Consider the following 72089-nt stretch of genomic DNA (forward strand, 5'->3'; position numbering starts at 1 on the left):
TTGCTCTGTTTACATTTGAAGAGTAATCTTAGTTTCGAGTCTATTGTGGTGATTTTATTTTTAGCTGTCCTGTTATTTTATTTATTTATTTATTTATTTTTGTGAGGTGAGCCAAAGTACTACCTTGGATTAAGGCTGGTCTTCTGGGATGTCGGGGTATAGGGATTTATTCAATCTTTATTCGGACATAAGCAGAGGGTAGGGCTCGTAGCCCGTGACCCATAGCCCCAGGCCCTGCTAAGGGTTTTAGTTTTAGTTGAATCCAGTCATTGGGTGCCCCGATGATCAGAAATCGCACAAGCTAACCGCACTCGCGACCGATAGAGTCAACTGTTGGACACTGGGCCTGAGTTTGTCGAACGTACGGAGGAGCTTCTGCATTTCAGATGTGACCAGAGATGCGTGGAATGTTCAGTTCGGCATGAAGAACCCAATCCAGGCCTTTCTTGGAGTTCCTAACGTGAGACGGGGGCTTCTGTTGTAAATGACTTGTGGTGGCTGAAGTTTTGACAGGCTGGTAGTTCCCCACGTTGAGCAGCCATAAAGAGATGCAGCTAAAACTGTCGCTTGATACAGCCCAATAATTGTTTCAACGTTCATCTGGCCACCGCTCAACAATGTGTACAACTGGTGCAGGAGGTATAGTAGTTAAATCCTGTTGCTACGGATATGACGTTTGAAAAGGAGTTTGTTATCCGTTGTCACCCCTAAGTAGTTTACTTGGTACGTACATGCGTGTTCTTGATGGTGAAGAGAGCCTGTCCCGCAAGTAGTGGCGTTTGCTAGTGAAGACAAGAGCCTTAGATCTGTCGGCGTTGAGACGAATGTGATTATCCGATGCCCACTGTCCCGTCAGCGTCAGTTTACCCTTGATTTGGAAAATGGTGAAAACAAAAACAAAAAAAATTCAGTGCTTATATTTATTTATTATGCCTAAAGAAATACAATTAAGTCAGTTTTAGAAATTTTTGATAAAAATTATGAAAATTATGAAATGTTGCTTACAAGCAACATTGCCAGTAGTAGACCACATTATACATATTATAGAAAAAAAGTGTTTGCCAATAACCTCAAGCAAAAGGTTTCCTGCATTTGAATATTTTAATTTATAAACACATTTATGCATTCCTGCTGTGTAATAGAACTGTTTCATTTTCTCTTCCAGTTCTTCTTGCAATGGAATTTTTGGGAACATATCCTCTTTGGAACGAAGCACAATACTGGATTGCATTTTGAAGACATGACTGTAGAATATCCAGATGGACAATAACGACAACGACCTTTGGGACCGTATACAGGCTAATGCTCCATGTTATCAAACCGGACATGTTGTGTAACAGTCGGAGCTGTTGGCTTCCTCCTCTTCTTTTGTGGTGGTGTTATGTCTATTGAGGGCCTTCCTACTTTTCTTTTCCCTGAAAACATCAAACCATTGGCAATATCTGCCCTGAATGACTTCAATGAGGTCTTCTTGTCTAGAGATTCTCTTCGAAATTCCAGACAGGCATTTACAACACTCAGATCTAGTATAAATCCAAACAATCTCATGTACCAACGCCTAGTTTACATTGGTACTCTGTATAGAGCTCTATCAACATACCAGCAAGATCAACTCCTCCCATATGCTTGTTGTACGGACGTACAATACTGGGACAGGGCACATCAGTTCTTCGTTTTTCATTGCTGTCCCATCGTTTTACTGTTGAGAGTGGTTGGACACCACAAAATGAGCTTGCAAGTGTCACGGTTTAATTGTCTGCCCACCTTACTAAAATGAGGTCTGAGTGACTGTCCTTCCTGTAGTCATAGCTGCCTCGTCTTTGTTTCAGTAACTGCTTCTCGTCTTGTAGAGGACAGTTCTTTATTCGCTTCTTCCTTATGGTGCCCATGGACTCAATCTTTTGATTTTTTTACGTATGTTATAAGTTCAAGGCAGCAAAAGAAATTGTCAAAATAAACTCTGGGAGAAATATCTCTTGGAATACTTTTGCAAAGTGTAACCACAACTTGTCCTCCAATTCCAAATACTTTCTCGTCATCAGCAAGATCAATTATCATCCCCTTGCCAGTATTGGGAAGAAAATCGTAGACAACTCCAGACACACCAGCACGAACAAAAATCTTAAAACTCCACTTGTGTGGCTTGTTTTGAATATATTGGCGCAAATTAACTGCTCCTGTACCTTTATATGGAACCATCAACTCATCTATAGAAAATTCCGACTCTTGCTTCTGCTCACGGCAGTTCTTTACTATTGACTCAAGAACAGGTGTTATTTTGAAAAGTCTGTCAGAAGAGTTCACAGCATTCTCATTGTTCGTAAAAAGCAGGTATCGGCGGAGTTTCTGAAAGTGCTTCAAACTGAAAATGCTGCTGATTTTTACACGATTCATTGACTGAAACCAATAGTCAGTGTACGAAGGCATAGATACAAGACCCATGTATATCAGAACACCGAAAAATTGTTCCATTTCATTTATACTGGTGTTTATTGACGTGGTAGTTCATTGCACAGAGTATAAGTTCGTTTCCTGCACAATTTTGACAATTAGTTCTGAATCAAAGAATCTTCTGAAATAACCCAGAAAACACAGGAGAGAGACTTTCTGCCCTAGCAGTTATATCTTCCTTTAACCACATGTAAGTGACTGCTTTTGTAATTTTCATTTTCACTTGACTGGCACTTGCACTAGAAGGTTTCACTGCAGAAGGTCCTTGCACATGTTCAGCTTCTGAGATTTGACTTCTAGAATCAGAATCAGTTTCTGGTATAACTAGGTTATGGAGCTGAGATTGACGCTCTGGAATATAGTCTGGATCATCATCAATACAATCTGCCAAAACTTCGAGTTCAGAGTCTTCACATTCGCTTGGATCAGACAAAGTCGGGTTTTCTGCCGGAACTACTATTCCTCTCGCTTTTTTGATCCCATAAAATATTCTGGAATCCATAGCTAAAAAACTCTGAAAATAAAAATGTCTACTCTGTCAAGCCGTAAGCACATGTAATATACTAATGGCACATGTCCCAACTATGGGCAATGTTGCTCACAGGCAACATAAAAGTTTTATACTATTTACGTAATTCAAAACAATATTAGATTGAAACATTTCTGCTGTAAACTCACCTTCGGATATTTCTTGAAGAAAATCTGCTAAGATTACTGCCAATTTATTGAAATCCACTCTTTCAGAACCAAAATGAGACATCCCTGTTGCTCACACGAAGAGATCTCTGTAACACCAATGCACAAACTGCCATTTCGTGTGGAAAAACTTGAACTATTACAACAACTGACATTTGCAATGTGTAAAGGAACGTTGCTTAGAGGCAACAATGCCAGTAAAAGGCACTGGGAAGTGTTTGTTGTCCCATAAGGCCAACGTAAATCTGATGTTGCTTGAGAGCAACACTGCCAAATAAAGGGTTAACGTTGCAGTGTCCCCACTACTGCTGGCTACCGCTGACTATGGCTGTGTCGTTGCGAAGTGAGCTAGAACGACCTGGGGCATTATGGGATGGTCGTTAACATAAACAGTGAAAAAGTTGGGGAGAGGGCCGAACCCTGTGGGAGACCTTCCTTTAGTCAACTAACGCTGGAGTGATGCCCATCGATATAAACTAATATCTGCTGGTGTTGGAAAAAAACTTCCGATTACCCAAAGGCAATAGTCAGGCCAGTTCTCTAGATCATGCAGTTTGATCAAGAGCTTATCAGTCCACGCAAGTTCATAAGCTTCTTCTATGTCAAAATAAATGGACACATTAGAACTGAAAACATTCGTATTTTAGGCGATGTACTTCGTGACTCGCAGTAGTTCAAGTTTTGCTGAAAGCGAAGGCTGTAATGCAAACTGCTTTGGCCTAGTGATGTCTTGATAGTGGATATATGGTTTCATGCAGCGCAAAATTAGGCATCCTACAAACTTCGACAAGATAAGACGTAGTTTGATAGGACGGTAGCTATTCAGTAGACTGAGGGGATTTGAACGACCTTTCATGCACTTGGAAAATAGCCCAGCCTCATACAACCGTCATAAATCCTTGTGAGCAGCACTAAGGGTTCTTGTGGAAGATGTTTTAGATATTCGTTTGTAACTCCGGCTGACCCGGGAGCGGAATGAGATACCAGGTGGCGGATTAAAATAGGTGGTTCAAGTTGTCGAGGAGCCTCTTTTATATTCTGCGATGTATACGCTCAGTGTCGTCATCGTCGGCCAAGTCATCAATGGTGTTTATGCCTCGTATGCTTCGACGAAAATTTCTGCCTTACCCAGCCGGTGGTGTATCATTCCTTGTGGGCCCTGAAGCGGCCGTTTAGCCATTCGTGGATGGTTAAGGACTCTGGTCGCGCGTCTGGAGGGCAAAGCAGGCCATTTTATCTTCACACATTTCCTCGCAGTGTTCTACAGCTCTATAGGGCCTCTTCATCACCCTGTGGTCATCCGTATTTCTCTATCGTTGCCAGAAACACCCTATTCTTGCAGAATTTCAGTTCTTACAGCAAAGAAGAGAACGTGTTTCGGATCACTATTGTAACAGAAGCCTGGCGGAGGGAACGCACCCTGTCAAATTGCAGATGGCTTCATGGATGTGATCAGTAGGTGACACGTTGTCGGTGGGATGGGCGCAATTATTGAGGATCTCGAAAATTTCTTCCAATTTGTAGTGGTAGACAATGGTGTTGGCAAATTCATGGCAGTTCATGGCTTAAGACAGCACATCAGCCCAGGATGGTGTTCAGATGTAACTTCGTTGGGCGATCTGGACGGTCAAATCATTTGGTCAAATTCTCCAGAAAGTTCTTTAAGGTAATAGCGAATAGTTGTGGTTCAAAAGGTTCAAATGGCTCTGAGCACTATGGGACTTAACTTCTGAGGTCATCAGTCCCCTAGAACTTAGAACTACTTAAACCTAACTAACCTAAGGACATCACACACATCTATGCCCGAGGCAGGATTCGAACCTGCGACCGTAGTGGTCGCGCGGTTCCATACTGTAGCGCCTAGAACCGCTCGGCCACCACGGCCGGCCGAATTGTTGTGGCCCAGTGACATGGCGTAAAGTTGTTTGGAAACATGAAGTCCGTGAATAGCTGCAAGTGGTTTCGAAGTAGCTGAACATAGCAATTTCCAGTCAGTGATTGGTTCAGTTTGACCAGGAACCCAATCAATACAATGTAAACACAACACATACCATTATGGGACCAACAGCAGGTTGGACAATGCCTTGTTTACAACTTTGGTGCATAGCTTCTTTGTGTTTGCGCCGCTCTCGAACGCTACTATCATCTCTTGCAAACTCAAATCGTTAGAAAAGACACTCGCGTTGGACGTCCGATACCATATCCCATTAAGACCGAATTTCGCAACACTAATCTAACGTATACGTTTGTCGTGCGTCCCACATTTTTTTTATTCCTTTATTGAATTTCAATTCCCCCCGAAGGGGGCGGGCTGGCAGCAGCTTAGGACGCCGCTCTGCAGCCTACAGATTTTCTGACAAAGGATAGGAGAATAAATAATAATAAAAAACAGGCGATAAAATCGGGGACTGAGTGAGTAACAAGGTGAAAAGAAAACGGGGAAATTAAAACAAGCAACAGAGGGATGATGAAGCGAATAAAAATACATACGGAGCAGACAGGGAAAACAATAGACAATTAAAAAAACACGGCGACAGTCTGGATTCTGTTCGCAAAGTATATAAAATTCACACCCAGCGACAGCATGGTTTCTGTTCTCAACACAACACTGAATAGTCACTAGAACACAGCACGAAAAAGTCGGCAAAGGTGACACCACAGTCGAGAGCAGGTGGGGGGAAACTGGACAGGAGAGGGGAAAACAAAAAAGGGGGGAAAGGAGAGTAAAAGCGAAGGGGGCCCCACATTGATTTCTGCAGTTATTTCACGCTATGTTGATTGTTTGTTAGGTCTGAGAACGCGACGGAAATACTGCTGCTCTCGGTCGTTAAGTGAAGGCCGTCGGCCACTGCGTTGACCGTGGTGAGAGGTAATGCATGAAATTTGATATTTTCTGCGCAGTCTTAACTCTGTGGATCGCTTAATACTGAATTCTCTAACTATTTCCGAAATAAACTGCCGCATGCGTGTTGCTCCAACTAGCAATCCGCGTTCAAGTCACGTCGGATATCCCTTCACATGAGTCGCCGAGTACAAATAACAGCCCCTTGTGTACGCGATACTACCGCCATCTGTATGTGCGCATATCCTCAATGTAAGATGGACAACAGCAGGTGTTTCTTAGTAGTCTATTACAGACGAGAAGGTCACAGCGGTGGCAGTTGTCTACACTAAGTGACTAAGTAGTCTACACCTAGACCTGCCCACAACATAACTGCCATTACGCGTCGGTAATCTCCCCTCCGCGACCGGTGAGGGAGCCACGGTGTCTCGAAGCGAGGCAGGCGCCCATCCAGCGGCAGCGGCCACCCTGCCGTGTAAAAACTAAGTGTCGCGGCGGCAGCGGCGGACGGCGATAAGACGGCGGGGCGTCGCCGCGGCGCCGTTAGCTTATCGCCGTGCCGCAGCGGGCCGCGGCCGTTATCTGGCGAGGCGCGAGGCGCCGGCCGCTCGTCAGCGCCGGCTGCGACGCTAGCGCCGCCTGCGATACAGCGCGGCGGCGGCGGCTGCCGTAATTAACATCGTTACTGGCGAGAAGCACCCCGGCGCCGGGGCAGGCGTGACGTCCGGCGGCGGCGGTTACCTGCCGTAATGCGACACATTGCCACTTAGCGCCCGACGATGTCTATCAAATGGGCGCTGCCAGCCACTGGGTTACACGTCAGCAACACGGCACCGACTTTTCTTCTGGATATGATCCTCTTGCATGACCATTCAAAGCTTCACGGATTTGTTGATTTGCTGTAAGGCCAAATGTGTTTTCATTTCCGTGCAGTATGCTGTGAAAACGATTTCCTATTTATCCTGTATAAGAAATTAACCCCTCTGAGTATCTGTTGCTTCTGCCTGAAACCACTATTTTCTTGGTCCATTACATTTCGGGCTTGCAGTCTTCCTTCTTTCACCTGGGAGTGGGTTGACGGAGTCACTTGGGCCAAAGCGGACTGGGCTCACAACAAGTCATCTTCTAGGCAGTCATCGAAGTTTGCACGTCTATCGACAGCATCGCCGCAAGAAGGCAAGTTTCGACGCTCCGTGGTTAATTTCACGGATAGAGTTTTGGACAATGCGACGCTGTCTGTACTCGGAAAAGGACTTAACTTCGCTCCTACGCCTAAGACTCCACCTTTCGCGGATTTCATAAGTGCTATTGAAGAAGCTGTTAGACCCCTTCCCAGCGACGCAGCCGAAGAAATCAGGCGTGAAACATGCCGTGCACTTAAGAAAGCGACTCCTCTGAAGAACAACATTTCTTCTAGCGAAAGGGCTGCACTTCGCAAACTACGAAGATCCCCACACTGTGGTTCTCCGAGCGGACAAGGGCAATGCGACGGTACTTTTGCCACGAAACATCTACAACGAGAAGATTTATAGCCTCCTTGGTGAATCCACATATCGGAAGATCGACAAGGATCCGACGAGCAGAGTAGGAAGAAAAACGACAGTTTTGTTAAACTCTTCTACGCTTTCACCTGAAGTCATTAAAAGACTGAAACCGCACAGCTCTGTTCCACCGAGGCTTTATGGTCTTCCGAAAATTCATAAAGAGGGGCTATCATTAAACCCTATTGTCAGTAATATCGGTGCGCCAACCTATGACTTAGCACAACATCGTTACTGAGACCTTATGTGGGCAAGTGTCCACATCCTTTCGTAATTTCGCCGATTTTATTAGTAGACTGAAGTCGCTCCAACTCCACATTTGTGACTTATTAGTGAGTTTTGATGTCGTCTCTTTATTTACTAAGGTTCCACTGATGGATTTACTGGCACTTATTAGCAGAAGGTTCAAAGGCGACATAACAGCATTATTTCATCATTGCCTGTCCTCAACTTATTTCTTATTCAATAATGAATATTTTGAACAAGTTGATGGGCAGTCCTCAGTCCCCACTGGTAGCAAACCTTTTTATGGAGGACTTTGAGGAGAAGGCACTCGAGTCGGCTGAATTTAAACCGAAAGTCTTCTGGCGTTACGTGAATGACACATTTCTAGTTTGGCCCCATGGAGAAGAAAAACTGGCAGGATTCTTAAAACATCTGAATTCCATTCACAAGAATATTCAGTTTACCATGGAGGTCGAAAAAGATAGATGTCTGCAGTTTCTGGATGTCCTTGTCAATCGTAGAATCGATGGATCTTTAGGGCACTCCGTCTACCGGAAGCCCACACACACAGATCTGTATTTGCAGGCGACAAGCTGCCACCACCCTGCACAAACCATGGGTTTGCTGCGTACTCTAGTGCACCGGGCACATGTGGTATCTGATAAGGACAGCCTTCCTAAAGAATTAGAACATTTGCAATCCGTCTTCAGGGAGAATGGATATTCTAGACGCCAAATCCGCACAGCTGTAACAAAGGAGAAATGTAAAGAGAAACAAGAAGAAGAAGAAGACAAAGAGGTGGTCAGGTCCAGGGCGTTTCTTCCGTATGTGGGTAACCTCTCCTCTAAAATAGGAAGGATTTTAAAGAAGCATTGTGCTAAAGTGATCTTCCGACCACCTACGAAAATATCGGCTTTGCTTGGCTCTGTGAAGGACGATCTGGGTCTGAGGAAGGCGGGTATTTATAAGATCCCTTGTCAATGTGGCAAATCCTACATTGGCCAAACTACTTGCACAGTACGGGAAAGATGCGTGGAGCATGAGCGCCACACACGTCTACTACAGCCCAACAAATCAGCCATAGCAGAACACTGTATTTCGACGGGACACTCCATGGATTATTGTGGAACAAAAATTTTAGCGACAACTAGATCTTTTTGGGAATCCATTATCAAGGAGTCCGTGGAGATACGGTTGGCAGAAGATCTTATTAATCGAGACGGCGGCTTTCAGATGGATAAAGCATGGGATCCTGTAATTTCTTTAATCGCTTCACAGAGACATGGGTCTGCGTCTAGTGCGACGGCTGACGAAAATTGATTTTATACTTTCGACTACCGCGCCTCAGCTGCGCGAAGGCGCTTTACGACAGATAGCGCATGCGCGGCCCGCTTCTGCTGCAGAGCGCGCCAAAGTAGATAGTGGGCGCGGTATTAGCCTTCTCCACTGCGCAGGCGCCGACGCGCCAATTTTCGGTATATATAGAACGACGCGCACCAGTAATCTTCAGTCTCGTACTCACCTGAAGATGGCTGCATGTTTGTTAGCCGAAATATCGTGCCAAGATGTCAACGTGATCCGGCTGCAAGCCCGAAATATGATGGACCAATCAATACGCCGGGAAAACTTCAAGATACACACTATTTTCTTATTATTATTTTTTAAGTCCATTACCTCTAGCATGAAGACACCAATGCTGTACTTCTACAAATGTTGTGTGTTGTAGCAATTCAAAGCAACAGTTGGGGCAGAGATTGTGCCACGTAAATGTCGGAGATAGTCACATGTGGTTTTTGTATAGTGACCGTATTGAGGAGTAAGTTAATGTAATGTCCTAATCAAATGAAACGATATAATTCCAGAGATCTTTCCAAGTTTCAAATGACTATGATGTATACAGAGTGGATGATGTCGTCCAGGATACCGAGCAGCAAACATAACACACGGTCGTTGGGCATTTTGATCACAATAGCCATACATCAACACGATATCGACCTTTTCCGCAATTGGTAAACGGTCCATTTTAACACGGGTAATGTGTCATTAGGCAAATACCGTCCGCACTGGCGGCATGTTACGTGATACCACGTACTTATACGTTTGTGACTACTACAGCGCCATCTATCACAAAGCGGAAATAGTGGTCCAACTAAAACATTCATATTTCAGTACGTACTACACGAATATGTAATAAAATTAGGGGTTCCTATTTAAAAAAAACGCAGTTGATATCCGTTTGACCTATGGCAGCGTCATCTAGCGGGCCAACCACAGCGCCATCTAGTTTTCCTCTTCAAGCTAGCCAAGTTTCGTTCTCTGTAGGTTTTTCGTTTGACGCTTCTTTCGTGAGATATTTGGCCCGGTCACTATCAATGAACCACCCTCTATATGCCCTCTGAAGCGACGAATGAAAATGGGTACCATGGCCGCAGGCCTGCACATATACGTGATAGTTATCTGAGACATGGAAAGATCTCTGGAGCCACATATTTTCGTTTGATTAAAGCAATTACACGTGGGTTTCACGTAGGCTCCCCCGTTTCGTTCGATGCTGGGGTACCATTCCAGTTTAAGAAGAATACCAATGGGATGAGGCGTGAACGGGAATTTGGATTGAGGAGGGGTGCGTGCTAGGCTAGTCCGTGAAGTTGCGCAGAGCCACTGTACCACGACAGCGTGCTTGTTACCGCGTCAGTCTAGTGAGCAGGAGACGTGGGATCGAATCCCGTTCTTGGTATGAATTGTCATTCGTCGCTTCATTCTGCATTTAACGTCATTATATAAAATAAATGTAAACATGCGTGTGTTCCACTGTTTCTATGAGTGGTTTCGAAATGAAACATCAGGGGTACTGCGTAGTTTCGACAGAAAATTTATTACAATTTAGGACCATTTTTTGTTGTTATTCAGGGCTATAGTTTGTTTTAGACATTACGTGTTCATGGAAGTTGCGAGATGTGGAACTGTGTCAAGGAAAAATGCGAGTTTCATTTCAAATACACCGCATCAAACGATGAGTGGTTGAGAACTACATGTCCCATTGGTTCGAAATGAAATCATCTCCTTAAAACAGTTGAGTGTTGAGTTTTTGAAAATTTGTTCTTGTATTCGTTGGTTACTGTCATAATAAAGGCTACTTTGGAGAAATATTTTGAAATTATATTTACTTTCATATTGTTGGGGCTCAAAGGGTTGAGAAGATTTTAGCAAGATATCACGGTGATAATAGGAGCATCTCAAATGTCGCCGTACCTGTGATATCCCCGAGAAAGGCTGTTAAGACAACTGGTGGAGCAAGACCAACTGATAGAGCAGGACAGGGGACATCGCCTGCAGAAACATTTTTCATACTGTCACTTGACAAAAATGCAGCTTGTGAAGCTATGCCTGGGAATCGACACCTAATCAGCGACGAGCTTGCATAAGCATGAATGTAACTGTTTCATTTCGACCGGCAAAATTGGGAAAACTGTACATTCTCATGCATGGCAGATTTTTTCTGATACTTATTCAGCAAAGCTAGAACGTTAAATCACTTACGCTAAGAGTACCATAATGTCATTAATTTAAAGTAGTTTGCTCTGCAGCAACAGAACTGCAGTGAAATAGTTTGCATATGGCTCTACAAGGTGTAACTTTATTAATAATGATGTAAACATCACATGATTTATGTTTCGATAATGTACACAGAATACGCCTCCCTTCTTAGGATTACACCACACGATAACAGATGCAGAGGAACATAACAACCACAGCATAACTGAGCAGCAATTTAGTCAGACGGCACCCCACTGCGCCACACGCCCAAACACTGGTCGCTCAACGGACCAAATATCACGCCCTCGTCGTTCATTGGCTATCTTTTTATGGACGTATAGAGCAATCCGATTTATAGTTATCCAGAATTTTTTACTGAAGTAGATATACTTTTCCCTTAACATGCATATTCTCCACCATAGTATGCAGCCCAAAAATGGCAGTCTAAAACGTTAGCCAAAGTGGCATCAACTGAGGTCGGTAGTAACCGAAATCAATTAAATCGATTGAAACAGCACGCTAGTCACAGTGGAGAAACATTAATATACTGACGAACATTAACATTGAAAAGCTTCGTGAATTACGCGTCCATTTCTTCACAAGCTTCATCAGGTGGTGTATACACTACCGGCGATTAAAATTGCTACACCACGAAGATGACTTGCTAGAGACGCGAAATTTAACCGGTGGCGACACATACAACGTGCTGACATGAGGAAAGTTTCCAACCGATTTCTCATACACAAACAGCAGTTGACGGCGTTGCCTGGGAAAACGTTGTTGTCACGCCTCGTGTAAGGAGGAGAAATCCGTACCATCACATTTCCGACTTTGATAAAGGTCGGATTGTCGCGACTGTGGTTTATCGTATCGCGACATTGCTGCTCGCGTTGGTCGAGATCCAATGACTGTGAGCAGAATATGGAATTGGTAGGTTCAGGAGGGTAATACGTTAAGCCGTGCTCGATCCTAACGGCCTCGTATCACTAGCAGTCGAGATGACAGGCATCTTATCCGCATGTCTGTAACGGATCATGCAGCCACGTTTCGATCCTTGAGTCAACATATAGGGACGTTTGCAAGACAACAACCATCTGCACGAATAGTTCGACGACGTTTGCAGCAGCTTGGACTATCACCTCGGAGGCCATGGCTGCGGTTACCCTTGACTCTGCATCACAGCCTGCGATGGTGTACTCAAAGACGAACCTGGGTGCATGAATATCAAAATGTCATTTCTTCGGATGAATCCAGATTCTGTTTCCAGCATCACGATGGTCGCATACGTATTTGGCGACATCGCGGTGAACACACATTGGAAGCGTGTATTCGTCATCGCCATACTGGCGTTTCACCCGGCGTGACGGTATGGGTGCCATTGGTTACTCGTCTCGGTCACCTCTTGTTCGCATTGACGGTACTTTGAACAGTGGACGTTACATTTCAGATGTGTTACGATCCGTGGCTCTGCCCTTCGTTCGATCCCTATGAATCCCTACATTTCAGCAGGATAATGCAGGATTGCATGTTGGAGGTCTTGTACGACCTTTCCGAATACAGAAAATGTTCGACTGCTGGCCTGGCCAGCACATTCTCCAAATCTCTCAACAACTGGAAACGTCTGGTCAATGGTGGCCGGGCAACTGGCTCGTCACAATATGCCAGTCACTCCTCTTGATGAACGGTGGTATCGTGTAGAAACTGCATGAATAATCAACGAGGGGATAACGTTCTTCGAGTCGGGGCGTGGAATGTCAGAAGCTTGAACGTGGTAGGTAAACTAGAAAATCTGAAAAGGGAAATGCAAAGGCTCAATCTAGATATAGTAGGGGTCAGTGAAGTGAAGTGGAAGGAAGACAAGGATTTCTGGTCAGATGAGTATCGGGTAATATCAACAGCAGCAGAAAATGGTATAACAGGTGTAGTATTCGTTATGAATAGGAAGGTAGGGCAGAGGGTGTGTTACTGTGAACAGTTCAGTGACCGGGTTGTTCTAATCAGAATCGACATCAGACCAACACCGACAACGATAGTACAGGTATACATGCCGACGTCGCAAGCTGAAGATGAACAGGTAGAGAAACTGTATGAGGATATTCAAAGGGTAATGCAGTATGTAAAGGGGGACGAAAATCTAATAGTCATGGGCGACTGGAATGCAGTTGTAGGGGATGGAGTATAAGAAAAGGTTACAGGAGAATATGGGCTTGGGACAAGGAATGAAAGAGGAGAAAGACTAATTGAGTTCTGTAACACGTTTCAGCTGGTAATAGCGAATACTCTGTTCAAGAATCACAAGAGGAGGAGGTATACTTGGAAAAGGCCGGGAGATACGGAAAGATTTCAATTAGATTACATCATGGTCAGACAGAGATTCCGAAATCAGATACTGGATTGTAAGGCGTACCCAGGAGCAGATATAGACTCAGATCACAATATAGTAGTGATGAAGAGTAGGCCGAAGTTCAAGACATTAGTCAGGAAGAACAAATACGCAAAGAAGTGGGATACGGAAGTACTAAGGAATGACGAGATACGTTTGAAGTTCTCTAACGCTATAGATACAGCAATAAGGAATAGCGCAGTAGGCAGTACAGTTGAAGAGGAAGGGACATCTCTAAAAGGGCCAGCACAGAAGTTGGGAAGGAAAACATAGGTACAAAGAAGGTAGCTGCGAAGAAACCATAGGTAACAGAAGAAATAAACTTCAGTTGTTTGATGAATGGAGGAAGTAAAAACATGTTCCGGGAATATCGGGAATATAGAAATACAAGTCGCTGAGGAATGAAATAAACAGGAAGTGCAGGGAAGCTAAGACGAAATGGCTGCAGGAAAACTGTGGAGACATCTAAAAAGATATGATTGTCGGAAGGACAGACTCAGCATACAGGAAAGTCAAAACAACCTTTGGTGACATTAAAAGCAACGGTGGTAACATTAAGAGTGCAACGGGAATTCCACTGTTAAATGCAGAGTAGAGAGGAGATGGGTGGAAAGAATACATTGAAAGGCTGTATGAGGGTGAAGATTTGTCTGATGCGATAGAAGAAGAAACAGGAGTCGATTTAGAAGAGATAGGGGAACCAGTATTAGAATCGGAATTTAAAAGAGCTTTGGATGACCTACGGTGAAATAAGGCAGAGGGGATAGATAACATTCCTTCAGAATTTCTAAAATCATTGAGGGAAGAGCAACAAAAAGACTATTCACGTTGGTGTGTTGAATATATGAGTCTGGCAATATACCGTCTGACTTTCGGAAAAGCAACATCCACACAATTCCGAAGACGACAAGAGCTGACAAGTGCGAGAATTATCGCACAATCAGCTTAACAGCTCATGTATCGAAGCTGCTTACAAGAATAATATACAGAAGAATGGAAAAGAAAATTGAGAATGCGCTAGGTGACGATCAGTTTGGCTTTAGGAAAAGTGATCGGATGAGAGAGGCCATTCTGACGTTACGGCTAATAATGGAAGCAAGGCTACAGAAAAATCAAGACACTTTCATAGGATTTGTCGACCTGGAAAAAGCGTTCGACAATATAAAATGGTGCAAGCTGTTCGAGATTCTGAAAAAAGTAGGGGTAAGCTATAGGGAGAGACGGGTCATATACAATATGTACAACTACCAAGAGGGAATAATAAGAGTGGACGATCAAGAACGAAGTGCTCGTATTAAGAAGGGTGTAAGACAAGGCTGTAGCCTTTCGCCCCTACTATTCAATCTGTACATCGAGGAAGCAATTATGGAAATAAAAGAAAGGTTCAGGAGTGGAATTAAAATACAAGGTGCAATGATATCAATGATACGATTCGCTGATGACATTGCTATCCTAAGTGAAGAGGAATTAAATGATCTGCTGAACGGAATGAACAGTCTAATGAGTACACAGTATGGTTTGAGAGTAAATCGGAGAAAGACGAAGGTAATGAGGAGTAGTAGAAATGAGAACAGCGAGAAACTTAACATCAGGATTGATGGTCACGAAGTCAATGAAGTTAAGGATTTCTGTCACCTAGGCAGTAAAATAACCATTGACGGACGGAGCAAAGAGGACATCAAAAGCAGACTCACTATGGCAAAAAAGGCATTTCTTGCCAAGAGATGTCTACTAATATCAAATACCGGCCTTAATTTGAGGAAGAAATTTCTGAGGATGTACGTCTGGAGTACAGCATTGTATGGTAGTGAAACATGGACTGTGGGAAAACCGGAACAGAAGAGAATCGAAGCATTTGAGATGTGGTGCTATAGACGAATGTTGAAAACTAGGTGGACTGATAAGGTAAGGAATGAGGAGGTTCTACGCAGAATCGTAGAGGAAAGGAGTATGTGGAATACACTGATAAGGAGAAGGAACAGGATGATAGGACATCTGCTAAGACATGAGAGAATGACTTCCATGGTACTAGAGGGAGCTGTAGAGGGCAAAAACTGTAGAGGAAGAAAGAGATTGGAATACGACAAGCAAATAATTGAGGACGTAGGTTGCAAGTGCTACTCTGAGATGATTTTCACTCATTGGCCAGTTACAAACCATTTTTATGCATTATTCGTAAGTGATCATTCAAAGCAAGAGTTAATTAATGGCATATCATTTACATAATTCATCTAATTATAGTAATCATTGGCATTCATTGGCCAGTTACTAAACATGTAGCAAGTATTGAATATTACAAAACACTGTTCATAACTCATCTGATTGTGCTAATCATTGGCACTCATTGGCCAGTTTCAAACCATTTCTTATGCATTATTCAGAAGTCATCATTCAAAATGAGAGTTCATTATTGACATAGCATTTATAGAGTGCAACAAAAATATTATTTACAGAAATTATTGGCATAGCATATACGCATTATTACAAAACATTATTTGGTATTACTCAGAACTTATCATTCAAGTGACATAGGACATATTTAAAATGTAACACACTGTAACTATTACTCAAGGTCTGTGGTCCAATAATACATAGATATAATGGATTAATACATCTGAGAAATTTGCATTATATTTAGAAATAGAAATATCTCTTAAACTGGTAGCATTATTTGGGACTGGTAATACATTTTTTTTGTGCTAGCAATGCATTACGTTGAGATCGATAATTAATTGCTGGGGCATGAAAATATTAGCTTTTGACTTATTGCTGGAAATGAGGATTAATAACGTCATTCGTCATGAGTCAGCTGTAGCAAGGTTATGAAACAAGTAGAGTATATGTGAACACATTCATGAATGATACACATAAATGGGTAAAATAAAATGCAAGTACTAGAACAAGTTTAATGGCTAACTGCTTATAGCACATTAATTTCATGAATAGCTTCTTCTGAAAAAATACAAAATGGATTATTCAGCTGAACGAAGAAACGCATATTATGCTGAAAAGTAGTGAACTTCGAATTAACAGGTAATGAAACGTGTACTCAATATGTATGTACTCTAGCTGTCCTTTCCACAACATTCAGTCATTATACCATGCGACATAAGACATACTGTCAAAACGAACTGCAACAAATACTTAAATGAATACATATCCTCTCTTAACTAATAGTAAATATATAAACTTCATCATTATTCACATCTGCAAGGAAAAACTTCATTATTCATATTACCATAACTTCATTACTATCATCATCTGCAAAAAAAAACTTCATTATTCATATTAGCATATTCTTCATATAACTATTCATCACCATTCATTATCATCTACAAAAAAGACACTTCATTATTCATTATTCATATTACCATTTACTTCATACAACTATTCATAGTATAGAGTTTCTTATTTCTAGCATATTTCGTCACTAAAACTAAGATGTGTAGTTCTGTCTGACAGCCTGCATCAATCGCCTCGTATTCTGAAAGAAAAATAATTGGTTAAGACTGCTATCATACGATGTGTATAGTATATTCTTGTTAATGTTTATTAATTCTGATCCATTTACTATTCGTGACAAGATATTGCATTTTCTTTCGTTCATTCCGAAGGTGAAATTCCCATTTCATAGTAATCCACTGTGGTTTGTTTAAGTTATTTCCTTTACACGTTACTGCTTTCTGAAAATGATGAATAAGGATTAATATCTTGCATTTAAATCATATACTCATTAAATAAAAACTTGTTTCTAGTGATATAATTAAGCATACAGCATAGCGTGACATGAAACGTATTATGTCAAAAACATAGACAATTTTCAAGTGCAAAAAAAATAAAATGTACACAGAGTATCATAATGTAGTAGCAAAAAAATGTAAAATAGTCACGATGTTGAGATATCATAAGGAAAAAATGTCAAAGTCAACTGGTGTTTGTTATATCTTAAAGATTTCGTAGTGCATACAAACAAAACAGGAAAACAATCATACATACACGAAAAATGGAAAATGTGCACGGTCTGATACATAACGACAAGAAAAGCGACCTGCTAACCTTACCTTGCCGGGCACTTGCCAGGAAAAAATATGATAATCATCAGTAAGTAATCACACAGATAGACTTGCATAATTGGTCATAAAATATGTAAGTTTATCTGGAAAAATGTGCACGGTCTGATGTGTAACGACAAGAAAAGCGACCTGCTAACCTTACTATGCCGGGAACTTGCCAAGAAAAAATATGATAATCATCAGTAAGTGTTCATATAAATATAATTGCATAAGTGGTCATATAAAAAATCAGGAAATGGCATTACAGTGTGATAAATCGTAAAGTATGTTCATTCAATAAAGGGTTTAATATTGGAGACATAGTGATTGCCCTTGCTTTTTCTGGTTCTCAAAGTTTCGACGTGTACTATATTGGGGTGAAGAATGCTGCGAATTCGATATGGACTTGCGTATAGAAGCTCAAATTTACTGCATCTACTCTTTCCTCTGTTAGATAAATAGTGTGTACGTACTAATATCTTCTGTCCATTGTGAAAGTCACGGCGTGTACAAACCTGTTTTTGCTATCTTCTCCGGCGCTCTGCGTCACGTTTGATGTTGTTGAGTGCAATGTCAATTATTTCATGGTGGCGTAGTCGACGCGATGTAGGAAAGGATACTAATTCTTTAATTTTGTTAGGTGGTTCAACATTTTTCAATATAACAGTCGGAGATAGCATATTAGATTCATTTGGTATGGAATTAATTACATCCTGGAATGAGAGTATGTGTGTATCACAGGCAGCGCATGAGCAATACATCGAAATTACATCTGCTCGGACCTCTTACATAACCCCCCACTGGAGGGGCAAAAATTTGGCAGCGATGGTGAGTCAATTGGACTTGCAATGAGCAACAAATTTTTCTATGGTTCAAATGGCTCTGAGCACTATGGGACTTAACTTCTGAGGTTAGCAGTCCCCTAGAACTTAGAACTACTTAAACCTAACTAACCTAAGGACATCACAAACATGCATGCCCGAGGCAGGATTCGAACCTGCGACCGTAGCTGTCGCGCTGTTCCGGACTGAGCGCCTAGAACCGCGAGACCACCGCGGCTGGCAAATTTTTCTATTGTTGTTGTTGTTATGGTCTTCAGTCCTGAGACTGGTTTGATGCAGCTCTCCATGCTACTCTATCCTGTGCAAGCTTCTTCATCTCTCAGTACCTACTGCAACCTACATCCTTCTGAATCTGCTTAGTGTATTCATCTCTTGGTCTTCCCCAACGATTTTTACCCTCCACGCTGCCCTCCAATACTAAATTGGTGATCCCTTGATGCCTCAAAACATGTCCTACCAACCGATCCCTTCTTCTGGTCAAGTTGTGCCACAAACTTCTCTTCTCCCCAATCCTATTCAATACTTCCTCATTAGTTATGTGATCTACCCATCTAATCTTAAGCATTCTTCTGTAGCACCACACTTCGAAAGCTTCTATTCTCTTCTTGTCCAAACTATTTACCGTCCATATTTCACTTCCATACATGGCTACACTCCATACAAATACTTTCAGAAATGACTTCCTGACACTTAAATCTATACTCGATGTTAACAAATTTCTCTTCTTCAGAAACGCTTTCCTTGCCATTGCCAATCTACATTTTATATCCTCTCTACTTCGACCATCATCAGTTATTTTGCCCCCAAATAGCAAAACTCCTTTACTACTTTAAGTGTCTCATTTCCTAATCTAATACCCTCAACATCACCCGACTTAATTCGACTACATTCCATTATCCTCGTTTTGCTTTTGTTGATGTTCATCTTATACCCTCCCTTCAAGACACCATCCATTCCATTCAACTGCACTTCCAAGTCCTTTGCTGTCTCTGACAGAATTACAATGTCATCGGCGAACCTCAACGTTTTTATTTCTTCTCCATGGATTTTAACACCTACTCCGAATTTTTTCTTTTGTTTCCTTTACTGCTTGCTCAATATACAGATTGAATAACATCGGGGAGAGGCTACAACCCTGTCTTACTCCCTTCTTAACCACTGCTTCCCTTTCATGTCCCTCGACTCTTATAACTGCGATCTGGTTTCCGTACAAATTGTAAATAGCCTTTCGCTCCCTGTAATTTACCCCTGCCACCTTTAAAATTTGATAGAGAGTATTCCAGTCAACATTGTCAAAAGCTTTCTCTAAGTCTACAAATGCTAGAAACGTAGGTTTGCCTTTCCTTAATCTTTCTTCTAAGATAAGTCGTAAGGTCAGTATTGCCTCACGTGTTCGAACATTTCTACGGAATCCAAACTGATCTTCCCCGAGGTCGGCTTCTACCAGTTTTTCCATTCGTCTGTAAAGAATTCGTGTTAGTATTTTGCAGCTGTGGCTTATTAAACTGACTGTTCGGTAATTTTCACATCTGTCAACACCTGCTTTCTTTGGGATTGGAATTATTATATTCTTCTTGAAGTCTGAGGGTATTTCGCCTGTTTCATACATCTTGCTCACCAGATGGTAGAGTTTTGTCAGGACTGGCTCTCCCAAGGCCGTCAGTAGTTCCAATGGAATGTTGTCTACTCCCAGTGTTCTGTCAAACTCTTCACGCAGTATCGTATCTCCCATTTCGTCTTCATCTACATCCTCTTCCATTTCCATAATATTGTCCTCAAGTTCATAGCCCTTGTATAGACCCTCTATATACTCCTTCCACCTTTCTGCTTTCCCTTCTTTGCTTGGAACTGGGTTTCCATCTGAGCTCTTGATGTTCATTCAAGTGGTTCTCTTATCTCCAAAGGTCTCTCTAATTTTCCTGTAGGCAATATCTATCTTACCCCTAGTGAGATAAGCCTCTACATCCTTACATTTGTCCTCTAGCCATCCCTGCTTAGCCATTTTGCACTTCCTGTCGATCTCATTTCTGAGACGTTTGTATTCCTTTTTGCCTGCTTCACTTACTGCATTTTTATATTTTCTTCTTTCATCAATTAAATTCAATATTTCTTCTGTTACCCAAGGATTTCTACTAGCCCTCGTCTTTTTACCTACTTGATCCTCTGCTGCCTTCACTACTTCATCCCTCAAAGCTACCCATTCTTCTTCTACTGTATTTCTTTCCCCCATTCCTGTCAATTGTTCCCTTATGCTCTCCCTGAAACTCTGTACAACCTCTGGTTCCTTCAGTTTATCCAGGTCCCATCTCCTTAAATTCCCACCTTTTTGCAGTTTCTTCAGTTTTAATCTACAGGTCATAACCAATAGATTGCGGTCAGAGTCCACATCTGCCCCTGGAAATGTCTTACAATTTAAAACCTGGTTCCTAAATCTCTGTCTTACCATTATATAATCTATCTGATACCTTTTAGTATCTCCAGGTTTCTTCCATGTATACAACCTTCTATCATGATTCTTAAACCAAGTGTTAGCTATGATTAAGTTGTGCTCTGTGCAAAATTCTACCAGGCGGCTCCCTCTTTCATTTCTTAGCCCCAATCCATATTCACCTACTACGTTTCCTTCTCTCCCTTTTCCTACACTCGAATTCCAGTCACCCATGACTATTAAATTTTCGTCTCCCTTCACTATCTGAATAATGTCTTTTATTTCATCATACATTTCTTCAATTTCTTCGTCATCTGCAGAGCTAGTTGGCATATAAACTTGTACTACTGTAGTAGGTGTGGGCTTCGTATCTATCTTGGCCACAATAATGCGTTCACTATGCTGTTTGTAGTAGCTTACCCGCACTCCTATTTTCCTATTCATTATTAAACCTACTCCTGCATTACCCCTATTTGACTTTGTGTTTATAACCCTGTAGTCACTGACCAGAAGTCTTGTTCCTCCTGCCACCGAACTTCACTAATTCCCACTATATCTAACTTTAACCTATCCATTTCCCTTTTTAAATTTTCTGACCTACCTGCACGATTAAGGGATCTGACATTCCACGCTCCGATCCGTAGAACGCCAATTTTTCTATAATCTACTTAATTAACTAAGTTTACAGTCACAGAGTATATACATATAGATAAGTGCAGAACATGAAATAAAATAGAGTGCACGTGCACTGAGTACAGAACATATCAAGAAATCACAAAATGTATACGCAATGAGTACAGAACATATTAACAAATGACATAAAGTGCACACGTACTGTATATATTTTTACCATTTTACAAGAACTAGGATATGCAATGAGTACAAAACATATTAACAAATGACATAAAGTGCACATGCACTGTATATATTTTTACTATTTTACAAGAACTGGGAAAGGAAAGGGAAGGATTGCATCATGGTTGTAGCCCAGTAGGTTGCACGTAGATGCACTGAAAGTCCATATCTTTCTACAGAAACACAACACCAAGTGAGACAATCTGAAGGTCTGTTCCCTGAAGTATTAATCAGTGTAGCCAAGACACTGAAATGTTATACTAATATTTAAGGTATTAATTTGGTAGTACATTAGGTACAGCAAACAGTGGGACCATAATAATATCTCCATCGTTCAAGGTGGTGGACAGCATGATGTGTCAACACCACACTCTTGTAGAATCCATACTCTTTCACCAACGTAGAATTAGTGCAAAATCCAAATGTAGTGCTCCATGATCATGAGGATGGACAGGACAAACGGATATTGCAGTAATTTCTGGTAATTAGGTCAGAAGGTGAAGGACATTAAGTCTTCGGCTAGTCATCATTGAGAATTAAACTAGTCTATCAACCGATTTGAGTAATTGTTGGCACTCTTTGCTTAATTACTAAACATTTCTGTACTATGTATGGAGAATTACATAACATTATTCATAAGTTGTGTTGGCTGGGCCGGTCGCGGTGCAGCGATGCCGGAGCCTGAGTATTATTGTATAAGGTAAAAAGCAGCCTCGCGCATATCTAGTAATGTTATCTTAACTCCCATGTAAATGTTTTAAAAATGTCCTAATAATAATCTTTCTCATATAAAGTAATTTTTAACAAGCAATCATTTCAATTTAAAGAATTTACTAATTTCTCCAATCCATGATCATTTCGATTGTTGCAAAAGAAAAATCAGTTGCTTCCTTTCATAAATGACAAATCTATCGGCCAGCATTGCACAGGGCTGTGCTAAAAAAAAAAAAAAAAAAAAAAAAAAAAAATATTGTAAGAGCAGATATATATACGTTATCCGGCGACTTCATTGCGGTAAGAATTTTTTTCATCTTATTCAGAATGATCTTTCAGGGCCATGACGCAGCACTGCAGACGTCCAAAATGTACCAGGTTAAATTCACAGTCAAATTGTTGAAAAGTTATAAGTGAGCGACAATTTAATTGAGAGGTTTAGGAATTTTTCTGTTTTGAGGTTATACTAAAATGGTAACTAAATTTTGTGGGGAGGTAAAAATGGGAAAGAATTATGTAGGGAGGTTACAAATGAGAAAGAACGAATTTTGTGTGGAGGTTACACCTGGCGACAACCGGGCAGGATCGTAATTTCTTTGTGAATTTCTGAAAAGTAGTCATACATTTTGTGGGGAGGTTACAATCAAACTGGAACCCGCATATAAAGTAATGTGCAGCCCGTCAGTAGTCATTGGCAGCACTGCTGAAGCAACTGGTTTCTTAATACCACTTCTTTGTGCTAGGTATTTTATTGCTATACTGGTATAAGTGCATCTAAAATCTTAATGTTCTCTGCTAACGACTTTACTAAGCATTTAGAACATGTAAGTCTGGGTGCCAAATCTCACATGTGCTGTACTTTATTTCCATTAAACGTACTTACAAAATCAAAACTTTTTAAATATGCGCAGAAAAAATTGATGAGAGGTAGTTTTTCGATGGGGGAGGGCGGTCAGTTTTAATAAGTCTGACAGGGACACAAGATCTCCTCGGTACGATTCTGTGTTTGCAACGGAAAACGTATTGTTCATTTACCAAATTTGTTTCACTTAAACTTATTATTGATTAAAAGTAAAGTTATTAAAATAAAAACAATTGATTGTTTACTATCCGCATTTTCTTGTGACACATGTTGTATTTCCTGGCAGCACATTCTTGTTATCTTACTACACTACTGGCCATTAAAATTGATACACCAAGAAGAAATGCAGATGATAAACGGCTTTGGCCGTAATAACGGCCTTGATACGCATGGGCATTGAGTCAAACAGAGCTTAAAATTGCGTGTACAGGTACACCTGCTCATGCAGCTTCAACACGACACCACAGTTCATCAAGAGTAGTGACTGGCGAATTGTGACGAGACAGTTGCTCGGCCACCATTGACTAGACATTTTCAATTGGTGAGAGACCTGGAGAATGTGCTGGCCAGGGCAGCAGTCGAACACTTTCTGTATCCAGTAAGGCTCGTACAGGACCTGCAACATGCGGTCGAGCTTTATCCTGCTGAAATGTAGGGTTTCGCAGGAATCGAATGAAGGATAGAGCCACGGGTCGTAACACATCTGAAATGTAACGTCCACTGTTCAAAGTGCCGTCAATGCGAACAAGAGTTGACCGAGACATGTAACCAATGGCACTCCATACCATCACGCCGGGTGATACGCCAGTAAGGCGATGACGGATACACGCTTCCAATGTGCGTTCACGTCGATGTCGCCAAACACGGATGCGACCATTATGATGCTGTAAACAGAACCTGAATTCATCCGAGAAAATTACGTTTTGCCATTCGTTCACCCAGGTTTGTCGTTGAGTACGCCATCAGAGGTGCTGCTGTCTGTGATGCTGCGTCAAGGGTAACCGCAGCCATGGTCTCAGAGTTCATAGTCCATGCTGCTGCAAACGTCGTCTAACTGTTCGTGCAGATGGTTGTATTCTTGCAAACGTCCCCATCTGTTGACTCAGGAATCGATACGTGGCTGCACGATCACTTACAGCCATGCGCATAAGATGCCTGTCATCTCGACTGCTAGTGATACGAGGCCCTTGGGATCCAGCACGGCGTTCCGTATTACCCTCCTGAACTCACCGATTCCATATTATGCTAACAGTCATTGGATCTCGACCAACGCGAGCAGCAATGTCGCGATACGATGAACCGCAATCGCGATTGGCTACAATCCGACCTTTATCAAGTCGCAAACGTGATGGTACGCAGTTCTCCTCCTTACACGAGGCATCACAACAACGTTTCACCAAGCAACGCCGGTCAACTGCTGTTTGTGTATGAGAAATCGGGTGGAAATTTTCCTCATATCAGCTCGTTGTAGGTGTCGCCACCGGCGCCAGCCTTGTGTGAATGCTCTGAAAAGCTAATCATTAGTATATCACACCATCTTCTTCCTGTTGGTTAAATTTCGCTTCTGTAGCACGTCATGTTCGTGGTGTAGCAATTTTAATGGCCAGTAGTGTATATACAATTACAGGATGATAATTTAGAACTTTGTGCCACGTGAACAAAAAGAATTGCATGATCTCTCAGAAGGCTATTTCACACAGGACACCACAAAGAAGAATGAATATATGCTCACTGACCGAAAAAGCTGTAACAGAAAACAATGTATGTTTGTACGTGTGTGTGTGTGTGTGTGTGTATTTTAAACGGAGTAAACACGTACAAACACACACACACACACACACACACACACACACACACACAAACAAACAAACAAATACGCAAGCATGTGCATGCGCCTGAGCGCATGCGCACACAGAACCATGAATATCACTAGCGGCTCTTCTACCACGGCATACACTCACCTTCCTCTTCTTTCTGCTTTCTTATCCGACTCCTCTGTAAGCCGCTACAGTTCCCATAATCACCTCAGTTAATCTAGAAGCAAGGTCAAGCGCAGTGCACAACATGTAAATCTATGTCGACTAAACTGGAAGACTGTGTCATGCAGTTCACTGAAAATCAAAACTGGAACAATAAAAATAACAAGAGACAAGTAAACGTTACATTATTATCCTGTAAGTGTTAATTGTGTCAATAGTAAGATAACTTTAATATCCTACTCTTTGTGCAATGTATTTTAGCTCCTTTGCAGGCGATGTGGAGGGCGTTTGCCGTTCAGTGTGGGATGCTGTGAGGGCAGCTCGTTAAATATTGCTTAGTAGCTAACATTAGCGACGGGCGAACCATTCAATACTAGTCCGAAGTCTTACAACACCACAAGTTTCTTCGCTCCAAGATGGCTCTGAGCACTATTAGACTTAACATCTGAGGTCATCAGTCCCCTAGACTTAGAACTACTTAAACCTAACTAACCTAAGGACATCACACACATCGATGCCCGAGGCAGGATTCGAACCTGCGACCGTAGCAGCAGCGTGGTTCCAGACTGTAGCGCCTAGAACCGCCCTGCCACTACATTCGGCTTTCGCTCCAATAAAAATGACAATCCTGTGTTGCTAATAGATGTAACAAAATATGTGATGTTACACAACTATGTAGGGTGATAGGGGTATAATTGCAGATATTTTCATTGCTCACTGAGGACAGTGTACTCCACAACATTACATCACTATTTACTTCATCTGCAGACTAATAATTACAGCTGAAAAAAAAATTTCATGCCTACAGCTGAAAAATTTTATTTATTCTTTACGGTTTCGGTACTGGCTACCATCTTAACAGGAGGTAATAATGTACATCAATTGGTCAAAGATAACCTCTACCAAATATGGCAACATCAATTGTTACACGTGATATACTATCACAACAATACTTTGATTTAATTTACACTGTAGTAGATTTACACGAAGTATGGTAAAATGCACTCACTTAATCTTGACGGCGAATAACCATCACAAACTCAGTCAGAACATGTCTAGTTACTGTGATAATTCGCCGCAAGTTGCATTTGATGTTGTAGTATGTAGCGGAGATGTATTTTTGACCAGTTGATGTACATTATTATCTCATGTGAAGATCGCAGCCAATACCGAAAACGATAGAAAATAAATGAAATTGTACATCCCTTGGTGCAAAAAATTATTTTCTCCAAATACTTATCAACTTTACATAATCAGTTGGAAAGAAAAACTTTGTAAATAATTATAGCTATTACGAGTAGTATGATACTACTTTGGTTAGTACCTGCAAGCACATGTGGCAAGTGCTAGCCATTAATGCTTATTTTCCCCGGGGCAGCGGGGGGCAGTGAGAGGCATGGGAACAAAACAGTAGGTCTGTACTGGCAGTCTGTAGTCCACTTGAAACGTCCCCCTAGAAACATTATGAATGACTGTGCTAGTAAGCTTCTACATTATTTGATACAAAGGCAGCTGAGTAAAACTGAACGTACTCAGACAGTTCACTAAACTGAAACACAATTTTTTAGCGCAGCGCAATCTGACTTTCAATAATCCCTACAAAAGAATGGCCCTGACTAACAATAACCTATACCTTTCATGAATCACCTCACAAAATTCTTCGTTACTCGAACTACTGCAATACAGCGAGCGCCAATACTGCTAGCTAAATAAAAAATCCTAGCTACTGAAGGCACTAACTACTGATAGGCACAGTTAGCAAATGAAAGATTTTGATAGAGAACGAACAATGTATTTACCTTAATAATGTTCAAATGTCATCATATATTTATCTATCAATTCATGACATCCAACTTTACAAATTTCCTTTTTCTGGCGGACGTACGTCCAGATCGTCCGCTAATAGTAAACTCTCAAAACTCTGGCATCTCTCTCTCCACATCCACCACTGCTGGTGGCTCACCTCCAACTGCCCAACGCTACGTGCTGTTCACATCCAACTGCCCAACACTACACAAGCGAATATTCCAACAAAATGAGTCCAACCAGTCACCGACTGCACACAGCACAGTCAATGATTTTCATACAGAGCGCTACGTGGCGTTACCAACATAAAAACCTTACAGCCTACTTACACACTTAGTGGTGCAGTTACGATCGTGCAGAAGACATCCGACAGTGAATTATATGACTTTCTTGTGGGAATACTGTTCGACACAGAGAAAAAAAGACAACTAATGCGTTGAAGTGAATACCTATTCAGGTACCAACGATCTCAACATCTGCACTTATACCTAAACTAAAGCCGCGCCGGGTAGCTCTGAGCACTATGGCTCTGAGCACTGTGGGACTCAACATCTTAGGTCATAAGTCCCCTAGAACTTAGAACTACTTAAACCTAACTAACCTAAGGACATCACACACACCCATGCCCGAGGCAGGATTCGAACCTGCGACCGTAGCAGTCCCGCGGTTCCGGACTGCAGCGCCAGAACCGCGAGACCACCGCGGCCGGCGCCGGGTAGCCGCCCGGTCTAGGGCGCCTTGTCATGGTCAGTGCGGCTCGCACCGTCGGAGGTTCGAGTCCTCTCTCGAGCATGGATGAGTGTGTTGTCCACAGCGTAAGTTAATTCAAGTTAGGTTAAGTAGTATACAGGCTTAGGGACCGATGAACTCAGCAGTTTCGTCCGATAAGACCCTACCACAAATTCCAAAACGTAAACTAAAGCAATTTTACTGCCAACGTTTCGACTGTCGGCCTGAAGACGACGGCTCCAAAGACCACCGGTGTCTGTGATAGTTGATTTATACAAACATGCTGGATAAAAAACAATAGTAAATATTCACTTGTGAAAGAGGTGTAATATTTATTTCCATGTACTTCGTAAACTTAATTAAACAGAGGAGAAATGGCAGGAAACATGAACAATAATCTGTTTATATCAGACCATTTGTATTACTTCGTCCAACGTACGTAGAAATAGTTTTTCACATACATACGTGGAGAGGGCAAGGGCGGATTCTCGTAGGGGTATCCAAATCTTCGTTTGATGTTGCGAGGAGGAGTCGGGCCGACTTTTTGTGGGCCTGCAGGAGAGCGATGGCCTGCATGGGAGCGGTGCGCCGCCGCCTGCTGGCGAGTGGAATCCGATGGCGCGGGGCGCACCGCGGCGGCGCTGCCGGCGCCCTGATTCCGCGACGAAAGAAACGCGCAGCCGGCAACACCTGCCGGGCCGCCGGGCAGGGCCGGGACCTCGCAGCTCGTAACGCGGCGCCCAAGTTCGCGCGCAAATAGTTATTGCTTTTCTTCGGCAAGTGCATTCAGGGCACCGTATTTCAGGCGCCGCGCCGGCGCAGTATCGCCCAACAGTCGTCTAATAATGTTCCGCCCGGTTTGTTTCCTCCTGACCTCTTTGCTCCCTCCCGCTCTTTTTCCGCTGACGCTGCCTTCTGAAAGAACGCTGCCGGAACACGGTACCCGTTCACTGCTAGCAGTGTCGACAGGTCTTCGTTTTCCTACATCTGGATCAACTGAATACCATTAGTACCAGTTACCCTCGCTATGGTCCATGTTATGACGATGGTTTAATATTAAGGTGATATACCAGGGTGACGCTCGAGTTTGCAACCGATATTCACGACTTTTTCAATAAATAACGAACTAGTTACATATATGACTTTAGTCTTTTATTGTACACCCTTAAGATTGTATTAAATATTTTTAAGTAAAGATCTTGCACCCAAATTTAAAAATACCGGTCTTAACTTTGACACAGAAGTCAATGTTTTCAACAAGAAAGTCGTCATAAAAACGTACAGCAAAAATCTAAATTAAAATATGTCGCAAAATCCTACGTACTACAGCACATAAAAGCCAGCTCACACGTTACAAATAAGTATAACGAAATTGCATGTACGTTCCATGAGTTGTAGCTCCCACCAATTTCAATATTAAAATTACCAAATAAGCAGCAACCAGTCGCAAAATTATGTTTCATTTATTCACTTTTGCAAATCGATTACAACTGATTAACAGCGATCATCGGTGCTTTCAAAGAATATGTGCCCTGAGTAGTAAAACTGTCTTAAGCAGAGGTCAAACATAAAACTTTATGTTTGACCTCGGCTTAAGACCTTTTACTACTCAGGGCACATATTCGTCGAAAGCACCGATGATACTGGTCAATCAGTTGAAATCGATTTGCAAAAGTGAATAAATGAAACATGATTTAGCGACTGGTTGCTGCTTATTTGGTAATTTTATCGTTTACGGTCGCTGCACAACTTGGGAACCACATGGAGCCCACTATTCATAACTTGAATACTGTTGTTGAAAAAAAGCGTTTGAAGTTTCAACATGTGTTTTTTAATACTGAAATTGAACAAATCTTTGATCAGATATGCCAGCACCCTACATTTGGCCTACTTTTCGCCGGTGTCAAAACACCCTCCTTTTAGCGATGTTATATAGATTAACTGACTCCGCTTACCAATCGAAGCGTATTTTGCACGACTGGGACTGATTTTCGTACTTCTATATGCGTATAAATACGTTTGTCATATTAAATTACTCATGTTTTGCTCCGTATAAAAACAAGTGAAAGCATGCGCGAAACGAGAACGTGTTTTCAGACTTGTTTATCATAAACGAATCATGTTACGAACAGAAAACTTGTTGAGAATGGTATTGTAGTTCACATTAATGTCCTCTGTGATACCATCCGAAACTAACAGGTCACCTAATTCGTCGGTAACTATTAAAGTATTGTAAGTAGGCTGTTTAGGTTTTTTTGTTGGTAACGCTAAGTAGCGCTCCGTATGAAAATCACTAACTGCGCTGTGTGCAGTCTGTGGCTGGTTGGACTCATTGTTCGAATAATCGCTTACGTAGTGTTGGGCAGTTCGATGTGAACAGCAAGTAGCGTTGTGCAGTTGGAGGATCTGGACGTGTGTCCGTCAGAAAAAGGAAATTTGTAAGACTGGTTACCATGATTTGATACTTATATTACGACTTCTGAACCCTATTAAGGTGAATACATTGTTTGTTCTCTATGAAAATCTTTCATTTGCTAACTATGCCTATCAGTAGTTAGTGACTTCACTAGTTAGAATCTTTTATTTAGCTGACAGTATCGGCGCTCGCTTAGTTCGAGTAACGAAGATTTTTGTGAGGTAGCTGATTCATGAGAGGTAAAGGTTATTGTTAGTCAGGGACATTATTTTGTAGGGATTATTGAAAGTCAGATTGCGTTGTGCAAAAAAATTGTCTGTCACTTTAGTGACGATCAGAATAATTAAAGAGAAAACTGTTTGAGTACGTTGAGGTTTACTCAGCTGTCTTTGTATCAAATAACGTAAGAGGTTTTCCAGCACAGTAATTCATAATTTTTCAAAGGGGACGTTATATAGTACTACATTGGTTGCATTCGAGCGCTCTGATGCGGCGGATCCCCATACACTCATCTGCGGTGTTAACGTGTTTTATCATTTATGGCGCTCTGTTTATCAATGAATCCTAAAAATAGACTCTGCGTGGAACATCTTAAGCTGATTAAAAATCAGGCTCAAATGATCATTTCCACTCAGGTCTACCCCATTAATTCAAATGAATGAAAGGAACTTCACATAGGTGCGCTTTTTTGCGATGGTTACTGCGTTACTATTTTTTTAGAATTACAGAAATTTTAGTTATTCTACTGTTAATACAGAGGTAGTTTAGAATGGTACCATGCAATGATTATTTTGGCAACACCTTTCATCTCATTGTGTTTCTAAATCTGTTATATGTAGGCGTAGTACACATACTTCTGCATTACTCATCTGGTGTGCATTTCATCCATAAAGCTTAAACTGCATATGAAGCGTTTTCATGTACGTGGTAAGAATTCCACAGTTAGCTGTTACGGAGAACAAATAATACAATGAGGTTCGCTAATGACATTCTACCAGGGCGTTCTGAATAGTAGTACGTACGAACTTTTAGGGTGAGAACTCTTAAAAGTTTTTAACCAAAACAAACGTTGTTAACATTCTACTTCTTTATTCCTCATGTCCATATGTTTATTTCTCAACCATGTCTCACCCACGCGACGAACACATTTCTCCAAACGAGAGACCAGTTTGTTGATACTGTCACTGTAGAACGTTAAAGTTTGTTGATGAAGCCACAATTTCACCGCTGTTTGCACCGCTTCATCACTGTCAAAGTGAAATCCTCGAAAGTAATATAAGTTTTAGAAACAGACGAAAATCGGATGGAACCAAGTTGAGGTTAGCACCACCGTTTCCTTTGTTACTAGCACGAACAACGAACAACCCACCGTCGCACATTACTGAAGCCCAAACAATCGACACTGTTGACACATTCCATTCTTACATGGATTTCAATTGGAAGCACATTTTCTGCGGTTAGAAACTCTGTTAAACGACGCCATGTTAAGCGCTATAATTCGGCGCCCTTTAGCGGCAGAGGGCTGCAGATATGTAGACATGAAGGACAAAGATGTAGGAAAATAATAACGTTTGTTTCATTTAAAAAGCTTAAGAGTTTTCACATAAATACTTCGGAGGTTTTACTTTGCAGTACCCCATCGTAATTCTGTGAGAGAAGCAAAGGTCTTGCAAGGGCAGTTGAACGGAGTTTACCGGTGATGTCTAATGCCATTGGGAACCGTGTGCACCACGACATTATTATTGTCAATATATTTTGGTTAAATGACAGCATCGGTCGTAAAGATTGATATCCTTCATTTTACACATCGATTTCGCTCACTATGTGATTATCTTCAGTGCATATTATTCGAACCTTGTTGACCCGTATCATAATAACACAACATTTCCTTTGAGGTTTAACATGTATTGTGATGATTACGTCCAACATATATCTTCACTTTTACTGCATACAATACCTCTTAAATTACAGAAGAACTTATCTTGTGAGTTTAGCAGTTGAGTGTATGTTGGATCGACAACTGCGAAGGTCACAAGAGAGGTTGTTCTGTAATTTCAAAACTGTTGTATACAGTAAAAGTGAAGATATATCTGTTGGAAGTAATCATCACAGTATATGTTATACCTCATAGAAAATGTTGCGTTGTTATGACATGGGCCTACAACTTCCAATAGTCCGCACTGAAGATGGTCTTACAGTGACCGAAATCGATCTGTAAAGTAAAGCATTTCAAACTTTACGACCGATGCTGTCGTTCATCCAAAATATGTGGAGTGTATAGTGTTTTGAAACTAGACTATAACATGATCGCCAATGAAATAAAAGCAGCGGTAATGAAACATCGTCGATTGAAATAGATGATGCACACGGAGTTGCAATAGAAAATGACACACTAAAAGTGGTAGGTTTATTTTGTTCTTTGAACAGTAAAATTAGTGATCAACACCTAAGTAGAGAGGATATGAAAGCAAACTCATAATAGGAGGAAAAGTAATTCTGAAAGACAGGACGTTGTTAACATCGAATATTGCTATATATGTTAGGTCTTTTCTGAGGTTACATGTCAGGTGTCTAGCCTTATACGATAGTGAAACGTGAGTAATTAACATTTCAGACCAGAAGAGAATAGAAAATTTTGAAATGTGGTGCTACAGAAGGACATAGAAAATTTTATCGTTAGATGGAATTCCTGCAGAGGAAGTTGTTTCCTTCAGTTTGAAGGCGGGTTTGATGAAGGTCTCCATGCCACTTTGTACTACGCAAACCTTCTCATTGCCGAATAACTACTATAAAAAAGGAACTAAAGAAACTAAACTCTGCTCAAGTAGGTCATGAAGTCCGAAGGGCTGCCGTGTCATCTTCAGCCCTCAGGGGTCACTGGATGCGGATGTGGAGAACACGTGCTCAGCACACCGCTCTCCCAGCCCTATTTCCGTTTACGAGACTGAAGCCGCTACTTCTCAATCAAGTAGCTCCTTAGTTTGCCTCACAGGGGCTGAGTGCACCCCACTTGCCAACAGCGCCTGGCAGACCGGATGGTCACCCATCCTAGTGCTAGCGCAGCCCATGAGATCTTAACTTCGGTGATCTGACAGGAACCGGTGTTGCCACTGTGGCAAGTCCTTTAGCGAACAACTATTATAAGTTATATCAATGCGAACCTCCTTAATGCATTCATAACTTCCCTCCAGTTGATTCCTTGAGGTCTCAAAATGTGTCCCATCAATTGACCCGTTCTTTTAGGCAAGTTATGCCATAAATTTCTTTTCTCTCCTATTCTTTTCACTGCCTCATTATTAGTTATGCTATCTACCCACCTAACCTCCAGTATTCTTCTGCAGCACCCCATTTCAAAAACTTGACTTTTCTTCTTGCCTGATCGACATTTCACTATTATACAATGCTTCACTCCCGACAAACACCTTCCCGAAGAGACCGTCCAGCACATAACACTTTATTCGATGTGAACAAATTTCTCTTCTTCGGGTACTCCTTACCTGCCATCGCCAGTCCACATTTTATATCCTCTCTACTTCGGCCATCATCAGATACTTTACTGCCCAAACAGCAAAAGTCATCTACTGCTTTCAGCGTCCCACTTCGTAATCTGATTCTCAACGCTTCACTTGATTTTTTTCGACTACATTCCAATACTCTTGTTTTGCCTTTGTTGTTCATCTTACATACTTCATCCAACACAGTGTCCATTCCATTCCACTTCTATTCCAAGTCCTTTGCTCTCTCTGACAGTTACAATATCATCGGTAACCTCAATATATTTATTTCTTTCCCCTGACTTTAATCCTTTCTCCAGATTGTTCTTAAGTTTCGTTTCCAGCTTGTTCATTGTACAGATTAAATAACATCTGGGTCAGGATAGGCTACAAACTTGTCTCACTCTCTTCCTAACCACAGCTTTCCTTTCGTGCTCCTCGACTGTTGCAATCGGCGTCTGGTATCCGTAGAAGCTGTAAATAGTCTTTCGCCTCCTCTGGTTTACCTACATTACCCTCAGAATGTCAATGGGTGTATTCCACTCAAAATTGTCAAAAGCTGTTCCTAGGTGTACAAATGATATGAATGTAGTTTGTACTTCCTTAAATTATGTTCTATAAAAAGTTGTAAGGTGAGTATTGGCTCGTGTGTTCCCACATTTCCCCGAAACAAACTGATCCTCCCTGAGTAGCCTTCTACCAGCTTTGCCATTCTTTCGTAAATAATTCGTATACTGCTCGAACAGTCCACGGGTGTACTGCCGGTCCATAGTGTCCAACGGGCACAATATTTCCGCGATCAGACATGTCGCCTTCGTCAGGTGCGCTAACGAACTGAGCTCCTGAGGGCGGGCGGCCGTCCTAAGCCCCCTTCCCCCGCGAGGCGTTCTCTCCGCGGTCCGTGCCCGCAGCCGAGCGTCGGTGGTCGCTGAGAGGCTGGCGTCGGCTTCTGGGGTGGCGTCGGTGTAAATGCATCGTCCGCCCTGGCCGCTCCTTCGTTTTCTATGCTGAGCCTCTTTTTAATTAGACTCAGTGCTGGTTCCCACGCCTTGCTCAGCGGACCGCGGAGAGAACTCCTCGCGGGGGAAGGGGACTTAGGACGGCCGCCCGCCCTCAGGAGCTCAGTTCGTCAGCGCACCTGGCGATGGCGACATGTCTGATCGCGGAAATATTGTGCCCGTTGGACACTATGGACCGGCAGTACACCCGTGGACTGTTCGAGCAAGAAATACGACGGGACAAGTTGAAGAATCAAATTCGTATACTATTTTCCAACGATAACTTATTAAACTGATAGTTCGGTAATATTCACACAAGTCAACCCTTACTTCCTGTGAGGCTGAAATTTTTACATTCATCTTGAAATCTGAGGAAATTTTCCCTGTGCAATATATCTTGCAGACTAGCTGGAACAGCATTGTCACGTGTGGGTCTCCCAATAATATCCGTAGTTGTGACGGAATGTTTTCTAATCTGTGGGCCTTGTTTCGAATTACATCTTTCAGCGCTCTGTCAAATTCTTCTCACACTATCACCTTTCCCATCTCATCTTCGCCTACTTAGTCTTCCATTTCTATTACATTACTTTCAATTTCATATTCCTTGCATCACCCCTGTATACACTTCCTTCATCTTTCATCTTTCCCTTCCTTGGTTAGTAATGGATTTCCGTCTGAGCTCTTGATAGTTATGAACCTGCTTCTCTTTTCTCCAAAGCATTCTTTAATTGCTCTACAGGTGGCCTCTACCTCTTCCCTAGTGATACATGCTTCCATAACACTGAGTTTGTCCTCTAGCCATTGTACCTAGCAATTTTGCACTTTCTATCAACTTCATCGTTTAGAGGTCCGTATTCCTTTCGCCTGTTTCATTTGCTCAATTTTTATACTTTTCCTTCAATCAGTTAAATTCAGTATCTTGTGATGTATCCCAAGTTTTCTTCTAGAACTTGTTTTTTCACGTATCTACCTTTCCCTTAACTATATTTATGGTTCTATGGCTTTGAATTTGTCCTCTATCCATTCCTGCTTAGCCATTATGCACATTCTGTCACTAGATTTTTGTATTTTCCTCTTTTATCAATCAAATTCAGCATCTCCAGTGATATCCAATAATTTGCGGTGGGCCTTGACTTCTTATCTGTGTGATTCTCTGCTACATCTCTCAAAGTTACTCATTCGTTTTCACAGCATTTCTTTGTCCTGTTTCAGTTAGTCGTTGCCTAATGCTCCCTCTGAAACTCTCAACAACCTCTCTTTCTTTCGACTTATTATACATCATGGCCTACGCTAGAAAAGTATGATTAACGGTTCAGAATGGCTAATAAATCTTTAACGTTTTAAGTTAGATTCGATCTTTGACCAATTGGCGGTGATGTTCTACTGGTGTACGAAAATGAAATTTAGAGGAATATTGTAACATTTATTGATCGGAATTATGGTGCCAAGGGCCTCTTATAAAGTTTACACACTGTGCGTTCATAAACAACTACTAATAGTAGCTCTAGTATTTTTATCCGCCAACGGTATATTTTTTTGCTACTTTAGCACAAAAACGCATACTGCTTGGTTCTGGTGTGATCTTCACTGTACTGCGTTAATTAAATTGCTTATTTGCAAAGCATCAAATACGATATGTGAGTTTCATAAGCACTTAGAAAAATATGGCAGCTGATCGGCTTTTTTATGTCAAAGATATTCTGGACAGAGGTCCGCACAGAGGAATGCCTGAGCTATGAGAATTCGATCGTTGCATCAAAATAAAATTGTTTTGTTTATCAAAATAGGAAAAGAATTCTTCGACCCCTAACCGTACAAGGCACAAATGGCACTAGTGACCCAACTTGGACGTTAACTGCATTTGTCAAAGAGGAAAGTTCGATCTTTGTACCATATTTGATGCAAGGCAAAATGGACCCAAAATTGAATACTTCCACTTCTGAATCGTTTTATGACAGTAAAATATACATATATGATTCTACTGCTCATATAATTGGTAGGTTAAGTTGCACTCAGCAGTGGGCAAAGTTCGAAATTTTTACCACGCTTGGTCTAGCACAATGGACACACAAATCAGATATTTCCACACATATATTCTTCAATAACGTAAAAAGATACACTTGGCACTACTGATCTATGTTACACTTTAAGATGCACTCGGCAGTGGCTGATTTAAAGTGTCGCACATTGGAATCTACATGGGATATCATACTGAACAACAGTAATACACTTACATATGTGTAAGAAGCAAGGCTTCTTATGCTTTCAATTACCCACTTTCACATAATTTTGAAAGTAAGGCAAACATTATAGTGTTTCCTATGCGAGCGTATTAACTTTATTTTGCAGAATAGAACGTCCATATTCCTCCATGTACTGTGCTTAAAGTAATTTGTAAATCTGGCGTGTTCTTTTTCTAATACAGAGAATGAAAGGTCTCTGTTGGATTCCTTTCATGTTTAATTTCTTAAATCTGTTGCCATTTATGGAATAAATTCCTCTTCTAAATGTACTGTGGCGTTTCTGACTATCTGGGAGGAGACTGAGCAGTGGAACGTGTTACTTTTACACATAAACAAGAACGATCTGTCACACTACTACACTTTAAAGCACAGTTTATATGTAATTCTTATATGTAATTCATGTCACACAGTCTCATACGGAACCTACATCCGCTTTCTTTTATATACTGTATATGATAAGATTCTGTCATCCCCCTTCCCTTTTGTGTGAGAGGATGAATGAGCATATGTATTTCTAGTTGCATGCTTGAGGGTAGCAGACAAGGCTGTCTGCTAGAGAACAGTAGGACCAACGTCGGAACAGGTAGCTACGCTTCCTAAAAGCAAAGAGGTTTCTATCCTTAGTATGGTCCTGTCCGTCCGTTGTCATGTTGGTATAGGAAGCTGCCCCTCTGGCCACTTCCGTTGGTCTTTGTGAGCCACCCCTGAGGAAGCATGCTCGGCAGTAGGGCAGTTGCAGTGTGGCCGTGGTGAGCGTCTGAAGTGGTAAGATCTCCGGCTAAGAGCGTGTCTGTTAAGTCCGTAGGACAATGGATTTCTTAAGTTCAGCCTAACTGAAAATTTAATCACCTTTATTTCGGATTTAGGTCTAAAATATCCGATGTTATCTTAAATTGCAGCGCAGTGTAATTATCGTGTGAAGTTCAGATTATTTTCCGGTAGTTGCTTTGTTACTACTTTGTGAGTAAAGTGGAACCACGTGTTGATCAGTAACTCTAACTAAGTTCATCAATCTTAAATCCGAATGTGCGTGAGATTATAACGTCTCGTCTTGAGAATATTTTTTTAATATAGCAACTTTTCTTTATGCTTTTCTTTATGTTCAACCCACGTGGGGTGTACTTTGCGAGACCAGTACCACGTGCTTATATAACTGTTTCACCCATCAGGTTAATAGTAAGACGTTAGTAACCAGTTCAAGGTTTTTCTTTTGTCAATTGCTTTTCGATCTAATTTATTTTAATTATCAAAATTATTGTGGAGTTGTACGCTTTGTGTAAACCAAGTTGACCACGTGAAGCATGTGGTGTAATCATCAAAATAGCCCTCAGCTATTCTTTTTGCGAAGTCTTCACAAAGAGTTAATATGAATTTAGTATACCAGTGTGTGGTAATTACATGACGGACAGGATTGTGGTATGAACGTAATTTCTTTGGGTAAAAACTGAATCTGTTGGTTGTGGTTAATTTCTTCTTGCTTATGTTTCAATATTCTTCGTGTGTTATTTTATGAATGCAGTGTTGTATGCTGTCTCACAATATTGGCTCCATATTTTATGTGTTCCGTAAGATTACAATCTCACATTTTTTCAATCGTAAATAAGGCACCAGCTCAGTTATAACTCACGTATAATATGCTGAAATTTCAATGAACAATCTTAAAATAAATTTCCAAATATAAACTGATTTCTTTCTTTTTATTTAAATTCTCCTTTTTTATATATATATTACCGGTTTTGTATGACTATTAAAAGATTATCATTAATGTTAGTCTGCTTAGTAAACCTAGACTTAATATCTAATGAAACAGTTGCCCAGTAATCCACGGTTAACGTCCCCAGACACATCACGGCTTTTAACCCACTTTCATTGTCAATTAGCACCGATTTCAGCAAATTAGAGTTACAACATTACACATTCAGCATAGCAAATTAAAGTAACAACATTACACATGGCGACCCTGTTCTGTGATTCCGCTAGACTCTGGAACCTCTGAAACGTTAGATTGCGAGCGTGTTATAATCTTAATTTTTTTTCCTACAGCGCTCAAACAACTTCTGTGTTGTTTCCGAGCAGACTTTCAAAAGATTCACGGCGTTGTTGATCGGCGTTGCGTTGTTTGTCTTGTTTTGTTTTTTATACTTGTGTGTTTTATATGTCTGTGTGTTTTTTATTCTCGCTTGTAAATTCCACTGTTTCGATCTAAGAAAAATTTGTTAGCGTGTGAAAAAGTGCGTACTAGGTTGGGTATCTTTCGTGTGACTGTCGTAATTTTTGTGGGACACATTTATTTTGATTAGTGTGTCGCATACCAGTTATAAATTGCACTAATGCAGACACGTAACCAAACTAAAAGTAAGCGGTCCGACAACCTAACCAACATGGACCAAGGGGATAATTTAATTTCGAATGTTAACGCGTCGGGCGGTTCCGAAAATGCAATGGGGAATACTTCAGACGAAATGCAAGACAGGACGAACGGGCTCACATCAGAGCCACAAATTAATTTGCCTCCAACTAACCAAATTGATTTGGCAGAACTCATGAAAGCCTTATTGCAACAAAATAAAGAATCATTTGAAAAATCGTTCCGAGAACAAAAAGAATCATCCAAAAAATCGATCCGCGAGCTAGGCGAACAAATGACGCAGAAATCTGAAAAATCGATCCGAGAGCTAGGGGAACAAATAGACGAAAAACTAATCCAGCAGACAAATAAAGTCGACAAGTCGATGCAGAGAGTGTCCGATGATATCTCACAAAGAATAAACAATCTGGCAAGTGAGATAAAAAGTGATATTATGAAAGAATTAGGCCGTACATTTGAACAAATCGATGATCGTCTGCAAGCCTTAGAACAGAGCAAGCGAAGGGGCGATGCCGAATCTAAAGAAAGCGAAGAACGGCTGCTTAGGAATTTTCTAGAGCTGAGGGAAGAATGCCAAAGGGAGCACCAGCAGGTACTCTCGAGTGTCCAAGAGGCGGAAACGCATTGTCCCACGTCCGTTAGAAACACAATAGCGGACAACAATTTAGCGATCCACGCGTTGGAACAGCAAATAGAACAATTGAAGCAGACTGGGGCGGAGGACAAGAGACAAATTGATGATAAGATTGCGGCATTAGCGGACATTGTAGGCACGATGAAGCTGACGGAAAGCGAGAACAATACTACACCGGTAGCGGCCGCAGAGACCGAAGAAGTGCGTTCGCTTCTTAGATTTCAGAAGGGACAGTTCGAAGTGAACAGGCAAAACAGAGCTGTAACAGGCGAATTACAAGAACGCGTGGCGCATCTGGAAAACCGCATGGCGTGTGATTCCGAACTCGCCAATAGCATTAAAAATAGCCGTACGAACAGTGCAGAGAGGGACTCCGGCCACGAGGGAGATTTTGATGACAGGGAAGAATGTAATTTGAGGGGCAGACATGAGAATAATAGAAACATTCAAGGGCCTCGCCAGGAGAAAATGCGGGGATTTGATTTCAAACATTTCCTTACGGTGAGAAAGTTTGAGATATTCCGAAATTCGCAAAAAGGAATACATCCACGAGCATGGCTCGAGCAATTTGAGTTCTGTCTTCCTCCCGACTGGGCAAGTTCACATAAGATAGAATATATGTGTGGCTATTTGGAAGGCGAACCGGCGATTCGCATGAGGTCGGCAGCGCGTCACTGCAACTCCACTCGGGAGTTTCGACAAGCCTTTCTGTCCGCCTATTGGTCGGAAGCGGCACAAGATAGGGTCAAACATGGCATAATTATGCTGCCAAATTTGAACCAGTCTGGTTTCGGCAGCCCTGCACGTCTATTCGACCACATGCTGCAGGCAAATCAATTTTTATACGACCCATACGGGCCTGCGGAACTAATTAGGATATGCATCACCAAATTGCCGATGCACTTGCGGCACGTCATTCTTGCGGGACGATGCAAAGAGGACGTGGAAACGTTTAAAACACTTCTCCAAGATTTGGAATATAATACAGCAGAATGCCCGCCTAATCAGGCACAAAGTTATTACGGGGCACAGCAGCGCGATCGCAGTCGTGGCCGTAGTACTAATCAACGGCGTGACTGGTCGTCGCGACGCGAACGGAACAATAATCGGGACCGGCCGTATAGAAACTGGGGTGACAGTCGCGAACACAGGTGGAACAACAGAAATGATCGAGGACGTAAACAGAATCGTGAACGGAACAGTTACGGCAACCAGAATCGATATCACGGTGAACACGGTGGGAATAGGACTGTAGGCGGAGCACCTCATGATGTTGAAATTCGGCCGGCTAACCCTAGACATAATCCAGCAAATGGAAATGAACAAAACCGGCAATGACAAACGATCAGCGCAGAAGGCGCCCAATCGGAACAAATGAGCGACATGGCAAAGGACTGCATACGGTATATAGAGAGGGAAGATATTAGAGAGGATTTGTTGCAAGAAACTACGAGTGCTAAAATTTCTGGCATAAATCCAGTCGTGACAGTTGCAGTAAACGAAATATGTTTTAAGTGTGTCATTGACACTGGAAGCCCTTTCTCGATAGTGAGCGAGGCAGCATTTCAAAAATGCGAAGGGACTGGGACTTGGCCCGTTTTTCAAGTGCGAGGAATAAAGGTGAAGGGCGCAATCTACGGTAAGAGCATAGAAATCCGAAGGCAGACTCGGCTTGATTTTACCTGCCAGGGAAGAGAGTTTGAGTACAATTTCTTTGTGCTCCCAATGCTGAATGTGGCAATGATTTTAGGAAATGACTTAATGAATGCCCACCATGCAGTAATTGACATGGGTGGAGGAGTAATGACAGTTCATGTTGGGGATCAGCCAATTAATTTAGTATTTGATGAATGCATATTACGTGCCGAATCAGAAATTAGTTGCCTAAAATTTCAAACTCAAAACGAGTCGCAACCCAGACTGGAGCTACTCGTGAACTACGTAAGTGAGTCGTGCTCTACGTCTGGTGAGCAGGGAAAAGATGTTGCTTTTGCTGATGCACTGAGAAAGAGCATCGCGGGTGTCAGAACCACGGACAGGGAAAAGGAGAAATTGTATTGCCTACTTAGGAATCATGAACGGGTATTTTCTGAGACTCCCGGGGCGATTAAGGGTTTTACTTACCAATTCAGGGTACGTGAACATCAGAAGTTTTCTGTTAGACCATACCCTATTCCCGTGGCATATAAAGCCCAGGTGGAGAAGGAAATAAACAAGATGTTAGAACAAGGAATAATGGAGCGGGCAGTAAGCTCGTACAACTCACCCTTGCTTGTCGTGCCAAAACGCGACAACTCGGTTCGTTTGGTGCTAGACTCGAGACAGATAAACACAATTATTATGTCGGAAACGGACAGGCCTGAGAGCCTTGAGGAACTCTTACAACGTTTCCACGGGGTAAAGGTACTATCATCTGTCGACCTCCGTTCGAGTTTTTGGCAAATCGTGCTACACCCATCTTGCAGATTATATACTGCGTTCCTGTGTTACGGAAATTGTTTCCAATTCCGGCGCCTCCCGTTCGGACTAAATGTCTCATCAGCTGCTTTTATAAGGGGATTAAATAGCATTTTACCTGATGATTTGAAACAGCGAGTGACAATTTACGTGGATGACATATTAATTGCGGAAAAGTCGTGGGAGGACCATAATGACGTTCTGAACAGACTACTGGATGTTTTTGAGAAGGCAGGTGTAACAGTCAACTTAGATAAGTCACAGTTCGGACGAGAGAACATAAAATTCTTAGGCCATATTGTCTCAGCAAATGGAATACAACCTGACCCGGAGAAAATTGCGGCGATAGCGGAGTGTGCAATGCCGACAAATAAAAAACAGTTGCGCGCATTCTTAGGCCTGTGTAACTTTTATAAGCGATTTATAAATTTTAGTGTACTTGGTACACCCCGTCTATGTGGACTAACAGGGAAGAACGCTTTGTGGGTCTGGGATCAAGAGGCACAGGATGAATTTTATAAATTGAAAAAGGCATTGGTAGAGGCTCCCATCCTCGTGCATCCCGACCTGACACAAGAATTCTGTTTAATGACGGACAGTTCCTTGTCAGGATTAGGTGCGGTACTGTTTCAAACGGAAGGAAATGATGATATTACAACTTGGAAAACAATCTCGTTTGGGAGCAGGGTGCTCTCTCGATGTGAAAAAAATTATTCTGTGACGGAACTCGAAGCACTCGCGATAGTTTGGGCATTCTCAAAATTTAGGTATTTTTTATTTGGGAGGACCACCAAGGTGTACACTGACCATCGTGCACTCCAATTTCTTATGAGCACAAAAATCACGCATGGGAGACTAGGACGCTGGGCACTATACCTACAGGAATATAACTTCACTGTAGAATACATTCCTGGACAAAAAAATGTAATTGCTGACGCTCTATCGCGCATTCCTATAGGTTTGGTTCACACAGAAGAAAGGGAACTGGGTGAAAATAATTTTAGCATCCTATACTTACAGAATGTAGCGTTCGAGAATTTTGTTACCACCTCTTTAGGGAGTATAGCGGACGAACAGGATAAGGACGCAGTATTGAAAGATATAAAGACGAAGTGGGAGGACAAGGAGAATGTAGGAATACGCCAGTACTACTTAGTGCGCAATAGAATATTATTCAAGAAACGAGCCCCGGACGACTCCAGATGGGTGTTGGTGATTCCGGAGGAACTCGTAAACAAAATTATATGGTACATACACTTGAGTTATGGTCATTTCGGAGCACAGAAATGTTGTGAAAAACTGAAAGAGACATGCTATTTTAATAACATGCTACGGCGTATTCGTGGTGTACTTAGAGTGTGCGGACCTTGTCAGTGAGCAAAGGCGGCCACAGTGACTTATGCTGCATCATTGCACCCGATAATACCAAGAAAACTTTGTGACCTCGCGGCCGTGGATCTATTTGGGCCACTAATAAGATCTAAAGCAGGTTTTGCATATGTTTTTGTAGCGGTGGAGCTAACCTCCAAGTTTGTGTGTCTGACTCCGATGAAGCGAGCCACAGGAAGGGCAGTGGCAACTGCATTTGCAAAGCAGTTTCTGCATGAAGTTGGGAGCGTGAAAAGGGTTATCTCGGATAATGGACCACAATTTAGATCGCAATACTGGCAGCGGATGCTTCGAAGAAGAAGAATTAAACCTATATATATATATCTCTTTCACCCCAGCTCGAACCCCAGTGAGCGTATTATGCGTGAATTAGGAAAATTATGTAGGTTATACTGCAGTCGTGATCACCGATCGTGGGACATACACCTAAAAGGATTTCAGAACATAATTAATGAGTTGCCTAATACGTCAACAAAGCTTCCGCCAATCACTGTGCTAAAAAACAAGGAGCCCCCAAGCAAATTCAGAGAGGTGGTGCCTTGGCCACTAGAGCCGAGACTACGCCGGAACGCAATTGTTGACTTAGCTTTACGCAACATCAAGCGTGCAGCAGAAGCCAGAGTCAAGGCGTATAAGAAACACGTGAGAAAAACAGTGTTTCATGTAGGACAAAAAGTTCTTATCAGATCACACAAGCTGTCTAACAAACGGTCAGGTGTCTGCAAGAAATTTTTTAATCTCTTTAACGGCCCGTATCGGATAAGGAAGATTCCCCATAAAAACGCCATAGAAGTGGAAACTCTTCGATCGAAGAAATCAAAAGGACTACACCATGTGTCAAACGTAAAACCATACATTGAGTAGAAAGAGCAGTGAGGAGTAGAGAGGACGGTGAAGAGAGACAATTGATTAGTTTAAATTTGTAACATGCATTTTGAATAATATGTTGGTAAAAATAGTGATAAAGATGTTTCTATGTGATGGATTGAAGTGATGTTTTAATTTTTTTTCTTGTGCAATTAGGATTTAGTTTGATTCAAACGTGAAGATAAAAGGTTTCTTTGTGAACGAGTAAAATGCTGTTTATGTTTTTTTTTGTGTGTAAATTGAATGGAGTCGCTCCTGAGAGAAGCAAGATCGTTGCTGAATTAGTGCATAAACTCAGGGGAATATCCGATCTGTGGGTATTATGGGTCTGGCAAACCCAGGTCCCCAGCTGTTAGTAGCCTTGTTTCCGATTTTCTGCTTTCAGTGCTACTATCTATCTATTACTATTCTATATCTGTCAGTATAAATGAGGATCTCTTACTATAGTATGCGTGCTGTATGAATATTTTAAGATAGGAGAACTCTGAGAAAGGAATGAGTAAGTTTGGAATCTTGAAAACAGGATGCGATAATACGATTGTTGAACCATTGGCTTCCAATATGCGATGATATGTTAATATTGATGATATATGTTTTTTTTTTTTTTTGTTCTTTATAGCTGAGTACGTAAAGTGCTGTCTGTGGATTTCGTAAGTATATTGATTCCCTTCAAGGTGAAAGAAGAATTGTGGTTTGTGTAATTTACGTGGCTCTGAAATATTATTGTGGTAGTCAAATACGAGCAGCTTTTCAGCAAATGGAGAATGGAACGGAAATATGGATCCTTTTTGTAGTCTTGATTGATGTTGAGCCAAAGCCTAAAAAAAAAAATTATTCTGCGTTAATACTTGTCCTAGAAAAGCGACGTTTATGTGTTTTGCTGATGCTGTGAGCATTACAGCTTACTGTTTTCGCTGGTGCGGGATGCACTGCAGCCTATGTGATTTGTACTGAGGAAATTTCCCTCTTGAAGGTAGAGGATGATTAAATAATTTTGATTATGAGAACGAAGGAAAGCTTGGTTTAAGGTAATAAGGATAAAGCAAAACATTTGTCATTTAAATTACAGGAGGATTCGGACCTTTTGTGTCTGTTGTAAGTTCAATATGTTAAGATGATACTGTTTTACAGAATAGAGGTGACCACAATTTTGTCATTCATGAGAAATGAATCCAGAATAACCACCACAGGCGAAATAACTGATTTGGAAGCGAAAGGTAACGTAAAGAAGGAACGAAATCGCAGCAAAATGGGTAAGAAAATGTAATATAACCTGTATAATGCAAATATTTTTAACCTTCTCAGAGTCATCTGCGTGATTAATTGTTGTGATAACGTAATTTTAGGTGAAATTTTCTTACTGTTTTATGTGTGAATATATGAGTATGATAAATGTATAATTGCGAGTCTCTTTTCAGGTGTGCGAACTGGTATAAATGTTTTGGCGTGTAAATAACCATTGTTCTTTTTAATGTGTATGTTTAAGGAAAGTTCTCCATATTTATCATGTGACAAGAGGTATGCCGCGAGCGTCAAGAAGAGGACGAATTAGAACAATGTTGTAGTGGTATATACACGGTGTTGAAATAGCATTGAAGTAGCTTACTGGGTTAACTAGTAGTGGATAGAAGTAGAATATTGAGTAATGCATGTTTATGCGTAGTTAGTTTGTAGAATAGACAACAGGTGTGCATGTATGTGTGTGTAAATAACATGTGAACCCTATGCTGTCCTGACCTATACTTGCACAAGGCATAATCCTATTCATTTTAGTGAATTAATAAATAGCATTTGATTTATTAAAACGTAAGTGAACCACATTAGTGATGTGGATTTAAATATTATATTGTCAGTTCATTTAAATTTTTATTTTTATACTGTCAAGTCATTTCACTTTTATTTTTTTTTTACATTGTCAAGTCATTTAAATTTTATTTTATATTGTCGATTCATCTAATTTTTTTTATTAAAAAAAATATTAAGTCTCACTTTGTTCTTAAAAATTGTGAAAGACAATACTAAGTGGTATTATGTATGACATTGTGTAATCACATAACGATGATGAAAAATTTCTGTGAATGCAGTTGAGAACGTGAAAGCGAACCGGCAAAACTCTTAAGAGACAGCGGGAGCAGCCGGACTAGTTGTAAACTGGCGGGTTTCCCAGCAGGACACGCTGTCAGCCAGGCCACTTTGGGAGCGCGGCCGACAACAAAAGAAGGCACGCGGCAAACACTTTCCCTTGTACCTGGAGCTAATGGGCGGCCGCCCCGGGCGACCCTTCCTCGAGGCGATGACCTGAGATGGGCGAGCGGTCCACCGCGCGAAAATCCATCTGCTGGCAACGCTCCACACGCACGCGACCGTGACGAGACGGCCGCGGTGAAACAACACAAGGGGCGTGGAGCCTTTTGACAGGTACTGCCCAGAGAAACTTGCAGACGTCAACGACGCCTATCGACATTTCCTGATGGATGCCTACTGTCAAGCGACAGTAAATCATGGTTCGATGTTCTCTGGTCGCTAAGGGTGGCACAAAAGGAGAGTCATTAAGTGTCATCCTTGCCCAGGAATATCAAACTGGCGAGCCAATTGAGGATAACCCAAGAATGTAACAATACAAAGGGCGTGGAGCCTTTTGACACATACTGTCCAGAGTAACTGGCAGACTTCAATGACGCCTATCAACATCTCCTGACGGATGCCCACTGTCAAGCGACAGTAAATCATGGTTCGATGTTCTCTGGTCGCTAAGGGTGGCACAAAAGAAGAGCCATTAAGTGTCATCCTTGCCCAGGAATATCAACCTGGCGTGTCAAACGAGGATACCGCACGAATTTGACAACACAAACATGGAACCAAATCGAGATGACGTGACATGGGAGAAACTTCATGAGAGGGCAGAGACGGCGGGATCGCACGCAACAGATGGACAAAAAAAAATCCCTACTGACAGCTGCGGCGACGAACCCCGCCTCTTTCCCCAATATTGTGCCTCGGAACAGTGGAAGTACTGAGTGTGTCAGTGAACAGTGATTATACGGTTCTTAGTCCAGTGCATATACGTGTGTTTTCTGTCAGAGAAACTCTGACTCGTGTGTTTTGCAGGAGTTCGATTTATTGGTGTTTATTAGACTGACTCTTGTATTTTGCAGGTGTTCTATTTATCTTTTTTAGACTTTGACTCTTGTATTTTGCAGGTGTTTCATTTATAGGTGTTTTTTTGTTTTAGATGTTGACTATTGTACTGTTTTATTTAACAATGTTTGTTTTTGTGTGATGTATTAGATTTGTGATATTTTGTTTCGTAAATTCATTGCTGTGGCCTTGCTTCGTTTATCAGTCAGATAGCTTTTTATTCTCATTGAACTGTGATCGATTAGCCTTTGCATGGGGCATATTTACTGTGAGGAACCCCTTAAGGGTAACAATCACATAATTATTGTAGTTTCAGTATAATGACACAGTGCTCATTATTTGCTAGCTAATTGAAATATAGTAGAGTGATTAAATGAGTGCCACATAGTTATTTTAATTCTACAAATTATTAGTTTTATACGATATAGAATTTTTTTGCGATAACCACTTTGTAAAACATGTTTTTTCTCTTATCATTTTGTTGCTTTTGCAGATTGTGCATTGTAATGTTCTGCTTTTTTAATACCGATGTTATGTGATGTTCTTTTTTTAATTGCTGTGGCACCTTTGCTATTTTCATAAATTTTGCTTGTTAATAAACAGTCATAAATTTTCCTGTGATCAGTTGGCTCTTGCAATGAGCAAATACTGGTGAACTCCATAAGGGTAACAACCAGAAATTGTTTTCATATTAATGACACAGGAACCATTGTTTTTACTTGCTGACCGAATTAGGTCTACACTACCTTTTAAATAGGTGTCACAGATTGTGTTCTTTTTTTGCTGTTTGAAATTGGTAGATTCTAAAGATGTGTTGAAATTATTGTGTTTTAGCAAGTAGCTGGTGTCCTTTTGCCTTTTCTTTTACACTTTTGGTTTAAGTAGGGTGTGAGAAGCCTGCTTGGGAATGTCCTAGCATGGCCAGAAAATTCCCTGCACCGTCTTTTCCCGGAGCGTTGGGGTTATGAAAGGTCTCTGTTGGATTCCTTTCATGTTTAATTTCTTAAATCTGTTGCCATTTATGGAATAAATTCCTCTTCTAAATGTACTGTGGCGTTTCTGACTATCTGGGAGGAGACTGAGCAGTGGAACGTGTTACTTTTACACATAAACAAGAACGATCTGTCACACTACTACACTTTAAAGCACAGTTTATATGTAATTCTTATATGTAATTCATGTCACACAGTCTCATACGGAACCTACATCCGCTTTCTTTTATATACTGTATATGATAAGATTCTGTCATCCCCCTTCCCTTTTGTGTGAGAGGATGAATGAGCATATGTATTTCTAGTTGCATGCTTGAGGGTAGCAGACAAGGCTGTCTGCTAGAGAACAGTAGGACCAACGTCGGAACAGGTAGCTACGCTTCCTAAAAGCAAAGAGGTTTCTATCCTTAGTATGGTCCTGTCCGTCCGTTGTCATGTTGGTATAGGAAGCTGCCCCTCTGGCCACTTCCGTTGGTCTTTGTGAGCCACCTCTGAGGAAGCATGCTCGGCAGTAGGGCAGTTGCAGTGTGGCCGTGGCGAGCGTCTGAAGTGGTAAGATCTCCGGCTAAGCGCATGTCTGTTAAGTCCGTAGGACAATGGATTTCTTAAGTTCAGCCTAACTGAAAATTTAATCACCTTTATTTCGGGTTTAGGTCTAAAATATCCGATGTTATCTTAAATTGCAGCACAGTGTAATTATCGTGTGAAGTTCAGACTATTTTCCGGTAGTTGCTTTGTTACTACTTTGTGAGTAAAGTGGAACCACGTGTTGATCAGTAACTCTAACTAAGTTCATCAATCTTAAATCCGAATGTGCGTGAGATTATAACGTCTCGTCTTGAGAATATTTTTTTAATATAGCAACTTTTCTTTATGCTTTTCTTTATGTTCAACCCACGTGGGGTGTACTTTGCGAGACCAGTACCACGTGCTTATATAACTGTTTCACCCATCAGGTTAATAGTAAGACGTTAGTAACCAGTTCAAGTTTTTTCTTTCGTCAATTGTTTTTCGATCTAATTTATTTTAATTATCAAAATTATTGTGGAGTTGTACGCTTTGTGTAAACCAAGTTGACCACGTGAAGCATGTGGTGTAATCATCAAAATAGCCCTCAGCTATTCTTTTTGCGAAGTCTTCACAAAGAGTTAATATGAATTTAGTATACCAGTGTGTGGTAATTACATGACGGACAGGATTGTGGTATGAACGTAATTTCTTTGGGTAAAAACTGAATCTGTTGGTTGTGGTTAATTTCTTCTTGCTTATGTTTCAATGTTCTTCGTGTGTTATTTTATGAATGCAGTGTTGTATGCTGTCTCACAATATTGGCTCCATATTTTATGTGTTCCGTAAGATTACAATCTCACATTTTTTCAATCGTAAATAAGGCACCAGCTCAGTTATAACTCACGTATAATATGCTGAAATTTCAATGAACAATCTTAAAATAAATTTCCAAATATAAACTGATTTCTTTCTTTTTATTTAAATTCTCCTTTTTTATATATATATTACCGGTTTTGTATGACTATTAAAAGATTATCATTAATGTTAGTCTGCTTAGTAAACCTAGACTAAATATCTGATGAAACAGTTGCCCAGTAATCCACGGTTAACGTCCCCAGACACATCACGGCTTTTAACCCACTTTCATTGTCAATTAGCACCGATTTCAGCAAATTAGAGTTACAACATTACACATTCAGCATAGCAAATTAAAGTAACAACATTACAAGAATGAATAGAGAAGACAAGGTTTGTTATAAAAATAGTATACTGCTTTATGCATTCACATCTACACAAATTATAGAACAACATTATTTATTTACTACCATCTTTTGCTTTCCGCATGGTTTAAGCAAATAGACAGAAGTAATATCATTCCTTTCATGATAATCCTAGTAAGCTCTTGATGTCACAACACATGGTTCATGGTCCTTCCTCGACCTTTTATCAGTACCTCCGCATTTTGATGGAGTCACTGTCTGTAGAATTCGAGTGTCTTTACGAAATCAATTCTGTCCACTTTCCAACTTTGAACAGAATATCCAGCTTCGATTGTGCTACTGTTTTGTGGATCCTTTCTATTTTTGACTTCTACTCACACTGAATACATTCTTTTAACTTACAGAGCTTTAGAGCCTTCACCCCGAATACAGCAGATGCCTGTAAGTCTTTGAACTAGACTTTTCCAGAATTTTTATGCATCGGAGGTCTACGAATTTTGTTGAATTTATTAGTACAATATTTGATATATACACCTTATTTTTTTCATGTTCCAAAGATTGAAGCATTTGATATTCTTCGCATTGAGAATCGTTTTTTTTTTTTCTTTTCCTTTCCCCGTGTTAGGTTACAGATGGAATACTGAGATATTTGTATTGTGTACTGGTAGCCCTGCACAAGGCCGCACGTACGGAGACAGAGCTCTCGTGAAATATACGTAATTTAGCTTGTAATTAACTGTAGTTGAACACTTTTAACTAATTATGTACGTTCATTAGTATACTCTTCAAGCTCACTATTAAAGGTTTTTCTTTTATTTGCTTATTGTTCCAGTAATCGCGCAAACTTCGTTTTGTTTATATTTGCGCCTTTGCCTTACTTTCTGAGTGTGCATACTTAGCGTTATACCGCAATCTTAAGTGCATTTGGTATAGATCAACTAATTAAATACGTCCATTAGTGTGCTATTCAAGCTTGCCATCAAAGGTTTTTCTTTTATTTATGCATTCTTCAAGTAATCGCAAAAAGTTCGTTTTGGTCACATTCGACTGTTTAGGCCTAATTTTTGATGGTGCATATTTAGCGTTTTACCACAAATTTAAATGAATTTGGTAATAGTTTACTTAGATATTATTTTCCAAAACATATTTAGTGTCCTTCTGCATCCGTATTTAATATATTGACGTTATCACTTAATAAATCTGTGAACTAATTCCCAAACTACCATGGATACTAAGTGTGTGAGCTGCAGTAGGAAAATTAGTTCAGGGGTTCTGTGGAGCTGTTGTGGCAGGTGGTTTCATTGGGGAAATTGTGGCGGCGTGGGAATTGAGGAAGCAAACGAGACTCTTCCATTCTTTTGCAGGGTTTGCTCAAGAGATAGGATTATAGGTGGACAGAAGGAGAAAATTAGAGCTCTTCAGGCTGATTTGGCCAGAGCGAGGGAGGAACTGAAGAGGTTAAGGGGGGAGGAGGGTAAACAGCGGTGGGAAGTGGTTGCTGGGAACAGCGGCCACAGAAAGAGGCAGTGTCTGACAGTTTCCCAATTGGCACAACCAATAGATTTGCCTTGCTACCACAGTTACGTAAGGAAGAGGCTCCAGTAGAAGTAGATGTATTTAAGATGCAACAGAATCTCACTAGAAAACGAACTGTTTCAAAAAAAGCAGAAAGTAAGGAGAAAGTCTGTTGCTAGGTAGCAGCCATGGAAGAGATGTGGGCCAGATTTTGCAGGAAAAATTAGATGACAGGTACCAGGTCACAAACTTTGTCAAGCCAAAAGCATGTCTTAGCCAGATGGTAGAGGATATAGGTTCCCTGTGCAAGAATTTCACAAAGCAGGATCATGCGAAGATAGTTGGGGGAGAGGGAAACATTTTTGAGAGGGATCCGGGCTACAGTATTGAGTGCAACCTGGTGAAAATAGCCTTTGCAACGACCCATACCAATGTTGGGCTGGTGCCTGCTTTCATGTGGCATGATCAGCCCCAGTTGAACCGTCTGTCAGGAGGGTAAATATGGAGTTGGGTAAGTTGCACACGGCGGCCACTCTGTCAGACATTGGATTGGTTTCTGTCAAGGCTATTGATGGGGAGTATTTCACAAGGTATGGCCTACACCTCAATAGGAAAGGGAAGGGTAAACTCGCAGGGTTGTTAGCGAAATCCGTAAGGGGGGACACTAGTACTCATGGATGTACCTTTTTCTTACACTAATATCAGTGTCCAATGAGAAGTTCAGGCAGGCAGGTGCTAAAGAGGTCCAAAACTCACAAAACTCTCACATCGGGAAAGTAAATAATAATGTTACCATATTTAACAAAAATATTGGTGGATTAAAGAGAAAAGGAGATTCTCACAAAAGTAAAGTGGAAAATAAAGTTACAATTTTTCAGAAAAATATTCAGGGATTGAAGAACAAAGTAGATGAGCTCCTGGTTTGTTTAGATGACATTGAATCTGATAATGTAATATATATACTATGCCTGTCTGAGCATCTCATTGTGTCTAATATGGAAAAGATAAATATCAGTGGTTATAAACTAGCTGCACATATGAGTAGAGAGAATAAGGTGAGAGGAGGAGTTATCATATATGTCAAAAGTTATCACTGTATAAAAAAGATTAGATACAAAAAAGTTTTGTCTAGAGCAACATATAGAAGCACATGCCTGTCAACTTAAACTGAAGGAGGGCCCTTTAATAACTGTAACAGTATGTAGGTCCCCTTCAGGAAACTTTCATTTATTCTTGGAAAACGTGGGTGCCTTGTTGTGCTATCTGTCATATAGGGGAAGGCAAATTATTATTTGTGGGGACTTCAGTGCTGATTCACTGAAAGAGTGTAATAGGGAGAATGACCTGGAAGTGTTGCTCGGTTCTTTCAATTTGACACCTGTCATTAATTTTCCTACTCCGGTAGTAAAGGACAGCAGCACATTGGTAGGTAACACTTTTATAGACCAAGATAAGTTCAAAAACATAAATTCTTGTCGTGTTGAGAATGACCTTTCGTATCATGGTGCTCAGCTAGTTACAGTATATGACATAGCTCCAATCAGTAATACAGAACTAACCTCCAAAGTAGTGCATTCAGTTAATGACTCAACAATTAGAAATTTCAAAGAAAATCTTCAGCAGTTAGACTAGGATGAGGTGTACAAGCAACGTGCTGTTAATTTAAAATATAACTTATTTCATGATACACTTGTAACAGAATTTGAAAACTGTTTCCACAAGAAAGTAGTTAAATCTAATTATAAGAATCCATGCAAAAACCTTGGCTTACTAAAGGAATAAAATATCTTGTAACCACAAAAGGGAATGGTATCTAACAACAAGAAAGGGTAATGACCCAGAAACAGCCAAATATTATAAAAACTACTGTGCTACATTAAGAAAGGTTATTAAAAAGTTCAGAAGCATGTACATCATGTCTAAGATTAATACCTCTGATAAAAAAATCAAAACAATTTGGAATAGTATTAGAAGGGACACAGGGCAGCCAAGAGTACAGGATGAGGGCATTACCATCAAAGCGAATGGAAACTAGACAAACAACAAGCCGGAAGTCGAAAACATTTTGAATAATCATTTTTTAAATGTTGTAGAGAAAATAGGATCTAAATTTTCATTAGAAGAAGCAAGGCAGTTAATGGAAGAGGGCTTACCCACACCATTTGATACAATTGAAATTCCACCCACCTCTCCTTCTGAAATTAGGAAGATAATAAACTCTCTCAACAATAAAAGCTCACATGGAATTGGTGGCATTTCCAGCAGGATAATGAAAGAATGTTTCCAAGAGATAAGTGAGATTCTTAGCAATATATGTAATAGCTCTCTGAAGCAGGGTATTTTCCCAGACAGACTGAAATATGCCATAGTTAAACCACTGCATAAAATAGGGGATACATCCGATGTCAACAAATACCGCCCAATCTCTCTTCTGACTGCCTTATCCAAAATTCTTGAAAAAGTAATGTATTGCAGAGTAGCTTCACATCTTTGTAAAAATAAAGTTTTAACAAAATGTCAGTTTGGTTTCCAGACAGGTTTTTCAACGGAAAGTGCTATATATACTTTCCCTAACGAAATATTAAATGCTCCGAGTAGCTGGAGGTTACTCGTTGGGATTTTTTGTGATCTATCAAAGGCTTTTGATTGTGTAAATCATGGAATACTTCTAGATAAACACAAGTACTTTGGTATGAATGGGACAGTGCTCAAATGGTTTAAATCACACCTAACTGGAAGAGTGCAGAAAGTTGAAATAAGCAGTTCACATAATATGCAAAAAACTGGTGATTTTTCAAACTGGGGAATAATCAAGAATGGCGTGCCGCAAGGTTAGGTCTTGGGTCCTCTGCTGTTCTTAATATATATTAATGAGATGCCATTCTATATTCACGAAGATGCAAAGCTGATACTTTTTGCCGATGATACAAGTATAGCTATCACACACAACAGTCAAGAATTAACTGGTGAAATTGTTACCGATGTTTTTCAGAAAATCATTGAGTGGTTCTCTATAAATGGGCTCTCATTAAACTTTGACAAACTACAATACATACAGTTCCACACAGTAAATGGAATGACACCATTAATAAATGTAGACTTCGATCAGAAATCTGTAGCTAAGGTAGATAATTCAAAATTTCTAGGTGTATGAATTGATGAGAAGTTGAACTGGAAAAAACACACCGAAGATCTGCTGAAACTTTTGATTTCAGCTACTTATGCTATTAAGGTCATTGCAAATTTTGGCGATATACATGTCAGTAAATTAGCTTACCACGCCTATTTTCATCCTCTGCTTTCGTATGGTATCATATTCTGGGGTAACTCATCATTGAATAAAAGAGTGTTCATTGCACAAAAGCGTGTAATGAGAATAATTGCTGGAGTTCATCCAAGATCATCCTGCAGACACTTACTTAAAGAGCTAGAAATCTTCACTATAGCCTCACTATATATATATATATATATATATATATATATATATATATATATATATATATATATATATATATATATATTCACTTATGAAATTTGTTATTAACAATCCGAATGAATTCAAAAGTAATAGCAGTGTACATGGCTACAGCTCTAGGAGAAAGGATGATCTTCACTACTCAAGGTCAAATCTAACTTTGGCTCAGAAGGAGGTAAATTATGCTGCCACAGAAGTCTTTAGTCACTTACCTAATAGCATCAAAAGTCTGACAGATGGCCTTATAGCATTTGAAAGGAAATTAAAAGAATTTCTTAATGGCAACTCCTTCTACTCATTAGATGAATTTTCGGATATAGTAAGTGGGTAATTTCCCCAACCCCCACAAACAAATTAAGAACATTTAGTGTCATGTAACATTTTGTGTAATGTAATATCTTGTATAGACACCTTTTTATTAACCTGACACGTTCCACATCATTACGAAGTGTCGTATTCATGACCTATGGAACAAGTACTAATGTAATCTAATCTAATATCTACAAAATAGGCAGGCATAGCTGTGATAGCTGACAATTCCAAACAAATAAATAGGTATTCAAAACTGAAATTGTAACGTGGTAAAGTCAGCTCCGTCACGCCAGTCGGGAACGAAAGAGAGGAGAGGGCTGTGAGGAGAAGGTCATCCAATCGCATGCTGAACGACGACAACGAGACAGCAGCGGCCCCTATGCGAAGAGGACGTAAGCGCCGGGGTCAGGTAGTGGCAGCGCACTTCGATAGCAGCTTCAACGATAGCCAGTTCGTTAGCAGACGCATCGTAGTAGCCTGTATCTCTGCGTAGGACAGACTTCTGACGAAGACTGATCATTTTGTATGTCGCCCTTTGTTTGCGACACATATCAAAGTTAAGTAATTGTAATTGTCTCTTGTAATAAAACTCACTAATACGAGTTGTTTGATTGTCTAGCGAACCGAGTATGCAGGATTCCTAGACACAAGAGATATATTATTCTAAAATCAGTATTTGACAACATTTAATGCCATAACCTGAAAGTGAGTGTCAGCTGCTGGATCTCAAATAGTATTCTCACACTAGAAGGTGACAGGTCGATTTAAGTCAAGCGGATTCCTGCTGCTGTAGGGCCGTGTCTAGTAAAGCTCTATGAAGTTCATAGCAACCTTCGAGTTAATGAGAGATATACCTTTTAGTAATAACAACAACGGGAAGCCAAAAAATAAGTAACACGCGTCGTCTCAAGCTAAGAGTAATGAGTAAGAAGAGTGGCGTATTGTCAGTAGAGAGTACACCTTCTGAGTTCCGTGCAGACACAGTTCTGCCTTGGCACTGTTAACAGGTCTTTCACAGTGTGTGAATGAAGTGTTGCGGTCACTGAAAACTTGCTCCACATTTTAAGTACTCGGAAGAGTAAAGTAATTTACGTTTTAAACGTCTCAGATGCACGCAGACTTACAAAGAAATTCTGGCGGTGTATGGGTGAAATGCAACGTCACCACCAACCGTAGTGAAATGGTTCCAATAATCTGACCATGGCCGTATAAACGTGGGCGATGCCAGTCGGAAATGAAAGCCATTCGACAGCGACCATGATGGACATCATCCAGGAATTGATTCGAATGTTTTGCAACTACGAGGATTTTCACACAGAAGTTCTCGAATGGATGCGTGGTCAAGGAAGGTGTTTCTATCTTCGGGGAGCTGAACAATTGGCAGAAAGCTCCAACCGCTGTTTATAGAGTCCTGGTGACTATGCTGAACAATAGTGCTATGCTATTGTGTCATTTTGTGTGGCAGAAACGTGTAACTTACTTTTTGAAGCCTCCCCGCCCCCCGCCCCATCGTATAGCGTATTTCAGTCCTCGTAACGCTGTGTTAAGTAATTTGCTTTGCAATGTGGGTAAGTCATACTAATGTACATCCATGATAGCAGTACAGAACGAATCAAATCACAAGGTGGTGAATGGTTTGGGGTAGATCGAGAAATAATACTATAAAAATAGCAGGTGCGATTGAAGAATTAAAACATTTCCTTCAGAAACTGTGACTGCGGTACTGTTATGGGAAATTGAGGAGTATTGTTAGTGTGTAACTTGAGGACCCTACAATACCGTCCATGAAAATAAGAATACGTTCATGTAACATACTATTATTTTTCTTCACGTTTTTACTAGTTCACGTCTACGTCGCCAATATTCCACAGCAGTTCTACATTAGTTGCTTTAATATCTCTCTAACATGTACATGTTTATGCTTTGCGTCTTTGGTACGGTGTACTTAATACGCAGATCACCGCTGAACTCATGCAGATAATAATTATTAGTTTCCAGAAGTTGGTGCCTCCTCTGCAGAGCCAGCAGCATCGTAAATCAGAAGCAAGTGGCGCAGCAGATAGCAGTGCTGCCACGCGTGCAGTCCTCCCCGCACCGACTCTCAGCCCTCGTGGTGCGTGGCGGTGCGTGGTACGGCCGCTTCGCCGCTCCTACGTGCTTCTTGCTGCGTCATCCGGAGACCAGCCCTAGTGTCCATACGCTTGCGATAAGCGTAGAAGGGTCTGGGTCACTCACACTACGGCCCTGTATGTGGTCACGATATCATTTCCAAGTTATGAACATGACCTCGAATATTTCGTGAACAACATTTAGGCAACTGCATAATTTATCAGCGTTTTATGGCTTATTGTGGTGGATGACTATTAGAAAGAAACTATTATAAATTCGATGACTTATCAATGCAGTTAATATACTGATTACGGCCTCTACAGGAAAATATAACCGAGTGACGCAACGCCAAGAGTAGCTCACTACATTCACATATAAGATTGGGGTTCTAAACCTGACGCTGCTATCTATATTTTTAAGTATTCTGTAAATTTCTTTTCTATAAACTTCCGAAACCGGTTAAGGCAAACGCCAGAGGAGTAGGGAGGGATGGGGGTACGGAGGGCTTTGAGAAAATGCCGACTTTCTTCTTCATCCGTGCTCTGTCCGTGTTGATACCCCATCTATATGACCTCATTTTAAATCTCAAATTTCCTCTCTTTCCTTTTTAGAAAATAAGCCCTGAAGCATTGCCATTATCGTAATCTTGTGCAAAAGACTCCCATTCGATACTAAAAGACTGAATTTTGAGTATTTAGTATTATAAAATGCCTAAATTGTAAATACTCTCGCTGCTGGATAGTATAGGACAGTAGCTCCAACGATTACAAAAATATTCGTTTTCTGACCTCCTTTTTCCGATTTTTGTTAAACAGGATTACATATCGACACCAGTGCTCTAGCGGTAGCGTTTTCAACCCGTAATCAAAACTTCTTCTGTCCTGGTTTTGAAAAAAATCATCGACAATGACGGCCGAAGACCTCCGGTATAAGAACTTACCCTTTGTCTGCCAGCGGCCTTGTCAAAGACGTCTCAGGAGCGGACAGATGCCCAGAGCATTCTCTTGCCCTAAAAGGCGGAGGAATCAGCGACGATCAACGGCATGAGAATGCAGAAGGCAATAGAAACCACGACAACAGAGACACAGAAAGTGTATCAACAGACAAGTGGCCTCTAATGATTATATCTCCATTTTCAAAGGATTCCAGGATATCCGCGAGGGGCTGCCAGGGGCTAGTGATCGTGAGAAAAAGACTGATTAACCAATGAAAGAGTATTCTTCTACGAGTCGGGGTGTGTAATGTCAGAAGTTTGAACGTGGTACGGAAACCGTAAAATCTGAAAACTAGAAAAATCTGAAACGAGAAATGTTAAGGCACAGTGTAGATATAGTGGTAATCAGTGAATAAAATGGAAAGAAGACAAGGATTTCACGTCAGAGTAGTGTAAGGTAATATTAACAGAAGCTGAAAATGGTTAATGGGAGCAGGGTTCGTTATGAATTGGAAGGTAATGCAGAGAGTTAGCTACTATCAACAGTTCAGTGATAGGATAGTTCTCGTCATTATCGACAGCAAACCAACACCGGCAACAATTCTTAGGTACACATTCCGAAGTTGCAAGCAGAAGATGAAGAGATAAAGAAAGTGTATGTTACTGAATAGGTGAAGGGAGATGAAAATCTAATTGTTATGGGAGGTTGGAATACGGTTGTAGAGGAAAGAGACGAGCAAAGGGGTACAAGAGAATATAGGCTTGATAACAGAAATGTGAGAGGGGAATGACCAACTGAGTTCTGCAATAAATTTCGGCCAGTGATAGCGAATACTCTGTTCAACAATCACAAGAGAGTAATACAAGTCACTTAGGTATGAAATAAATAAGGTGTGTAGTGACGTTAGGGCGAAAACACTGCATGAAAACTTCAAATAAATCGGAAAACTATTGATTGTCAGAAGGAGTGATTCAGTATACAGAAAATTCCAAATAAACTTTAGTGAAATTGAAAGTAAGGTTGGTAACATTAACAGCGCAAGGGGAATTCCTTTGTTAAACGGGGGGCTGAGGGGGGGGGGAGTAGAAACAGGTAGTTACTTCGAACAATTACACTAAAGTAACGTGTAGTGTAGGCTATAACTTTTGACTATTTGAAAAAGTACTATTTTTTACTGTGAAGTTGTAGGAGGATGGTAGGTCCACGTTAAAACTACGTGAAGATAGGTAAGTTATTCTGGCACTTGGCTGCGCAGTTGAATGATTTTTGGTGTTTGCGTGGGTTTTCGCTCACGCTGATCGCCGACTTCTCGCATGTTAAAGTATTCAGTCACGGTTCTTTTGTTCGGTTTGGATTGTGGAACTGAAGAAGGGGTTAACTTAGAAGCTTTGATTTTAGAACCATAGAGCATTACAGCTTTCATTTAATAATATTCATCACTTTTATACCTTTTATGTTGCTAGTTCTTGTAGTAAGTTACTTTCTCTCAAAATGCATCAATAATTGTTCCCTAGTGGGTATCTACCTCATGTTAATTCGCGTTGTAAGCATAATTAACAGACATATCGTGAATGGTGTGCCAGGGAAAGTGTGTGCCAGGTATCAACATTTCTTATGTGAACTCGCTCAATTCTAGATGGCAAAAATAGCTGTATTTACCAACATCTTGTTCATATAAACGACACTTATACAGTGGTCTTTGTGTCTGTACATTAAATTACTTGTTCGGTATATTTTTGGTTATACGTATTAATTTCTCGCTAGAAACATTCTTCCGTAGCCACTCTTTATTAAGCTTTCAACAGAGGATTTACAACGTGTAGTAGCGAGAGAGAAGAAGCATGACTAACCTTGAGAGCTAAGACAGTAATAGACTGTCGGTGTTCAAGGCGCTTATGGAAGGTGCAAACTGTATAAATTCCTTGGTATGCTACCGACACCGGCGAATGAGTAACGACGCACATAGCATCTCAAATAAATGGGCACTTATACTAAGCAGATATGTAGTCCAACCCCTTACTTTTTGTTATAAAAAGAGTATTCTTCCAGTTATCGTGACAGTGGCGTAGACTTCCAGTCTCTCCTCACCAGTCTTTCATACAACAACACAACATGTTATACCTCTGGCAACTGCTCTAGAACATGGCAAAACACTACATTTTTATCCGTATTTTCCCCATTTCAGCCATACAGCTCAAAAACAAATTAGCCCAAGACCTGTGACTGACTGAAAATTAAATTTGTTCTTAAGAGCAGATTAAAGATTTGCCGCCCCTGTCGGGACGTGTCTCTCTCTTCTCGGCATGTGTCACCTCTCTCTCTTCTGTCCAATAGCGAACCAGTATCTGCAGCAATATGATAAGGCTGACATATTTTAATCGTTCGTACCTAATAATGTTTTGATTCTTCAAACGCACCTGCTATTTTTATAGTATTATTTCTCGATCTACCCCAAACCATTCACCACCTTGTGATTTGATTCGTTATGTACTGCTATCTTGTATGTACATTAGTATGACTTACCCACATTGCAAAGCAAATTACTTAACATAACGTTACGAAGACTGAAATACGCTATACGATGGGGCGGGGGGGCTTCAAAAAGTAAGTTACAAGTTTCTGCCACACCAAATGACACATTTGCACAGCACTATTTTTCAACATAGTCACCAGGACTCTATAAACAGTAGTCTTTTGTTAAATTTGGCAGTGGCTGTAACTTTTGAAGGGCTTTCATCTTAAGATCTCAGGTTACGATTACTCTCCCATCCCCTCATAAACGTTCAAGCCAGTCTCTTTCCGTTGATGGCACTATGGACAGTCCTTTGCAGTGACTTTCATCTCCCGTTTCTCTATAGTAAGTAGCCCTTGTTTTGATTTTACTCTCCCATATTAGTTCGAACGTAAAGGCACAAATACGTGGAGTTATCGTTTCAGATAATTTCTCGGTGTTTCCTACTACTCGTAATACCGAACCAGTAGCTTTCGCCATTATCGTGGGTTTAAGCTGCAGCGTGAATTAATACAACAGACAGTCATTTCTGAGAGAATTGAAATATAATTATTATGCAGAGCCTTGTGAATGTATCACTAACAGCACTTTGCTGCAACACGTGATTCAGTTGCTTTTATGGTCGTACAGATTTTAAAAATATATGAAACGCAGAAGGCTCTACATGACACAATATTTTCACGGGAAACTTTAGTCCTATTGTTTATCCAGACTGGGTCTACAGCATATGACTCAAAGTGTCTGATTACAGGATCAAGAACTTAATGAAATCATCTAACTACGCAAGGCTACACTGGTTTAACTCCTAGCCCAGTGTTGGTAGTAAGATTTAAGATTTTCAGCAACAAACAATGGTAGTGGGATGTAGCTGAACTGGCGGTTATGACTCCGTGTACAAGACAGATCTTCAGAGGTCTTCCGTGAGTCTATTCGTAGGCCTACCAAGTGTAAACCGCCTGGTAACTTTCAATTACGTCTGTGAAAGTTTGTGAAATCAATCCCCTGTCTCTACCGTCACCAGTACCTACCTACATATGGAATCTTAAATAAAGCAGACTGCTGTACATCTGCATCTATATCCCACAAGAAACTTTACAGAGGATGACGGAGGGTCGTTCAAGTAGCACTGTATATATCTGTTTCATTCGAAAGTGGCGCGTGGGAAAAATTACTGTTGATAAAACCCCGTAAACTCCTGTTACTCTGGTTTCTTGTTTGGAGCCATTTAGCGAGACGTATGGGGGAGGAAGTAAGTAATATGTTGGTGAGTCTTCCGGGAACGTGCACTAATGCAATTTAATTAGTAGTCCGCACAGTGAAGCACAGCGCCTCTCTTGTAATTGGAGTCTGTTGAGCTTCTCTGTAACGTTCCTGCACCGACTAAACCATCCACTGAGGAAAACGTCGGTTGGGATATCTCTATCTCTTCTAGAGGATATTTCGTAATTGATGGCGTAAACGAATATATATGATGATTTACGATTCTAGAAACCAAAATGTCTCATTAAACGTGGCCTCTAAAATGCTTTGCTACTGCGAAACAAATCTCTTCTATTACAATCTCTTTGTTTTTCATAATTTGGGAGCATGTAGTAAGTATCAGACCAAGCAAAGAAGTCCATTAAAATGAGCCCTAAAGTACTTACCTTATGAGTTATGAGCACTTGTTCTATAGAAGAGCCATGTTTCACAGTAGCTAAGATGAAGTGTTCATACCTCTTAATTTATATACTTTAGAGCCCATAATCACCGGACTTCTTTCCTTGATTTTGTCCATGCTATCACCTCTAAAAATATAAAAAGCGAAGAGCGTACTGTGGAAGAGATTTCTTTCACACTAACGAAAATGAAGTATTCGTAGCTCTTATGGTATGCGTTGTAGAAACCTTGTTTACTGAGATTATCTTTCATTAGGTATCTTCTACTTTCAACTGTGTGTGTCTACGCTATTAGTTATAATACACACTCTATTAATTCAAACTGTTAAGGGTCCAACGCAAAGATCGTTACTCAAGAATCGACTGAAAAAGTATTTCTGAATGAATCATATTTCAACGAATCTCAGAGTCGCATCTGCACTTACATTTATGTGATCATTCCATTTTAGGTCATTCCAAATGGTAAGTTCGATATGTTTTACAGAAGTTACCGTTTAGAGTGGTTTGTCGCTAACAGTGTAGTCAACCAGTAGTGGATTTTTTTGGTTACTTATGCGGCATTCGTCACATTTATTTACTTTCAGGATCAGCTGTCCATGTTTGTAATTTTTGAGCTAGTTTCCATTTCTGTTTGTGCTTCGAATTTTGTAAACCTTTAGTGCACCAAACTGGGGTCTGACAACTTTTCAACGCCGTTTAGATTTCCTTTACCAGCGAGTTCTGCTAAACCTAAAAATAACAGCTGCCGGAGGACGCATCCCTCATAACTACTAGCTACGAGCTCCAAGTCTTGGTTCCACGTGTCCAGATACTTGACTTGGCTGAATACAAAAATATTTTTGCTGTCGCGTAGTACACTTCTTGCTAGTTGTACACATCAGTTCAGATATTGCTATGACCAGCAAACGGAAAGCAGGATTTTAGTAATTGTAACATATTTCTGCACAGATCAAATTTCTTTATAAAGCAAATGACTTCTTTAGGGTAACAATAGAGGAAACTTCTTAAGTAAAAATACACTCTTAAAGGGAAAAAATGGGTAAAATGTAAATGTATTTATTTATGACATTAGAACAGAGATATGTAGCTTCATTTATTTTGCGATTTAAAGCTTTCACTTAAAACTGTGCCAGCAAACTGTAGGTTGTAATGTTATAAGCAACTGATCGGTCTTAGAAAATAAGTAAAGTAGTAATACAAGAACTTTAATACTGTAATGCTGTACTATATCACTTAATGTGTCTTACAGGCGAAATAAAAAAGTTTTGTTATTTTAAGCGGACTTGATGGATCAGGGGCTGCATAATAGTACTACCATTATGATATTCCGTGATGTTTAAAATTCAGTGACTGAAAAAGAAACATATTTATTAACTGAGGAAAAATTATACAATATGAGGCATAGTAATGATATCCCAATAAAAGACCCTCGAACCTTAGGGACAGCTTCTGTTAAGTCATGCCCAGTTGTCTAATATAGAGTGCCTAGGACACCTGTGTTCTCGGATCGATAATAAACAATTCAAGCAAGTCGTATTAATAGATTTTTTATTACAGTAAGATGAATGACAGTTCCCTAATACAAGTGAAACAATGTATTTTAGTCACCGCTGTAGCGTTCGTAGAACTGCTCGTCTTCAGCTGGGTCGCGGCCAGTCTGCGCGGCGCTTACGTTCTCTTCGCCTACAGGCCGCCGCTGTCTCGGTGTCGTCCTACTATTGGCTGACGTAGTCTCACAGCTCCCTCTGCTCTAACTTTCCTGACTTTACGCCGGTACATGTTCCTTACACCAAAACACGAAAAAAGTCTAATAAACATGGGCTCTTAAGAGTTACGAGCACATGTTGTTCACCCACAAACATCTTATTGGTGACTTCTGATTTTTGATTCCTTGACCAATAAATTAAAATTTCTGTCAGATAGAAAAGAAAGTTTTAAAACCAACTCAAATAATATATCTTTCTTTCCCCCGATACCCGATTACCGAAGTAAAATCGGGTACAACGCGTAATACGAAAAACAAATACAGGATGACTATTATTGAAATATATGAAAATAATGTAAATTAGTTACGAAATACGGCGTGGACCACACATGTACACGAAACTACAGATAATCGGCATTTAGTTTATGACATGACCGATATGCTTGCCATCATTGGCGAGATGTGACGCAGACGAATAGCGAAATTCTGCATGACCCGCTGAAATGTTGGAACATCGATGGTGTCGATGACCTCCTGAATGACTGTTTTCAGGTCAGTAGTGGTTTTGGGGCTATTGCTGTACAGCTTGTCTTTAATATAGCCCCACAAAAAGAAGTCGCATGGGTTCAGATCCGGAGAACATGGTGGCAATCGTGGTCCATGCCAGTGGCCTCAGGGTACCCCAGAGCCAGAATGCGGTACCCAAAGTTGTCTTCCAGGATCAAACGCTCTCCTGCTTCGGTGAGATTGAGCACCGTCTTGCATGAACCACATCTTGTCGAAATCAGGGTCGCTTTGGATAACGGCGATGAAATCATCTTACAAAATCTTTAAGTACCGTTCGGTAATCTGTGTGCTATCAAGGAATGTCACACCGATTATTTCGTGACTGGACTCTGCACACCATAAAGTCACCCGTTGAGGCTGAAGATACTTCTCGACCGCGAAATGCGAATTCTGAGTCCCCCAAGTAAACCAATTTTGGTTATTGACAAACCAATCCAAATGAAAGTCTGATTAGTCGCTAAACGAAACCATATTCACGTAATACTAATTCCCGTCATGTCTCGCTGCTAACCGTGCAGTTTGAACGTCCTGTCACAAACCGTTCAGAAGTTATGACGAGTTCTATAATTACTGCCCTGTATGATTACTTCACTATTAAAGACGAGTTTGATCTAATAGTGACGAATATAACAACTTTAATTGAATTTAAGTGTCAGTGCTAATTAGCACACACCTAATACGAGTATGTTGCCATGCTCATAAACATGTCCTCCATGTATTCTCAAAAGACGCCATATTTATTTCGCACATTTCACGGGTACTCCATGCAATCTAAGTTCGTGCAGATGTGTGATGGAGGAGTCGTGACGACATATTATGTCTGTAAGAGTGGCTCTAAAGCAGCCCTAGAACTGATAGAGAATTTGCCTGCAAAAGGCGAAGGTCCTGAGTTTGAGTTTGGTCCGGCACCAGTTTTAATCTGTCAAGAAGTTTCGGCTCTAGAACTGTCCATTGTCATAGGATACATGCTTTATGAATTTATTAAAGTGTGTATGGTGCTTCGTTACTGTTATCTACAACTGAATCTTCTACACAGTGGAAATTAATGACAAAAAGTATGATACGTGACATTATTACAGCGGGGTTGAGAAGAGATTCAAAAGCTATGGAAAGATGCTGGTGGGAAACAATGTATATTTAGAAAGAGAGAAAGTGCTGCACTTGTGTATGTACAGTCAATTTCAGCGTTAATTAAATAACATAGCACTACATTGTTCTGTGTTTGTCCAATGTATCTCTGAATTGACTACTACATTATTGACTCCCGCGCTTTTAACTGCCTAGAGACATTGCACGTTACGTCATTGCTCCCTAAACTTCGCGCTCGGAAGCGATTACCGATCAACCGTGAATATTCATTGAAATCTACCGTCCATGGAGGTGAAAGTATTTTTAGAAATGTTGAAAATAAAAACCACTGATAGCAATTCGAGTTACTCCACTAGTGTAAGCAGGGTGTTCAAAATACTAATGCTCAAACTACCAGACACAACGCAGAAGACAACAATACGTGTAATTCGATAAGCAACTTGATATGAGAAACACATATTGAGTGAGCAATAAGCAAGCGTAAGTACATCCGTAGTGAAGGAGACAAATAAAAAGTAACCTCTTCAATCATGAATAACCAATGCTCATTCTCGCATCGAGCCAGTAAACATCATTTAGCGGTATAATGAGCACTTGATAGCCTCAGTACATAACATAGAATATTACATTTTCCCTGCAACATCCGGAAACCCAAGGACCTCAGACCATTAAATTTGCTTCTCTGGGACTACATGAATACTCGTGTGGACTCAGACGACGTATTAGTTGCAAGAATTCTTGCAGCTTCCACACAGAACGCACCAGGCATTTTTCATCGAATATAGTACGGCCTGATACATCGGTACTGGCTCTTTTATGAAGTTAATGATGCTCGTTTTGAACATTTGTTAAAGCCTCCTGCAGCGAAGTGTGCCCTGATATGAAACTTCCTGGCAGATTAAAACTGTGTGGTGGAGCGAGACTAGAAGGTAGGAGACGAGGTACTGGCAGCAGTGAAGCTGCGAGGACAGGTGTGAGTCGTGCTTGGGTAGCTCAGTTGGTAGAGTACTTGCCCGCGAAAGGCAAAGGTAACGAGTTCGAGTCTTGGTCCGGTATACAGGAAGTTTCATATCAGCGCACACTATGCTGCAGAGTGAAAATCTCATTCTGGATTTATTAAAGCATTGATGAGAAGAATAAAGGGTTAAAAATGTGCAGCCTCTTTTATTCTCAATCACAATCAATAACGTTGTGGATACTCGAAATTCATTTCCAGCAGGTGGTGGCTTAAAGAAATTTATTTGTGGCTCTCTCTACCATTACATGTGTTACATTGGGAATTGTAGTTTTCAACATTCTATATAGATGATGACTCAGCTGCCCTTACCGATGTTGTTTTCAGATGATGTGTGTGAAATCTTATGGGACTTAACTGCTAAGGTCATCAGTCCCTAAGCTTACACAATACTTAACCTAAATTATCCTAAGGACAAACACACACACACCTATGCCCGAGGGAGAACTCGAACCTCGGCCGGGACCAGCCGCACGATGTTGATTCATCCAAACCAGAATATGATATCTGACCTTCATAAGCCGCGTGTGAATTTTTCAGATTCTCTTGTTCGTTGCGCGCAAACTATTAGCTACACAGAATAATGAAAAAAAACTTTCTGGTAAGAAATTTGATGTTGTTAAATTTTGTACCGTGATACGTTTACGCTAGGGACCGTAGTTTGTGCGTTATTTAAGAAAATCTTCAAACTCACCCCACTCCCACACTCAGCCAACCACCGGTCAGTATTTCCAGTATGTTCTTCATTGCACTCCCTCCTACCTCTGGTATAAAATTTGGGACTACACGAATTATTCCCCATATTCTACATTTTTGGTCCTTATTGATTGGGCTGTTATGCCACCAGCATAGTCTGATGTTTTGTTAACATTAACTTAAAGTAGCCCGTGTGGTTAATGAAAAAAAATGACATTTTTAAACGTTCCTCTAAAACTAATGACGTTGACAATTCGATCGAATCTTAACCCCCACAAGCACAGTACTTTCGTAGCGAGGAGGCTCGACGAATATAACGATGTACTTGTTTATTTTATACTGTAAAATTTCACAAAACTGTTAGAAAAAAATTAACGTGGACGCCAATCTTACAATTTGTAAGTGGTAGACTAAGCCAGTGGCGTAATAAGGCCAGTCAATAAGACCCAAATACGGTCGAATGTGGGAATTAATCCGTGCAGTCTCAGATTTTTGTCCAGTAGTAGAAGGGAGTGGCATGAACAAGATACCAGAAATCCTGAAAGTTGGGGACTGAGTGTGCGAGTGGTGGTGCGTTTGGAAGTTACTTTCGTACTTAACCTTGAAGTACTCGAAAACTAAGGTCTCTAGTGAAAACGTATCCTAGGTACAAAATATTACATAAAATTTCCTGCAACTGGTTCAAATGGTTCAAATAAACCTAACTAACCTAAGGACATCACACACATCCATGCCCGACGCAGGATCCGAACCTGCGACCCGTAGCAGGCACGCGGTTCCGGACTGAAGCGCCAAGAACCGCTTGGCCACAGCGGCCGGCTTCTACATCGGGGTGCCGCAAATTTTTTTTTTTTTTTTTTTTTTTTGAGGGCTAACGGTTTGCGCATACCGAACAAGAGAGTATGAAAATCTCGAATGTGGTTTATGAAGATCAAGGTTGCATTGCGGGTTGCATAAAACGACATCCGTATGAGCAGCTGAATTGCCCTATACATGCCTCAGAAACGACCATATTCGTTATGACCGAAGGGTTCAATGAAATGAAATAATCGTATGGTATTGATGGCCGGGATTCCCCACGTGGGAGAGTTCGGCCGCCGAGATGTAACTCTTTTCAGTCGACGCCAAGTGACCGAGGTGCGTGTAGGTGATGCTGAAACAATGACGAGGAAAACACAACACAAAATCTACGAGTGGAGAAAATCTCCGACCCGGCCGGGAATCGAACACGGTGTCACAGCATGGCAGTCACATGCGCTGACTACTCAGCTAAAGAGGTGGATGGAAGGGTCCAAATACTACCTCTTACGCTGGCAGCGCTTAGCCATACAGACACCCAACAGAGAACCACATCGCCAGAGCCAATGGACCGTAGCGGGGCCCACTGTGCGTCGGTGGAGCTGGTTCTGGCGCGCTGTGATGTACGGAGGGGCCGCACCTGCTGATCTGGTCATCACCAGCCACGCCACGGGGCGCGCCGCTGCCGACGCGGCGCTCGTCCGGCCAGCAATCAGCGCTAACGACGGCGCGCCGGCCATCCGTCTTGCGGGTCGCAGCCTCAGCCCCGGACAACAACATTTTTAATTTGGTCACCCCTAGGGCTGCGGCATCTCCCCCTCATCAATCTCTGTCCGGCGGCGAGCAGAGACGTCGGCAGTGTGCTGTGCTGGACCGCGTCCGCTCAAGTGGCCGCACATCGAAGAAACCTGACGCCCGCCGTGTCGGATGGCGTCCGTGTTGTGTGCAGCCGTGGCGCCTCCACTCCCAACTGACAAAGCTGTCTACTGGTTGAAGTACACCGCTCTCCATAAATCAAGGACAAGAACCGAATATTTGAGAAATCCTTTCACGAAAGCTGAGTATATAGTTCGATCTTTAATCTATACATGTTATTGGCCACTTTGAATATTAAGGAACTAAAGTAGGTACACCTAGCTACTACCGTAATTAAACAGAAATAGTCACCTCAAGCGTTGCACACTACCCGTCCCCATAGCTTTACTTCCGCCGGTACTTCGTGTCCTGCTATTCAAACTCCACAGTTCTCCAACGAAATTTGAGAGACCAGCACTTCTGGAAGACTAATACATTTTGCCAGATAGAGACTCGAACTCGGGACATTGCACGACGATACGAGACGAGATCCTGGCGGAAGTAAATGTGTGAGGACGTGTGGCTGAGTTGGTATAATACTTCCCCACGAAAGACAAAGTTCCCGAGTTCGAGTTCCTGTGTGGCACACAGTTTTCTCTGGCAGGAAGTTTCATATCAGCGCACATTTCACTGTAGAGTGAAAATTTAGTTCTGAAAACAGAAACAGATAATTCTGTCACTTCAGGTCTCTTATCAGATCTGCGACCACCTTTAGCAATTAATGGTAATACACTTGTCTTTGTCTCCAATTGTTGAGCCACTGGTATGTGTAAAAACTACATAACACTACAATCATACTCAGGTCTGATGCTATCTGTCTAACTGTTGAAATCGTTACACGATGACCAGCTCAGCTAGCCATGAATGCTAAGCCCGGCGTACTAACGGCAAGGGTCGGTTTGCGGTCAGCCTGGATGTGGATTTTAGGCGGTTTCCCAGACCCAACCAGGTGATCACCGGGCTCACACCCAAGTCCAGCCTCGCTTATGGGTTTCTCAAACATTCACAAAACTATCGCCGATTTTCAAATGATCAACTCCAAACGTAGACGGTTCGAAACTGAATCATGCGAGTTCGGCTGTTTTCTGCATCAGGCTAGTAGAAGTATACACAGTCTGAGCCGGGGGTTAACGGGGTGGTGACAGGAAACTCATCGGGCCAACCCATAAACTAACCATGCCAACTCTGTAAATAACCCAACGCGGGACAAAGGCACAATCAGAAGAAGAAGAAGTGTGTGCTACATGACGCTCACTGGCGGAAGGACCAACAGACACATAAGAACAAGCTGTGACACTGTGGATGGTCGACGGTCCCGATATCTTTTCTGTGCAGGAGCTTCAGTCATCGGAACCGAGAGCGAAGCAGTTTGTATACGGCAATAAAGAGTGTTGTAGTTGATGACGGGAAACGAGAAAGCTGTCTGAGCGAGTGGAAAACAAAGTTAAACTAGTTTTCTGTAAACTACGGAGACAATGACCACGAACACTCTTACATGTTGGATGCTAAAAAAAGGGCTTTTTACGACAGTTTAGAGGAAACAGTGAAGTGTATGAGTTTGCGGTGGAGTTCCTTTTTGGCAGAAACGTTTCAGGTCTTGGGGGACCAGTAAGGCCTTCGGCATCCGCTACGAAGTTGCGGTCTCTATCGGTACCTCATCGTCGAGAGCACTGTCCTGGGGTGACAAAGAGCGGCACTGCACGTCGATGTCTGAATATCTCTAGCTATCAGCTGAAGCGAAAGAAAATGGCTCTGAGTACTATGGGACTTGACATCTGAGGTCATCAGTCACCTAGAAATTAGAAATACTTAAACCTAACTAACCTAAGGACATCACACACATCCACGCCCGAGCCAGGATTCGAACCTGCAACCGTAGTGGTCATGCAGTTCTAGACTGAAGCGCCTAGAACCGCACGGTCACACCGGCCGGCTGATGCGAAAAGGCATGTGGTGTTGCTCGTCAGTACCGATTCCTTAGCAGAGAACAGTGAAGTGATACATTAGTTCATCTCTCACAAAACGTCTCGAAGGAGGAAGAGAGTGATACGACAAATATCGACCTCAACATGTCCTCATGTGGTTTACGAAGTATTGAGATAGATGTAGATGGCTGCGACAAACTACAGTCGGCTTTTGACGTCGATACAGGGTGGGTAGTGTCGTTGAGTACTGTGTGT

This window comes from Schistocerca cancellata, chromosome 1 (genome assembly GCF_023864275.1).
Source record: "Schistocerca cancellata isolate TAMUIC-IGC-003103 chromosome 1, iqSchCanc2.1, whole genome shotgun sequence".
NCBI lineage: Eukaryota > Metazoa > Arthropoda > Insecta > Orthoptera > Acrididae > Schistocerca > Schistocerca cancellata.